We start from the raw sequence: 72,089 nt of genomic DNA on the forward strand, positions 1-72,089 counted from the left end.
GTTCTGCCCCCAGCCCAGGCCTGATGCCTCAGCCAGAGGCGTAGACCCCCATCACCCTCCGATCGCCTGATCGGCCCCTTGCCCAGGCCTGACGCCTCCACCAGAGGTGTCAGGCTTGGACAGGGGACCCCCATCTCCCCCCGATCACTGGCTCTGGCCTCCGTCCAGGCCTGAGGCCTCTGGCCCAGGAATCATGCCTGGGCAGGGGGACCCCCATCTCCCTCTGATCGCTTGCTCCACCCCCCGCCCAAGCCTGAGGCCTCTGACACAGGCTTCAGACCTGGGCAAGGGGACCATCATATCCCCCCAATCCCCGGCTCCGCTCCCCACCCAGGCCCCCACCCAGGCCTGATGCCTCGGCCAGAGGAGTTGACCATCATCACCCTCCGATCACCAATCACTGGATCGGGCCCTTGACCAGGCCTGAGGCCTCTGGCAGAGGTGTCAGGCCTGGGCAGGGGACCCCCAGCTCCCCGCGGTTACAGGCTCCGCCCCTGCCCAGGCCTAACACCTCTGGCCTAGGCGTTTGGCCCGGGCAGCGGGGACCCACAGCTGCAGCGGCCCCGCAATCGTGGGCTTTGCTTTAGGCCCAGGCAAGGGACCCCTAGCTCCCGGGACTGCCAGCTTTGACCGTGCCCAGCTCCCATCGCTGGCTCCACCCCTACTTCCTGCTATCACTGGCCAGGGCGGCAAAGGCACCTGATTCTCTGATCATGGCTGGGGGGCAGGGCAAAGGCAGCCCCAGGGCCGCCTTTGCCCTGCCCCCCAGCTCTTAGCTCCCCCGTGGGTTTCCGATCACTGTCAGTGGCAGGGGGCTTCTTCCTGCTTTCCCTTTTGCCTCCCTGCATTGTGCCTACATATGCAAATTAACCACCATCTTGTTGGCAGTTAACTGCCAATCTTAGTTGGCAGTTAATTTGCATATAGCCCTGATTAGCCAATGAAAAGGGTATCGTCGTATGCCAATTACCATTTTTCTCTTTTATTAGATAGGATTAACTAGGGGCCCGGTGCACGAAATTCGTGCACTGGGGGGGGGGAGTGTCCCTCAGCCCAGGCTGCCCCCTCTCACATACTGGGAGCCCTCAGGCATTGACCCCCATCACCCTCCAATCGTAGGATCGGCCCCTTGCCTCTGACAGAGGTGTCAGGCCTGGGCAGGGGACCCTCATTTCCCCGCATCACTGGTTCTGCCCCCAGCCCAGGCCTGAGGCCTCTGGCCCAGGCATCAGGCCTGGACAGGGGAACCCCAGACCCTCCGATTGCTGGCTCTGCCCCTTGCCCAGGCCTGATGCCTCGGCCAGAGGCGTAGACCCCCATCACCCTCCGATCGCCTGATCGGCCCCTTGCCCAGGCCTGACGCCTCCGCCAGAGGTGTCAGGCTTGGACAGGGGACCCCCATCTCCCCCCGATCACTGGCTCTGGCCCCCGCCCAGGCCTGAGGCCTCTGGCCCAGGAATCATGCCTGGGCAGGGGACCCCCATCTCCCTCTGATTGCTTGCTCCAACCCCCGCCCAAGCCTGACGCCTCTGACCCAGGCTTCAGGCCTGGGCAAGGGGACCATCATATCCCCCCAATCCCCGGCTCCGCCCCCCACCCAGGCCTGATGCCTCGGCCAGAGGAGTTGACCCTCATCACCCTCCGATCACCAATCACCAGATCGGCCCCTTGCCCAGGCCTGAGGCCTCCGGCAGAGGTGTCAAGCCTGGGCAGGGGACCCCCAGCTCCCCGCGGTTGCAGGCTTTGCCCCTCCCCAGCCTAACGTCTCTGGCTGAGGCGTCCAGCTCGGGCAGCAGGGACCCGCAGCTGCAGCGGCCCCGCGATCGTGGGCTCCGCTTTAGGCCCAGGCAAGGGACCCCTAGCTCCCGGGACTGCCAGCTTCGACCGTGCCCAGCTCCCATGGCTGGCTCCACCCCTACTTCCTGCTATCACTGGCCAGGGTGGCAAAGGCGCCTGATTCTCCAATCATGGCTGGGGGGCAGGGCAAAGGCGGCCCTAGGGCCGCCTTTGCCCTGCCCCCCAGCTCTTAGCTTCCCCCTGGGTTTCCGATCACTGTCAGTGGCAGGGGGCTTCTTCCTGCTTTCCCTTTTGCCTCCCTGCATTGTGCCTACATATGCAGATTAACCGCCATCTTGTTGGCAGTTAACTGCCAATCTTATTTGGCAGTTAACTGCCAATCATAGTTGGCAGTTAATTTGCATATAGCCCTGATTAGCCAATGAAAAGGGTAACTCGTACGCCAATTACCATTTTTCTCTTTTATTAGTGTAGATTATTGTATGATTTTCCACACAAATAACTGTAAGCCTACTTTTGCCCACATTGTATAATTAGTTATAAGCCACACTAGTTGCCAAATACATGTTTGTTGACTAGGACCCTATAGAGAAAAGTACTAATATAATTTTTGTTGTTTCATGGGCTGGTTCTGGAACATTGAAAGCACAGTACAAGGAACCATGAGATTAATGCAGAGCCTTTTATGCTAATACTCAGTGACATGAGCCAATAGGTGGGATCAAAGGGGCTACCTTTCCAGTGGCGGTGACGTCCCCAGTAGGGTTTCCACCTCTTAGCATTTCAGCAGCACGACATCGCTGCGGAGAGCCTGATGAGAAGTTCCACCAGCTTTCATGGCCCCGGCTTGATTTCCATGTGAGTATCTATTTGCCTTTGTAAACCTGCCTTTCGTGGCAAAGCAGGCAAAAACCATATGCCTCTTCAAGCCTTCGTGCCTTGCATGTTGCCCAGCAGGCATTCCAGGCATGCAGGAGCAGCAAGCAGCAAGAAACTGATGTGGCCATGAGGAGCCGGTGGGCTCCTCCTTGCCCCTTCCTGAAAGGACAACCCCTGATAGCCAGCAGGATGAATATCACAGCTGAGGAAGGCACCTGTCTCTTAGACTGCACACCTTTTATAGTGCCTGGTTAGCAAAGTGACACAATGAGGGGCCAGGACACAAAAGTGACCTGACATGACCTATCCTGCCAGCTCAATGGCTGTGGTTAGGAGTAGCAGTAATTTCTCTTGTGGCGTTGGGTGCAGGGGTTGTACATTGGAGGGAATAACTTCAGTCTAAACCTTGCAGCAGACTGGATTGATTGTCATAAGCCCTGGACTGGGGGAAGTTTGCATGGATATTTGCAAGAGGCCAACTCTTTTCTAAGATCAGTTTTAGGTAAGATACCTTTTACTCCTCTGTCTACACTGCCAACCCAAAAGATGAACCTAAGTTTAATACTCCTTTCTGTCCACAACCCTTACCATTTAAACCTCTAACATGTATGAGTCATTCACTGACCCAGCCATAGAGGACACTAAAGCATGGTTAGAAATGACCAGATGGCTGCACCTGTAAGAAAAGAGATGGTTATTAGTGAGAGCAAGCTCGTGGATGCACATTATTCCAGACAATCATAAGGCCAGCTTCAGTGGTTTCGGGTCCTCTGTCATCCTGGAAAAAACCTCACTAAACACCCAGCTTGTTAATGTCAGAGACAGTATGTCTGTGTCTACAGGTTTGTGTCTGCCCAGCTTTCGGCACAGGTTTAGTCCAGTTGTCTCAACTGCTTGAGAAAGTCAGGTCTTTAGGGAAAAATCTCCCCTGCAACTGTGCTGATCCAAACCATCTCCTACTTCAGACTCTGGGTCATGAAGAGACTGATGAGAGATGGGAGAAGACAGACCCCGGAAACCATAGGTAGATTCAGAGCTTGTATTATTCTAGGGAAGTGGATCAGCAGTTCACCAGTTTGTGAGAAGGACAGAGTGGATGCAATTTGTCGTGATTTAGTTGTTGCAGGATTCAACATCTGTCTCTCACTATAAGGACAGTCCAGTGTTAGACTAGTGGAGCAGGAAAGGGTCCATTGCCTGACTAAATTATGCCTGAATATCCTAATTCTTGACTACAATCAAAGACATCCACAGTTGGACATCTAGTGCTTTTGCCATGAATCTGAATTCTGCCCTGAGGATTCTGGTGTTTCCAGACAGTGGTTAGTTAACATAATCCAGGCATCCTCTGTAGGCTCATGCTTTACTGTCCGAATCCCCTAAGCTCAAGGTACAATTCTGGGGTTATTCTCTTCTTTGCCATCCAGAGGCTATGCACCCTCTTTACTATCTCTTCAATCTGTAGTTTGATTGTACCTCCCACATCACGAGAGGGTTAGTTATATGTGTATTTTTTCTTAATTCTGTGAAGGGTAATGGCTTAGTCTTTCCCTGACTAAAGTCTTATCCTCCAGTACCACCCCCTAAAGGTCTTTAATAGCTACCAAAGAATTCTGCTTGATGCTCACGATTTCATGAGACTTATTCTCAAGAATAGTCTGTGCCCAGCTGTGCAGCTCTACCTCAATGAAGTTTTCCTACAATTAGCTCTTTGATCTGTAGTTGATTAATTATCTTCCGAAGGTCATTATGAGTGCCTGGACTGGTAGCCAGCTCATGGCAATAACTGCCATGTAATCAGAGCAAATAGCCAGCGAGCACCCTCTCCCCTCCCCCTGGACTTCCTAGAGGAGTGCAAGTTCAGCAAAGTTCATGGAGTAAACCCAGTAGTATCGAGGCAGGTCAGACACTGAACAGCTCCTTCATGGCAGTGGTGGGGCTGGGCTCAGTCCTGTCAGTGGCCCAGATGGATTGCTTCCAGGCCTGGACCATAGTTTCCATAAAAACTTGCAGCAGGCCTGCTCCTTCTAAAAGACAAGATGGCAAGGGGTAATGTTTGGACACATCTCCTACTGGTTCTGAAATCCTTCTGGCCCCTCTGAGTGTGGCCCCAAATTCTGCCTGTGTAGCAAATCACAATATAAAATGTCACTGAGTTCTGTTGATGTTTTAGAGAGAGAACTTAAAAAAAATGGGCAATATAAATAATAATGTCCTCAAATTAATTTATTCAGTTGTTCTTTAATCCATTATTTCTTTTAAATACTTATTGAATAGTAACTACTTTATCCAATATGTTGGGCACTTAAAAATATAAAAATACAACTTTCAACCTCAAGCGTTTTATCATATAGGTTGAGTGAAAAAAGAAACATGCTTGTGTGATAAGTCAATGTATTTGATGATGACTCAAAGCCACAAAAATAATGAGATGTTAAAAGACAGGGTTGGCTTAAGAATCCAATAAGGTATTTTTTTTTGTTCATCACTACCAATACTTCAAATACCACACCCTAGACTAAGTTATTAAAAGGTCTCTGACTTGCTACCCACATCAGGCCCCACCTAATCCATTCTCCACATAGCAAACTGAAGAAAAATATTTTTAATGGACAAATCTTATGTCAGCCACTGCCACCTAACCCTTCCCCAATTGAAATTCATCAACACTACCATTGTTTGTTGAATGATGGCCCCACCCGCCTCTCTAGTGCCTTTTCAGATTGGCTCTTTCACTTAAATATACGCATTTAAAACTGCTATATATTTTCATGGATTGGTGACTCCTGTGTTTAGCTCTGAATTATATTTTATTATCTAGTTTTAACATAGTTTATTTATTCATTCATCTACTGAAGGACATCTTGGTTGCTTCCAAGTTTTGGCAATTATGAATAAAGATTCTATAAATATTCATGTGCAGGTATTTTTGTGAACATAAGTTGTTAGCCAGTTAGGGTAAATACCAAGAAATATGATTGCTGGATGATATGGTAAGAGTACATTTAGTTTTGTAAGAAGTCACCAAACTGTGTTCTTAAGTAGCCTTACCATTTTGCACCCTCACCAGCCAGGAAGAAGAGTTCTGTTGGTCCACATTCTTACTACCATTTAGTGTAATCAGTGTTCTAGATTTTGCCATTCTAATAAGTGGATGGTGGTATTTGCATTTCCCTGTTGACATGATGGGAAGTTTTTGATGATATGCTTATTTAAGAGCATTTGGAGGTTCAAGCAGGGGGATGCAGCTACTGGTATACCCTTGGCCAAAGACCAGCCCTCTCTTCTGGGGGGAAGGTCATCCTCTTTGACCGAGCTTGCAGCTCTGGGAGGGACACACATGGATCAGTGAGGGAGGAGGGGGACACCTGCCTAACCAGCCAGATCAGATGAATCAACCCTGGTGATCAATGGGGTGACAGATGTCGCAGCCAGATTGTCCTCACATCCATGGATGCTTATTTGACATCTGTTATTTTCTTTGGTGAGGTGTCTGTTAAGGTCCTTAGCCCATTTTTTTAATCATTTGTCTTCTTGGTGTTGAGATTTAAGATTTTATTGTATATTTTGGGTAACAGTCCTTTATTAGAGTTGTCTGTCACACATAATTTTCTCCCAATATGTGGCTTCCCGTCTTGATATTGTCTTTCACAGAGAAAATAAATTAATTTTGATTAATTTCAGTTATCAATTATTTCTTCCATGGATTGTGCCTTTGGTATTATATCTTCAAAGTCATCACCAAATCCCAAGTTATCTAGATTTTTTCATGTTATCTTTATGGAGTTTTACAGTTTTGCATTTAATATTTAGTTCTGTGATCTATTTTGAGTTAATATTTGTCAAGGGTATAAGGTCTATGTCTAGATTTTTTTTTTCTTTACATGTGCCTGTTTCTGTTTTTGCTCATTCTTTTATTCCTGGGATGGCCCATAGTGGAGACTCGAGGATTGAGACTATGAAGAGGTCATTGTAGGCTGGAGTATCACAGGAGACTTCTATAAATAGAAAGTATTTGGGGGACTTTGAAAGAGACAAATTTTGATTGACAGGGAAGAGTGAGACGATCATAAAGGGAGGAATTTTGTGAACAAAAGCAAAGAAACCTGTAAAAGCAGACATATTTAGGGTATGGAAGATTCACATTAGAAGTAAGTGGACGGAAAATTGAAAATAACAACTATAGTACTAATAAGTTCTATTTTCCAGATATGGGCACAATAATACCTTTCACACCCTGTGCTAATCTGTAATGCTGCTCCCACCATTGGGAGCAGATAGCTTGTCTCAAAGAAGTGCAGGCAAGGACCCTGAACTGGGGAGGTTTGTCTTCGTCTGCACCTGATCAATTTGGTGAGGTCTTGACCTTTAAGCTGGTAAGACTTTGGGGGCGTCTTGGAAGGTTTTGTTCATTTTTGTATGTGTATGAATTATTGTGGCCAGAGGGTGGAGTGTGGAAGATAGTGTGTTCTGAAGATGGCAGCATGAATATCTCCCATCTCCCTCCCATTACCAAATAATGAATGGAGTCTATGTCTCTTCCTGTGGAACTTGTGTGAACTTTTGGTGACTGCCTTGACCAAAAAGTACAGTAGAGGTGAGGATGTGAGGCTTTCAGGGCTAGTTCCTAAACGTTCACACAACTTCTGGATTTCCTAAAACACTTACTATCTACACAATCACTATCATATCACAACACTCCACCTTGGAACCCAGCTACCCGAGCCAAATGGAGAAGCCACGTGGAAGTGTTCTAGTCTCCACTCCCCACACAAGCCCAGCCTTCAATTCATCCTAGTCTAGGTACCAGGCATGTGAGTGAAGAAACTTCTGGAAGTTCGTAACCACAGCCATTTGAATCTTCCCAGCTGAGGCTCCAGACATCCAAAATAGCAGAGAGATGGCATTGCTACCATGCAAAACCCCAATTCCTGACCCACAGGTTCAGTGAGAAAAATGAAATAAAAAGTCATTGTTTTAGGCCACTGAGTTAGTGCTGGTTTTTATGCAGCAGTAAATAACAGAAACAATATAACCAAATTCAGAAACTTTGCATAGCAGACTGAGGCATCCTGAAAGCCAATGATTTTCTAACTGTGGTACTCAGACACTTCAGGAGCCTGAGTGGAGTGCAGGGTTGGAAAGGAAGACCGAGCACTTGGATTGCACAGCCAGCTACTCCTACCACTTTCATTCTGGGATTCTAAGTAAGCCTTTGTTTAAGGGCTATCCGACCAAAAATATCAAATTATAGATTTTTTTTTTGTCTATAAATCAATAGCTCTGTAAAGTCATATTCCTAAGACAGAAAACTGCTGGTTCACTGGTTCAATGGCTCTTCCAGGTGTGTGTGGTTCACCTGCACCTGCACATTCTGCATTGTGAGACCTGACTCAGTTATAGGCCATTATAGTAATATCTTAATTCTCCTGGCTCTCCCAACTCATTGTCAATTTAGGTCTCTGGAACATCCTGAAATAGAATCACCAGCACATAATGAGTCTTCAGGGCTTTGCCCTATATCTACTTATGGAATCAGAATCTTTAGGAATTAGAACAATTAGCAATTCACAATATGAGAAACATATGCTACTACCTGATAGGAGTAGCTACAAAGTCACAATGGCAAAAGCTTGGATGTAGAAATGCTATTAATTAGGGCCAGCAATGTAATCAGTCTACCATAGTGGTGGAGATTGCGAATATGCAATGTTAACGTGCTCTCCTGGATTTAAGGAAATCTTATACACATCAATATTTCAGAACTCCAAAATATAAAAAGAAATAGGTAGGCTCCAGAGACTGTGTCTCATAAAGTTAATTCTATTAGTTGACACCAATGTCACAAGACCAATTCAGGGTTTCTGTGTTGTGTTTGAGAGGAGCAACCTGTCAGCCTGGTGCAGCCTGGATTGAAACAGAGAGAAATGGTGAATTAAGTCAGGCTATTTTAGCAACTCAAGATGTAAGGAGACCACACCCTGGAAAGTCATAGTGTTGGCCAGGCTGCTTTCTTTCTGGAGTCTCTTGAAGAGAATGTTTCCTGACTTTTTCTAGCTTCTGACATCTTGCTTTCCTTGGCTTGTGGCCCCTTCCTCCAGCTTCAAGCCAGCAGTGTAACATCTTCAAATCTCTTTGATTTTCACCTACTTGCCTTCCTCTTTTTCTTATAAGGATCCTTGTAACTACATGGGCCTCACCCAGATAATCCAGGATAGCCTTTCCTTCTCAAAACCCTTAACTAATCACATAGGAAAAGTCTCATACCACATAAGGTGACATATTTACAGATTCTCAGAATTAAGATATAGTTATCTTTGGGAATGGTTATTCTGTTTATTGCAACATCTCTTTCTCTTGTGGGCAGCTTGTGAGGAATTGTTTAAATGAAGGGTGAGGAAGTAGATGGATTCATTCATCAACAATTGGCCGGGGGTTATCCTGGGGACACTATACCTGAGTCCTTTGTTGATTGTTCTATGAGCAAGCTCCTATGACACAAGAGAAGACCCTCAGGCAGAGAAGCAGCGAAACATGGTTGCTTAGCTGTCCTAAGTATAGCAACTGTGCTCCTAAATTGCAGTGAGCTCAGAGGTGGACCAAGAGTTATGGGGCAAGGCAAGAGCAATGTTTGCTAGAGGCTCCAATCACTTTTATTTCAGAATGCGTAACATGATATTCCCAGGACTAATTATCCTGCCCCATCTCTTCCTAATTCCTTTATTGAAACTATGTGTTCTTGTCAAGGACCAGAAGAAAATTGACCTCACCTGTGGAGTGCTCTGAGAGGCAGTGAACTTGCCAGGATTTTATACTTCATGGTCTCTGTGGTTTGATACCACCTATCTTTATTCTGTAACAATATTCACTATTTTATCACCATGTTTGTTCTGTAACTAGCTAGCTAATTCTTTGACAGCAGTAGCTGTATTTTTAAAAATAATTTATTTATTTCTAGGTAGAGGAGTGGTGCTCAGGTCGCCTAGGTGAACAAACCGTGTGAGCAAGCTCAGGTATCACTTCAAGACCAGAGCATGGGTTTCCCACCAGCCATTGATGAATTTTCAACATTAAGTGGGTATTTGTGGTTGGTTTTGGAATGATGGACAGGGTAACACTTGGCCTTTTACTCTCCTGTTTCTTCTCTTCTACCTAAACTTCAGATTTTATAGAAAAAAATAACCTCATGGGTTTGTAAATCAAAGCCCACAATGATTTGAGCACTGAGTATAAATGAACCTAAAAAAGTTAACCATATGAGTATGGCCAAAGTTAACCATAAAAGTATGCTACCTTCACCGCTGAACCACTCAGCGGTGAAGACAGCATAACCTCACCCCACAACGCCATAACCTCAGCTGGGTTTTTATCCTTTTACTCATGTTCCTCTCTGCATCATCGTGCCTGCCAGTGAAGTGGTGAGGAACCAGAGTTTCAGAGGCGAAGTCTGAAGGAGACCACAGCAGCAACTTCTCAGCCTATAATTACTTTTAAGAGGTGGAATAAACCCTTCATTTCAAAGAAGCAAATGATGTGATAGCACAGTGGTGCACTTTAGAAAATGCATCAACTTTATTTAAGTTATGGATGACACAATTTTGATGTAAGTTGGCTGCTTTTACTTAGAAAGACATTATTATAATGATTTCACATCTCATTATTTATTTAAATGCACACTAATGATTTTATTGTTTATAGTAATTGCAGATCAGTTACCTAGAGCTGCATCATTTAAATCTCATGCATATTGAACATTGCCTAGTGAGTTTAACAGTGCTCAAATGAGTTTAAATGAGATACACATATAAGTTCCAAAAGGTGAGGTTTATGATTTTGTTTTCATATCATTTTTGGTGTCTTTTATATCAACGATACAGTAGAATGAAAGATTATTTCAGGGATTAAGCAAAATTGATGGGAAAATCTGATTTAAGCCCAGGCTGTCCATGAGTTGACTTTCCACAGCCATTTCCATGGATTGTTTCCTTTGCTTCACTTCTCTTTCTATGTCAGGTTCTCTGCAGGAAAAATAGATAGTAGATAAGCATGTATTCTTTCATGGATATATTTCCATTTAAGGAATATCTATTAATGTCTTTCCTACCATTTTTATATCACTGACACTACACATGAAAACATACACAAAAATGATATTGGCTATGTCAATGGACTGAAAATTATCACTAGAACAATAATATAATTAATAAAATAATTATTATATTTTACTGTGTTTTATTCCATTTGAGTTTCTTCCAGAATCTAAAACATTTATCTAATCCTTGTTAGGTCACTCTTGAGTCATAACTTATGTGCAACTGAATAGTATTGTTGCTACTTAGGAATCACATTAGGGTAACAATTATTTCAATCAAAATCCACCTTTATGCTTTTTAGAAAGATTATCTCACTGTTGGTTTATAATGCCTGCTTTCATTTCTCCTACAACTCCATTATTTTATCTGTTTTTTTCTCTCACATTGTCAATAAATGATTATCAATCCTATAAGTTAAAAGACTTTATCTATGCTTTTTAAATTTATAATATTATTATTTATAGTATTTTGGCTACCATGTATAAGATATAAACTATTTTTATGAATCTAAAATTTTAAAATTAAAATGAATGTACTTTTCATTGTTCTCCCTACTAACTAGAGTAGACACTTTGGTGCTACCTTTGATTCTTTTCTCTTTCTCATTCCATGTATTCAGCCAAGCTTTCTCAGGGTAAATAAAGACAGAATTAGATAGCAAAGCCATAGTCAAACCACTAATCTTAATATTATTTACTTTTAACTACACATGAATAAATTGAAATTATACTTAAAGCATTGGAGAGAGCAGTTTAGTGTGAACAGTGATACTGGACACAAAATACAAATTAACATACTATTAAAATATTCACTGAATCGCATGTGCATTTGTGTGTGTTTTTACTTTTTAATACAGTGGGGCCTTGACTTACGAGTGTCCTGACTAACGAGTTTTTCGAGATACCAGCTGTCTCTCGGCTGGTTTTTTGCATTGAGTTGATAGAATAATTTGAGTTAACGAGCTCCTTAACAAGCTCCTTAACGAGCTCCGACTCGGAACGAATTAAACTCGGAAGTCAAGACCCCACTATATGGTCTTTCATTTACAAAGTAATTTTATTCTTCAAAAATTTATTGTGCAAAGATTGACAGTGGTCCTTTCTAGGTCTTCACTTCTCCCACCTCAACACCATCATCCTCTTGAGCCCTAGCCATGCCACAGAAATCAACCTCCTTTTGCAAACCGATGTCCACCGACCCTGTATTGACTTGCACTGCTCCTCAGTTCAAAACATCTTAAAGTCCCCAGATTCTCAGGAAATAAAGATTCCCTCGGCCTGGCATTCAAGTCTTCAGAATATGGCTTCAGCTTAACTCCCATCTGCAAAACATCCCCTCGGCCAACCGGACAGCCTGGCCTCAGTGTAGCGTTTGTCTATATTAACCTTCATGACTTTCTTCACAGTGCCACCTCCCACTCATCCGACCATACCTATCTTGAATGTACAACCTTCCAGAACATTCTCATATCAACCCAATCCACAGTGATCACTCTCTCTTCTAAGTCCCTGCTGCCATTTTCCTCCTCATCAACCACTGACACACAATTACATGCTGCTCTGTATCAAAGGCTCTTTTTTAGGCATTTTAGTAAAATCACTTCAAGCAGAGTTTAGTCCTGAAAATGAGATTTTATCTCTTATTTTCTGAAGTCACCAATGTGCATAGCACAGAATCTTAATAATCACTTTAGCATATTAGAAGCATGGCTCTATAACTTGATATGACACAAAATTAAGCAAAATCACTCAGGGTATTTTCCCCAAATAGATTCTGGTGTATAATCATTTTTTAATATTCAATTGATCTGAATAAATCACTCTATATTGCAATCAAACCTCAAAGATGTTCAAAACCAAAGAACAAAGTTCTGTAATTTGACATGCCAATGAGTAAGCAAGGCTCTTGGTGATTTATTTGAAGCTGAAATGTTTTCCCTGCCCTATTCATGAAATGGTATGTGTCTGAAGCACTTGGAAACTTCAGGACTAAAAATCAAGGTTGTTGTGGAGGATGCTGCTGCGCTGGTTGAGGCACATGACCTCTTAGAGGTTGTCCTTCAAACTCAAAGGGACACCTGCAGGCATGGGTTGCTGGGCCATTATATTAAGGGAACCCATCTTCTCTTTGACTAAAAAGTCCTTTAGTCCAGCAATTTGTATATGCGTCCCTAAATCCTACCACATTCTGTGTGGTTCTTAATGGCCATTGGGCATACTTTGAGGGAATTATTGTAGCACTCACTGCCTCATAGCTGACTTGAAATACAAGCCTGTGAAAATAATACTTTTACTACCATTGTTCCCACAGCTCAAATGACCTTTTTCCTAAGTGATCTGCTAATTGGACAGGAAAAAGAAGTATTAACAAGAGTTTTTAAAAAGCTATTTGATCTTTTCTTTAAACAGGATGGAGCAGACTCACTTCTTCTGGCTTCTCCAACTCTAAGTACAACTAAAATCCCTGGAAATAGCAGAAGAGGCAACCAAAGGAGAACTTTCAAAGGTGGAAAGAGAGAGGAGAATTTGCTATGGACCCAGGACTAGAGAAACAACTTGTGGCAGGGCATTTAAAGACCTCCCACCCAATAGCTGACATAAAACTAAGCCTGACATCTCCCAAACTAGCAACAGAAGAAGGTCTAGGTAGGCTCACTCCTCCAGAGGACTGAACTGGAGTCCCACCAGCAGTACAAGGTGAGCTGAGCAGCTCAGGAAAGGGAGAACAATTGTGGATCCTGCTTAGTACCAACAACCAGAAGTGCTCTTCTTCCCCATCTCACTGGGCCTGAGACTGTGCTCCCCAGTGAGAGACATCTGGCAGCTGGGGGACTCCAGGTAAGTTACACAGTGTCTGGGTTTGCCATGAGGGGATCTCAACAAAACAAATGGCCCAGCCCAGAAAGCTTTATCCTATATAATAAAAACTGAACAGCAGAACAACCAGAATGACTGGTAGACCAGTTACTATGATACGTACTAACCACCAGGGGGCACACACTCAACGCAGGAGCTGCCCCTGGTGGTCAGTGTGCTCCCACAGTGGGAGCGCAGCTCGGCTAACAGAGATGAGTGGAACTCTCACAGCGGGCTGATCCCTGCAGATCACCCCCCCCCCCCCCCCCAGTGCACAAATCCTGTGCACCAGGCTTCGAGTCTCAAAATAAGTCAACATATATTTAGGCATGAATGAAAATGGAAATATGACATCAAAATATGTAGAATGTAACTACAGCCATGCTAACAGGGAAAGTGATATAGTGGAGAAGAAGAAAGTTCTCAATCAATTATCTAAACTCCTACCTCAGGAAACTAGAAGGAGAGGTGCAAAGTAAACCCAAAGCAAGCAGAAGAAAGGGGATAATAAAGATAAGAGGTGAAATTAAAGACGGGAAAACAAGAAAGATAATGAAAAGATAATATAGTTTCTTGCTTAAATAATAATGTTGCCAGAACTCCAACAAAACTGACAAAGATAAAACAAAAATTACTAATAGCAGGAATCAAGCAGGGGATATCACTACATTTTATGAATCTAATAAAAGAATTATAAGGAAATGTTAGCAACTTTATGTTCATACATTTGAAAACCAGAAGAAATGGACCAATTCTTCAGAAACCACAAACAACCAAAACTCAACAAGGTGAAGTAAAGTCATCTGGATAGGCCTATAACCATTAAAGAAATGTGATTTATAATATAATATCCTAGAAAAAAATTCCAAGCCCAAATGGCTTCACTGGAGAATTCTAATAATCATTTAAAAATAAATTAACATCATTTTAAACATTTTCTTCCCAAAAGCCAATTAGAGGGACCACTTTTTAACCCATTTTATGAGATCAGCATTCCTTTGATACTCTAACTAAAAAATAAAGGGGAACAAAATGAGAATTACAGACTAATATCCCTATACACTTAGATGAAAAAAAAATTTAGAATTAAATTCTTTTTAAAAATATATATTTCTTTATTAATTTCAGAGAAGAAGGGAGGGAGAGAGAGAGATATAAACATCAATGATGTGAGAGAATCATTGATCGGCTGCCTCCTTCACACCCCCTACTGGGGATCAAGCCTACAACCTGGGCATGTGCCTTTGGCCGGAATCAAACCTGGAACCCTTCAGTCCACAGGCCGATGCTCTATCCACTGAGCCAAACTGGCTAGGGCAAACAATTTTTCAACAAATATTAGCAAGTCCAAATTAACATGGTATAAAATGAATTTTACACCCTGACTAAATAGGATTTATTCTAGTTATACAAGGCTGGCTTAACATTAGGAATCAATCAATGTAAGCCACCATATCAACAAGCAAGAAAAGAAAAATCACACGATCATATCAATTAATGCAGAAAAAGTATTTGACAAAATCCAACACCCATTTTTGATAAAAATTCTCATCAATTAGGAATAGAGGAAATTACTTCAAATAAAGAACAGCTACAGAAAATCTACTGCTAAAAATATACTTAGAGGGGAATTATCTTTCTAAAAGTAGAAAGACAAAAATATCTACTTTCACTACCCTTATTTAACACAGGATTGAAAATTCTAGCCACTTTAATAAAGCAAGAAAGATAAATAATAAAAATATATTCCAAAGGAATGTATGTATATATTCAGGAATATATTCAAAGAAACCCAAAACAGTAATTTGAAAGAATATATACATCCTTATGTTCATTGCAGCATTATTTGCAACTAGAGGCCTGGTGCACGAATTCATGCACAGGTGGGGTCCCTTGGCCTGGCCAGCAATCGGGGCTGGCCAGCTGGGGGGAGGGACCATGAGAGGTTGGCCAGCCCCAGGAGGTTGGTTGTGGGAGTTCACTGACCACCAGGGGCCAGCTCCTGCATTGAGCGTCTGCCCCCTGGTGACCATTGCATGTCATAGTGACCGGTCTTTCAGTCATTTGGTCGTTCAGTTGCTTAGGCTTTTATATGTATAGATAGCCAAGATATGGAAACAGCCCAAGTGCCCATCCATAGTGAATAAAAAGCTCTGGTCCATTTAGACAATAGAATACTACACAGCTGTAGAAAAAAAAATCTACCTTTTGTGACAGCATGATGGACCTGGAGATTATTATGCTAAGTGAAATGAGTCAGTTAGGGAAAGATAAATACCACAGGATCTCACTTATGTGAAATCTAATGAACTAAATAGAAACAGAGGCATAGATCGCTTATTTACCTATCTTCACCCAGAGAACTATGAAATGCATAGGACAGGATGATAGAAGAAGTGTTTTGGAACATTGCAGAAGGCAAAATTATCATTTGTCAGTGGCTAAACTTGACAAATATTACTCTGGACCTACTATGTGTTAAGAGTTCAGGCTACTGAAATAAATTTAGTTATGCTATCTAAGTTGCTTTGATGTTGCAATAAAAATGCAATCCTATTGTTTCTTATATTTTGGAGAGGAACAATAAAAATACTTTTATAAGTTTCTTCTTAGAGATGTACAAGAGTTAATTAGAGGAATGGTAATGCTGTATGTTCACATCTTTAGAATTAAGCAAAGCTGTCAATTGTTATGAGATGGCAAACAGCATTCATGCAGGGAGTGAAGGGGGGATTAGAACACAATAACAGAATAACCCATATTTGGCAAAAATAGAAGTCTAGGGCTTCATTGTTTGGGGCTTCACCATTTTGGACAAATTTCTGAGCAATCTTTTGGACACACTAGTTGACATTAAAAATCCAATTGCCATTAGATCACCAAGGAAATATAAAAGTCACAGCTCTGACTCAAGTCTTCAATATTAAAACTCAGTGATAGAAATCATTGTTGATGTAGCAACAATGAAATGAAGTATCCTGAAGGTTACAGGTTAGAGACTAAGCGGAATAGCACTGGTGTTTAGAGAAGTGAAATTTGTAACTGGCTTTAATGATAACGACGGTAGCTCTTCAGATAATACCTAAGGGTCCTAGAGAGTCGTGTTGAACTCTCCTTCACTGGCAAGAGCCTGGGATGGTAAAGATTCCTATAGAATATCAACTCTAACACCATCACCAACAAAAACAACTAACTTCTTGCAGGAGGAAAAACAGGTACACAAATTTACTAGATTAAAAAATCGTGCTAAGCAAAATAAGTCAGATGAATGAAACTCAAAAACCATCATATAATTTCACTTATATGCAGGATATCAAACTGAAAACAAAAAATGAATAAAAAGACAAACACACAAACAAAACGTCACAGACACAGAAAACAGTATGGTGGTCACCAGAGGGAAAGGAGAGTGGGGAGGATAAAGAGATCAAAGGGTGTCACATAACTGGTGATGGAAGATTTGTCTTTGGCTGGTGAACACTCAATACAATATACAGCTGATGTATTATAGGATTGTATACTTGAAACCTATATATTTTTATTAACCAATATCACTCTGATAAATTTAATTATTTTTTTGAAAAAAAAATAAGAGAAAATATACAGAATAACAAAAGAACAAACCCTCATGCACTGCTGGTGGGAATGCAGACTGGTGCAGCCACTGTGGAGAACAGTATGGAGTTTCCTTAAAAAACTAAAACTGGAACTCCCATTCGACCCAGTGATCCCATTTCTAGAAATATATCCCAAGAACCTAGAAACACTAATCAGAAAGGATATATGCACCCCTATGTTCATAGCAGCACAATTTCTAAGATTTGGAAACAGCTTAAGTGCCCATCAGCAGATGAGTGGACTAAAAAAACTGTGGTACATCTACACAATGGAATACTATGCTGCGATAAAAAAGAAGGAATTCTTACCATTTGCAACAGCATGGATGGAACTGGAGAGCATTATGCTAAGTGAAATAAGCCAGTTGGAGAAAGATAAATATCACATGATCTCACACATTTGCTGAATATAATGAACAGCACAAACTGATGAACAAAAACAGATCCAGAGACAGAGAAACATCGATCAGACCTTCAAACCTCACAGAGAAGGTAGGGGAGGGTGGGGGTAAGGGGAAGATATCAACCAAAGGACTTGTATGTATGCATATAAGCCTAACCAATAGACGCAGACCACAGGGGTTGAGGGCAAAAGTGGGGGTGGGGGCAATGGGAGGATAAGGACACATATGTAATACCTTAATCAATAAAGGGAGAAAAATAAATAATAAAAATAAGTTTAAAGCCTCTAGATTTTCCCAGGTTTTATAGAAGGAGCATGATCTCTTCTTCATCAGCCATTGTTCTGTTACTTTACTTATTTCAAAGTCCTGCTCTAGGAGCTTTAGTGTTTAAATCAAATAAACACACGTCCTGCCCTCAAGGAGTGTGACACATAAATGACATGTAAGATTTTTAAATACAAACAAACTGATGTGTGGGTCAGCGTCAGGGAGACCTGCAACTCTTTCAGAAAAAGGCTCCAGGAGGTCAGTGTGATTTGCACGATGGGATGTGGGTGGGGAGGGGGCAAGTAAAGCGAAAGCAATGGCAGGAAGTAGGGAGTGTATTGGGGAATGGCTGCTACATGGGGCCTTTTTTGGATAATGGTTAAAGATGAGGCTGGAGACAGGGGTATAAAACTTTCAAAAAAACAAAACAAAAACCACACATGTTGTTTACAGGTTTTTTACAGCAGTCTCTTGGGTGAATAGTAAAGGGTTCTGGTTGGAATGACAGTGAAATGTATTTGGGAGCAGATAATTAATCTGACAAATAAGTGCAGGACAGATCAGAACAGTCAGAAACTGACTACTAACCTTTCTGGAAAAAGGATGTTGTGATGGCAAAGAAGTTACCTAATTGGGATCTGGGTCAATGATGGCAAATCAAGCCAGATAGACAGAAAGATGCTGCCTTCCAGGGGGCCCGGCAGGGCATCAGCATTAGCTTTGTCGCAGGGAGAGGGCCCTTCAGGGAGCAACGGTGAGGAAGATATTTAGTTTTTACTCTAAATATGTTGTGGAAGTTGCCTCTTTATCATAGAGATAGAGATGAGCCAGTTAAATGATAGTGAAGGAAAAAAAGAGGGAAAGGAATTAAGAGAATTCTATATAATAAAAGCCTAATATGCTAAGTGTCTGGCCTTCCAGTTGTCCAGTTGGCCATTCAACCAATAAAAGCGTAATATGCTAATGATATGCTAAGGCCACTCAACCACTCACTATGACACGCACTGACCACCAGGAGGCAGATGTCCAACCTGTAGGTTACCTTGCTGCTGGGGTATGGCTGATCGGGACTGAGCAAGATAGGCCAGACATGCTCTGGAACCCTCCCGCGGTCCCTCCTTAGCCTGCCAACCCCCTACCTCCCTCTGCAGCCCCAATTGTGCACCGGTGGGGTCCCTCAGCCTGGCCTGCACCCTCTCTCAACCCCTTGGGGATGTCGGAGAGCAAGTTTCAACCCAATTCTGCAGGCCAGGCAGAGGGACCCTACTGGAGCATGAATTCATGCACTGGGCCTCCAGTAATCATATAAGAGGAAGGAAGAAATCAGATAAAAATTCAGGATGAATGTAGACTTGGAAAAAAGTAGGCTGTCTCCTTCTCCAAGACAGAAGAGAGGGAGGAGAAAATAAAGAAAGACAGACCTTGGGTACTGAAATGATTGAAGTCTAATGAAACATTTGTTCACTTCTCACTTCAGGCAGTAGCTAGAACCTTGCAGTATGAATAATAAAATGAAACAACAACAAAAACGGAGTCAAAAAGAAATAGAATTTCTAATTTAAAAAGTAATATGGAAAACTGTCCTCATTTTGTGCAGGTTCTTTTCTCATTCCCAGCAGATCATAAAAACATACTAAAGGAAACTGCACCGACAAACAAAATCAGAGTCAGCGTGGGATTGGGTCAGGGGAGGAGCAGAGCTCTGTTTCTTACACTTCAAGATCTACAGCAAACATAAATGGACATGTGGGTGGAACAACATCCAATTATTAATGTGGCTAATCATAATTTTGAGTGGAAAAATGTTTTCAGAATAGATATGTGTCACCATCCTTCTCTATCTTCAAATGTCCTTACCTTCACAGTTTCAAGTTCAAGAAAGCTAAATATGTTAATGGGGACAACAATTAATGGAGAATCCTTGAATTATGAATAGTCAGAGGTCCTTTACCCTCACTCGCTGCAGAAGTCCACTCATATTTATTGGTCCGCTGCTGTCTGAATCACTTCAAATATGGCAAGCTCACTCTATTTCTAGAAACATCGTTCTATTTAGAGAGAGAGTTTCCTTTTTCTATTTATATGAAATCTGACGGGCGCCTGGCTAGCTCAGTCGGTAGAGCATGAGACTCTTATATGAAATCTGCCAGCCACTTCTGGAGTCAGTGGAATGCCTCTGCTGGCATTTGAAGAAGAGAGCTGCACCCACTTCCAGTGTCCTAATCTCTCCACACTAACTCTCCCTCCCAGTCCTGAGTGAGTGACCCTCTGCCCACCCGGCGCGTTCTGAGTGCAGTCACATCAGTCTCCTTTCCACATGGAGGGGGACCCATCATAGCCACAGTCGCAGGTTCCGCCACCTCCTCCCAGTTTGATGCTGTATCTATTTCTACCACTTTGGCCTTCAGTTTTAATTTCCCACATTGCTGACTCATCAAGTATGGCCAAACCGTCAAAACACTCCATAGGCTTCCCCGGAATTGTCTGCCTTCTGTTCAGTTAGGTTGGAGCTTGCAACTAGTTTTGGCAAAAGGATTCCGAAAGAAGTGAAGTGTGTCACTTCCTGGGCGGGGTAATGAGGAGCCACTGTTCTGTCTCCGTCCCTCCCTGGACTACAGCGGCCACCTGGAGGGTGTCAGATGCAAATGGAGAAAGGCCACCCAACTTGCTTCAGCAATGAATTATTTTACTGTTAAGCTACTGATGTTTGTAGAAATGACTTATTTATATATTTTAAAAATATTTACTTGTTTTTATGCATAGTTTATCCTATTCTGACTGTAATCAGCAAATATCCATACCATTTTCCCACATGAACTTCTTTAAGCTACATCTTCCTCCTTTTTGTGTTTGAATTTGATTAACAGTTTAGCTTAGAGTAGACCCTGAGACAACAAGGAAGAAGATATTGTAAGTTTCCTCTATAAGGTAAAAATAAAAGTGATTTTAGAAATGCTAGGTAACGTTTTTTTAAGATAGTACCACATACCCTCACTATGCTAGTTCATGCTGAATCAAAAAATAAGCCTAAAATATTTTAAGTAGTTCAAGAATCCTGGCTGTTTTGGGTTTTGATGCTGAGAAATCACTTTAAAAGTAAGCAACCATTCTAACTTAAAAAAAAAAAAATCATTTCCAAATACTCACACATAGGTTATAAACTAGATAATTTCCAGATATATTTCATAAAATGCTGATAAAACAACTTATCCTTTGCCATTTAGCTTTATCTCCTCCAGAAGCCCCAGCACCAGAAATAGGGTGCTCTGGGACATGCTCTGTCTGAGAACAAGGGACATTTCATAATGGTGTCTTCCTCTGGGCCCAGGCTGGTGCTGGGCAAGTCCTAGCACTCAGGGCCCGTGGAAAAGCACTGCTTTAGGCCGACATGGGCGTCAGCCCATGGCCACTCCTCAGTGGTACAAGACAAGCCATGGAAACTTTTGGGGCCTCAAGGTTCACATCCCTATGTTTAGGTACAATAACTCCTGCTTCTCACGGTCTCAGGCTCACTTTTCTCCTCGGAGTCAGCACTCATGACTGCAACTTCTCTTCTTTATTTTCTTTTATTATCTTTTTAGCTTCCAAATTATTTTTAATTCACTGAGCTCCTACTCTTATTTATTTATTTTTATTTATTTGTTTTATTTTTTTTTACTGTTGACACTATTACAGATGCCTCCCATTTCCCCCACCCAGTCTCCACCCTCCCTCCCCTGGCCTTCGCCACACTCTTGTCTGTGTCCATGGGCTATGCATAAATGTTCTTTGGCTAATTTCTGTACATTCTTTTATCCAGTCCTGCCCTCGCCCCCACTCTCTTCCCCTGACATTTGTCAGTCTGTTCCATGTATATATACCTCTGGTTCTATTTGTTCATCTTATGCTAAGTGAAATAAGCCAGTCAGAGAAAGATAAATACCACATGATCTCACTCATATGTGGAATCTAATGCAACTTCCTTTCTTATACCGTCAAGCAAATGTCTAAACACTCTTTCAAATAGAGCCACACCTTGAAACCTGTCCCTCTTCTGTGGGTTCCCGGTTCATTGTATGTCAGCTATAGGCCCAGCTCCTCAAGCCTTCTTTTCTCTCTTTCTCTTACACCCACATACAATCCATCAACAAGCTCTGCTTACCAACGTCCAGGCTATATCTCAGCTTCATCCACATCTCTCTTCATTGCTTTCTGACTGACTCCTCTTTCCCATGCTCATTCTTTACTGAACAACCTCTTCAAAGAACCTGAATAATATTTCTGAGCCACAAATCAACAAATCCTACTTAAAAATCACCAATTGCATTTATGAAGGTTCAGTAAAAGAAGGCAAAGAAAAATAATTCTAATGGAAAATTAATGGGAAACATCCCACCTGTCTCTTCAGTGTTGAAAACAGGAGCTCTGATATTAATGGGAAAAGTTGTTCAGTAGAATCAGCCTAAAGGATGGAACTAAGCAGGCTTTGCTGAGAAGATATGGACTTAGAGAAAACCGTTGACAGACCCAAGTGTCAACATAAATTCATTGAAGTAATATGTGGGCACAAAAGAATTATGATCATTTGTAGTAGATGTAGATGTGCTGAGAAGTAGGCGGCAGACAGGAAGCTGGCAACAATCATCTAAAAGGGAAAGTTAAAGACACTGAAAACACAAGAACTGGTGATGTAGATAGAGAAATACAGCAAATCTGAGGAGGCAGTGAGGAGCAGAACAGTGTCATTTGGTGAGTGACGGGATGTGAGCCCTGTGGTAGTGGCTCTTTAGGACCGAGTCGAAGAGGGAGAGGGAGAATCTGGGTAAAGACCCCGAATCATCTCTGCAGTCAGGCACACTGCCTGCGGGCTCAACTAACATGTGACCACTCACTTAGCAATTGAAGATGTTAAAATATGCCTACCAAGCTTTTTGGGGTAAAATGTGTTTTTCATTTTTTCTCAATTTTTTATAATTTAAGTATAAAGTATTTATAATCTTGTCATTTCAAAATAACTCAGAAACTAGCTACCCCGACCTCACTTCTTACCATCAATAGCCAATTTTCTGTGAAATTTTGTGGGTCATTAATATTCCTTCAAAGAAAAAATACATTAACATTCTTTGCAAAATTGTATGATGACTAATCTTAACTTTGGACCCTGTAATAGCTGAGTAGTCAAGGATCTTGAAAAAAATATTTCTCAAAAACTTAGTAAATTGACAGATTGAACATGATTAACTCATGTTAAGCTTGAAACTTGTGTGAAATTTAATATCGCTCTGTTGTTGTTAACTTCAGGCTTTCCAGTGGAATCAGATCTGAATGTGTGTTAGCCAGACTCTGACCTGGACCATGTATTAAACTAAAATAATCTCCTTTTGCATTTAATGTTTTGTCTTGGCTCTTTGACATTAAAAATGAGGCTGTATCCTCACCAAGTAATAGTCTTGCCTGAAGATTGTAATTCTCCATATCAGAGTTTTGTCAGGTTCATCCATCCATTCTTCCACTTTCTCTGTCCTACCTGAGTTCCTAACATAGTGCCTGATATTTACTAAAGATTCAGTACACTACTCACAGTAATAGTAATAATGAAAATAATAATAGTTAACATCTACTGAGGGTTTTTAGTCACATAATACTTTTTATTGCCTTACAAAAACAAAATCCTGAAAGAGGCAGGTGTAATATCAGGCTTTGGATCCATTTCTCTGTGGAGCTCTTGGCTTTCCCCTCATGCCTATACAATGGCTGCTGTAACCTTGCGCATCCAGTCTTCAGACAACACCTCTAAAAATAAGAATGAAGAAAGAACTTTTTCTAAATATATTTTATTACTTTTTCAAGGGAATGTTTTTCTCCAGAAGCTCTGTGAGACTTGCCCAGGTCTCAACAGGCCCATCCATCTCTTGACCAATGCCTGGCAGATGCAAGGGTAATGAGGTTGCTACAATGGACTTGGTCTCTTAAAATCTACCCCCTGCCCAAGCTGGTTTGGCTCAGTGGATAGAGCATCGGCTTGTGGACTGAAGGGTCCTGGGTTCAATTTCAGCCAAGGCCACATGCCCGGGTTGTAGGCTCAATCCCCAGTAGGGAGTGTGCAGGAGGCAGCTGATCAATGATTCTCTCTCAAAATTGAAGTTTCTATCTCTTTTTCCCTCTCCCTTCCTCTTTGAAATCAATAAAAATATATTTAAAGAAAGATCTCATCCCCCTGACACTGGAAGAGAAATCCACCTACCCTGCCACCTTATTAACTCAAAATCAGAAGAGAAAAAAATCTGATTCTCTAGCTAGAGCTAAGGGAAGGAAGCCCTGGGCTGAGCACTGCCTGCCCAGGTGGGGACCATTAGTATTCTCATTGACTAAATGAGGAAAGCAAGACTCTGGGGGATAAAGTAACCAGCTCAAAGTACACATCAGGCATGTGGCAGAGATGGCACCTGAACCCAGTCTGGCTCAAAAAACTTCAGAGCCCAAATTTTCATCATGTAAGTTGTGTTGTTTTTCAATGAATCTGAAGCATGGTACAATTCCCAGGCTATCCTCTGGGAAACAAAGAAACCAGCATTTTTCATTTCAAATCCTCCATAAGGGATCTTCTGGATTTCACTGGAGGACAGAACTCCAGAATGGGTCAAGGCCAAGGTCCTTCATCACTCCTGGTACCAGGGAAATGGAGCTGCCCCTCTGGAGTGAGGCCAGCAGGCAGAGCGGAAGAAGGGGAGGTCTTCCCCGCCACTCCCCTAGGAAGGAGGGGACATCCAAGCTCTGAGGGGTCCCAGGAGCTCTTGGCTTTCTCTTACAGTGGTTCTCAGCCTGTTGGTCACGAACAATGAAAATACATCCTGCATATCGGATATTTACATTACTATTCATAACAGTAAAATTCATAAGCAAAATTACAATTATGAAGTAGCAACGAAAATAATTTTATGGTTGGGGGTCATCACAACATGAGGAACTGTATTAAAGGGTTGCAGCATTAAGAAGGTTGAAAACCACTGAAGAATGAATGTGGATGGGAGTGGAAACAAAATTCTTAGGGCCATTGTGCCTCTTGGAGAACTGACTCCATCAGAAGGAAACATGAGCGTTAGCTCAGGTCCAGGCAGAGGAAGCATCATCGGCCTGCCCGCCACTCCCGCTGTGGTCCTCTGGGTCTCAACAGCTCTACTGCCTAGGAAAGAAAAGCCTGCAGATCACACCTACAAATGCATCTTGCCCTTCTTAGTCAGTCCTGTAAGACCTTTTATCATCTCATCCCTTTCCCTAACTTGTTTTCTGCAATCCTCTTAAGAATGCATATTACCTACCCACTTGTGTTTTCTTATTGAATGTCTATAACTAAATAACATATACTGTCTCTCTGCTATAATAGTTTCATATATCCATGAAAGTGCTCAATAAATGTTGCTGGTTCAACCAACTAAGTGTTTGCATGTGCAAACACAGGTACACACACACACACGCACACAGAGATAAACACACACACAGAGGTTAGATGAGAATGCACCACATATCCACATATCAAAATAATTTGCATATGAATAAAACTTTAAATATTAATATAAAAAATAAAGCAATGAATCTTCTAAAAAGAAAGACATGTGAATTTTAAATCACTCCTTTTGAAAACAGTTTGGTAAAGGGCGCCAAAAATAGAAACCATAAAAGGAAAGATTGTTAAGAAATATAAAGATTAGTCATGTAAAAATCACTAAAAATGTAAATGTTTCTAAATGTAACATATATTAGACAAATGGCTATTAGTTTTAATATAAAGAACCCTTGCATGTCTTACAAATGACTGGCAGTAGTAAGGAATATGTGCAAAGGCTTTGCAATAACTAATTCCCAGAAAATAAACAAAATTCCAATAAATATATTGTAAAAAGTTCAGCTTTTTTGTAATTAAAGAAGAACAAGTTACAATTAAGTGTAAGATTTTTAAACCACGAAGTGCAAAGTAAAAACTCCAATTATAATACCCACTGGGTGAGGGTTCAGAATAATGAGCCTCTTGTAGTAATAAAACCATCCATTGGTTCAGCTTTTCCAAATTACAATTTGGCATCACATGCATTATACTAAAGTACTTTAAATATAGATCTATCTGCCCCTTGATTTTATTATTCCACCTTTATGAATTTATCCTTAGGAATTTTCTTAAAAATATGTTTTCACTGATTATAGTGAGGAAGGGAGAGAAAGAAATATCAATGATGAGAGAGAATCATTGATCAGTTGCTTCCTGCATGCCCCCTACTGGGAATCAAGCCCACAACTCGGGCATGTGCCCTCACCAGGAATTCATAGGTTGATGCTCAACCACTGAGAAACACCAGCCAGGCAGGAAGCTATTAGTAAAAATTTGCCTGCAGGAATTTTTATTGCAGCATTTTTTAAGACAAGAAAATAAATATCCTATATATTCATCAATAGACAGTTAAGTTATTTAAGGTACATACATGAGTTTAAATTCAATGCAACCATTTAAGTGGAAAGTAATAAAACTAATTTTGTAGAAAATGTTCACAATATATTGTTATTAACAAAATAGTTTTCATAAGTACATTTAAAAATGTGTGTATGTATATATGTACTATTATAAAAATGAAAGTTCTTTTGCATATTTTCCCTTTTCTCTAAATGTTCTATAATGAAAACGTATTACTTTGCAATAAAAGAAAGTTGAGTTTATCTGATCCCCCTTCCCAGGCCCTCTTTGCATATGATCTTCATAAAGTGTCCTCTTATTTCCCCACAGGGCATTCCCTCTTAGGAAGCCTATAGCACTGGCCCATGTGGCCATACTAGTATGTAGTTAGGAAAGCCCATCTTATTCTAAGCTTTATTGTCATGGTTACTGTCTTCTGTATAAGGTTCATCTTTTTCATTATGCCATCAGCTCCTTCAAAGGTGAGAACTTGACATTTGTGTATTCTCTATAAAATACTTAGAAAATTAATATGTGTCAGGAAACTGAACCATTATAGTGAGGACTTTGTTTTATCGTAACACCTTCTGAATTACCTACCATGTGAAAAAAAAAAAAAAATCTTACCAATGCATGAAGAGCAGGAGTGATGTTGTCTTTTTACCTGGGAGGGAAGTTGCAAACCAAGGTTTAAAGCTACATCTAGCTTATGTCAGAGCAAAGACTAAGCCCAGCTTTCAAACCTCTAGTCCTCATTTCCCCCCACATATCAGAAATAGCAACTGCATTGCATGTGGTGGGGATTGTAACAGTAAAGACATTTTGTGACTCATACCTCCCAGTATCAATGGTTTTTATATAGTTTCCTCCCACATTGACTCTAAAGTTGGTCATGTGACTTGTCTTGGCCAATGGGACATTGGGAAATGTGATCCTAGCAAGAGCTTGATAAGTGCTTGCACCATGAGTTTTGCTTCCCTGGGACACTGCCAGCATCATTAAATAAAAATTAAAAAAAATTCTGGCTATCAAGCTGGAGAGGACACAGGAAGGGAACCAAGTTGCTCTAGTCAACAACCTCAATTAACTTCCAGGCATGTGAGTGAGGTCATCTTGAAGCATCAATCACCCTCCCGTGAGACAAGTGGACAGCAGTTGATTAACTAACCCAGGCCAAGACCAAACCCCAACCAAATACACAATCATAAGCAAATAAATAGCTGTTGTTCTAAGCCACTGGATCTTGGAGCAGCTTATTATTAGTGGTACACATACCTATCATCACCTTTGACCCCTGCTGCTGCCCCAGCTGACCTGCATCTATCAGAGTATGGCTAATGGGTCAGCAATCTCCCACACTGCGTCCTGACTTGATGTAGAATCCTTCTCAACCGGAATTCTAATCAGCCCCTGCCACTGGTGGGACCTAACATAGAAGTTTAAAACTCTGCAAGCCCTGAATAAATGATGCTTTCTCTTATTCAATGGAGCAAAATGATCGCTTCTCGGCCTTTTGGCTAAGATCAAGTGTAGTATCTGTTCTTATCAGTTTAATGGAGCAAAATGAGATATGGTAGATAAGGTTAGAGTAAGACTGCAAACCACTCAGTTCCAAAATTTTGTCTGAGTTAAATTATTTTTTATTTATTTTATTTTTAAATTTTATTTTAGAGACAGAGGAAGAGAGAGGGATAGAGAGCTAGAAACATTCAAGGAATTGGGCCTGTGACCTGACTGGAAATCGAACCAGTGACCTCTTAGTTCATGGGTCGAAGCTCAACCATTGAGTCACACTGATCAGCCTGCATTAGGTTATTTTTTACAACCAAGGGAGTCCTGCTGCTAAGTCATCCATTCATAATTGCACTGTAAGATGGGTAGCAAGATGTTTGGGGCTTACCTTCATCGGAAGAGTGGACTGGTAAATGATGACCTACTACTCTTAGTTTGGGAAGGAAAGAAAGTGGGGATTGGGCAACATTTACTACTTGCTACATATTCCATACACTTCGCTACCCCTGATTAAGCACAGAATTTAACATAAAAATCATGGACATCTCAGTGGGAGCCAGTTTGGTGTCCAACTTTACTTCGGGCAAGTTTGGCCATCTGTGCCTAACTTTTCTCATCTGTAAATTGAAGACTGTTACATCTGTCCCTTACAGGGATATTATTGCAACAAATGAGATAATATGCATGAAAACATATGAATCAGAGGAAAGTGGCTGTAATTGTCATAATTCAAGAAAACACAGAAATCAACTTGTGTTTATCAAAATATGATATATCTTTTGATTACTGTCAATTGAATTTCTACTAGGTGTGTGAATTTAAATTTAGTTTACAATGATTTTAATGAAACCGTAAATTCATCATTCTCATATCAGTCCAGCTGCTTTATTAGTAATTTTTATCAATGAATCTGCTGTTTTCTAGTAATTTCAGTTTGGATAGAATCCTGTTTAGATACAGTTTATGCAGATTGGAAACTGGCAATTGCAGTGTTTCTCTGAGAAATCACTTTGTTTTCTGCCCTAAAAGGAAATTCTCTGAAGTCAATGAAAGTTTATAAAACAAAATATTAACCAATAAAATTTTGTAAATAAAGCTGTCATATCGTCAACTAAAGCATGTTTACTTTTTAACATGAATTTAATTTTAACTGTTCTAATAGGTAAACTTTCAGCTATCTGTGACTTAATGGAAACTTTTTCTTCAATTGAAAACGCAAATATAAAAACATCCCCGGTAATTAAAAAATCATATGATCAGTTTTAAATCTCAGAGATTTTGTTACCAGAAGTATAATTAAACATTTCAAAAATCTTGAGTTTGCTCCTCAAACTAAATTAATAAGAAAAAAGAAAATACTTTCATGTCATTTATCATTTTAAACGCTTAGTTTAATTCATAAAGTCAGCAAAATAAAATAAAGAGTTATGGAAATATATAAATAGTTCAAGCCAACCTCCCCCTTTCATTTCTTCTCAAATGATTTGTTTGAATCATTTTGTAATTGCCCAATTTTTATACTCCTTTCTGTCCTGTGCAGATGCACTTCCTTGAAAATAACTTTTAAAATACAACCTGAATACAGCAGTTTCATAGCAACCTCCTTTCTAACACTGTATGTTTTAACTTTATCCCTTCACCTATTGATGAGAACTTGGGGTGAAAATGGTAAAGAGCTTAAGCCAAAAAAGAACAAGTAGGCAGCAGTAGACAGCAGTATGGTGATCGAGGCAGGGAGAGGAGGGTAACTGGTGGCAGAAAGAGACTTGACTTTGGACAGTCAGGCGCGATGCAGTGTGCAGAGGACATGTTATTCAGTTGTTCACTTGAAACCCAATAAATTCAATAAAAATGTATGTTTTAACTTTTTGATCTCTAAATTCTTCCCAGCCTCAGGAGTGTAGTCGGACAGATATTAGTATTACCCAAAGTTTAGGGGTGAAGTCTGGAGAGATTGCTCGGAAGAAAAATCATCAGCACTAAACCCAGCTCTCTGGACTTGCAGCCCGGGAGTGGCCAGGCGTTGTCCCAGGCCACCTTCAGCAACGCTGACGACTAGAAATGAGAGGGACCAATTAGCTCCCTTCCAAATGGTGCGGTTAGCACAGACCAGCCTCGCAGTCCCGGCGTGCAGTCAGCCCGGCTGAGGGCAGCTTCCTCTGGGGCCAGCGGCACAGCTGGCTGGGAAGTGGCTGTGCATCTGAAATCCCTTTCCATGAGGCAATGATCGACCAGGTCTCCAGCAGTTATTCTGGGGACCCTGGTGTTCTCTCCATACTCTACACTTCTATTTATAGGGGTCGGGCTTCCTGGGAGACAGCAGCCCGTTCAGAAGACACGGAGTGCCCCGCCCTTCCCGGGCTCCCCGGTACAGCCTGGGCCGATGGCCCTGATTTAATCCCATCCTCCAGGCCAGCATGAGTCACAGCCTCTCTGAGGTGCCCGTGCTGTCTGCAGGGCCTGAGTAGGTGGAATAAGGTGGGCTGACTGAGTCCTGAAAGGAGCAGACCGTCCTAACAGAGCAATGGAGTAGCTGCTCTTGGTGGGACTGGATTTGACCAAGAGAAGCTCTGTTGAAGCCACCAGGGCAGGAAGACCTAGAAGGAAATCTAGCGGGTGTTGGCAGGGTAGGGGGACATGGCCGAGCAGGAGCATCTGTGCCCCAGGCATGAGCTCTCTGGTGGGGAAGAGAGGGCAGTTTAACAGATCAGACCCTACCGGTGACCCCGATCTGATCCTCATTCATCAGAACCTTCCGACTGAGCCCCTCTGAGACACTGAGTCTCAGGCAAGAGCTCCCCAAACCTGCAGTCCCCTCCCCTCTTTAGTTAGCTAGTGCCCCACAATATTTATTTTAGAAGAAAACCAAGGCATGTGTCCTGGGCTTAAGGAGAAGACAGTCTTGTGCCAAGTCTTATCTGTCAGGAGCATGTTGCTGTGGCAGAGCGTCTGAAATGTAGAACGTGGAGCAGAGGTTTGGTGTCCAGGTGGAGAGGAAAGAGGCTCGTACAGGGGCCATTGTCAAGTGCAGGCATTTGCTCTTGGAAGGCTGTCGATCAGCAAACAGTGCTGAGGGCCTGCCTCTCTGCTCTCTGCTTAGGGCCCAGGGTCATGGTGAAAGCATGCAGAGAGGCAGAAGAAAAGAACTCTATAAATACCAATCAGCATTCCCAAACTACAACGTTTGTTTTCTCACATGGGAATTATCCTGTGGAGGGGGTGGGAAAACATAAACATATATATGAGCTAGTCACCAAAGCAGGTAACTGAGGCAATAACATTTCTTCATGGAAAATGATCACAGTAAATTCAAATGTTCACCCAAAATAGGTCATTGTCCGAGATCCTGCTTGTGAAAGTCACAATGGCACAATTCAGCCTAGAAGCTGCGGTTTGAGGCGACATCTCTTCCCTGAGATGGGTCTGTGCCTGTGCCTGGATGCCCGGGGGCAGGGCATGTCCTCAAAGGTGGGAACATGATGCCACCACAGGGGTCACACCACCTGGCATGCCTGATAGACTCATGTCACCCTGGACTTGGGGGCCTGATCAACAAAACGAGTTCAGTGGGCCACATTGTCTCTAGTGCACTTTCCTAAGAAAAGTGTCCCCTCATTTATGTAACTCAAGCCAGATTTTCTCACATCTTTGTCAGGGAAAAAATAAGGAAAAATAAAGTTAGAAATATGGAAATTAAACATGGCGGAAGCTCATTTCCTGGGTCTCTGGGAGAACCGTAAGATGGTATCTCAGACAAACCAGATTAACCAATAAAAACCTCATCATATAAAAGCTCCAGAGAGATACTCAAAGTAACTGATGCTCAAATTTAACTGATCATGTCTATTTCTTTTTACCTGGGAAAGAGCAATAAACAATACCTGAGAATTATCCGGGCCCATGGCCTGGTTCCACATTCTGCAAGAAGTAACTACAGAGTCTGTGGCAAGTTTTCTGCCCTTTCCCTTTCCTCGCCCATAACCAGTGACAATATCTTGCAAATTAATAGCGGTGGCTCTCACAAACCTACTGACTGCTTCTGGACTTAAAAGCCCCAAATCTTCCAGGTCTAAGAGCCTCAAGCCACAGCACAATGTCAACCCACCCACCCCACTCTCACAATACATGACACACTCTGAGTTTGCCTCAAATCCAGACTGATTCAGCCCCCAGTACAGTTTGCATAAATTATGTAATAAGCATCTGATTTCTTGAGGACTTTCAACACACTGAGTTAGAAATAGGAAATTTTTGTATGATTGTATGATTGTCAATCTCTGTTTCGACCTTAGTCGAATCTTTTTCTGATTGTGTGATGTTCTGGTTATTACATTGAATCCTAGACCAATGCAATATAGGTTAAAAGTTTGAATATTCCAACTACTTTAAGCATTCCCACTCCCTATGGTTACATGAAAACCTAGACTTGTGGTTCTAGGACAGGGGTGGGCAAACGTTTTGACTCGAGGGCCACAATGGGTTCTTAAACTGGACCGGAGGGCTGGAACAAAAGCATGGATGGAGTGTTTGTGTGAACTAATATAAATTCAAAGTAAACATCAACACTAATAAAAGAAAAAAATGGTAATTGGCGTATGAGCTACACTTTTCATTGGCTAATCAGGGCTATATGCAAATTAACTGCCAACTAAGATTGGCAGTTAACTGCCAACTAAGATGGTGGTTAATTTGCATATGTAGGCACAATGCAGGGAGGCGAAAGGGAAAGCAGGAAGAAGCCCCCTGCCACTGACAGTGATCGGAAACCCAGGGGGGAGAATCAGGTGCCTTTTCCGCTCTGGCCAGTGATAGCAGGAAGTAGGGGTGGAGCCAGCGATGGGAGCTGGGCATGGTCGAAGCTGGCAGTCCCAGGAGCTAGGGGCCCCTTGCCTGAGCCTAAAGCGAAGCCCACGATCGCGGGGCCGCTGCAGCTGCGGGTCCCCGCTGCCCGGGCCGGACGCCTCAGCCAGAGGCATCCTGCAGGGGCAGGGGCGGAGCCCGTGCGATCGCTGCGCCCCCCGCTGCCACTGCAGGTCCCTGCTGCCCGGGCCGGATGCCTAGGCCAGAGGCGTCAGGCCTGGGCAAGGGGCCAATCCTGTGATTGGAGGGTGACGGGGGTCAATGCCTGAGGGCTCCCAGTATGTGAGAGGGGGCAGGCTGGGCTGAGGGACACTCCCCCCCACACACACACCCAGTGCACGAATTTCGTGCACTGGGCCCCTAGTCATTACATAAAAGGGTACGGTCTTTTTTTTTTTTTTTTTTTTTTTTTTTTTAGTTTTATTCATTTCAAACGGGCCGGATCTGGCCCGCGGGCCGTAGTTTGCCCACGGCTGTTCTAGGAGCATGGAGTTGGGGGAAAAGCAGCATCTTTTCATCCTCCCTATCTTCTGAGTGTCTTCCTTTGAGGTTGGGCAGATGGGGCATCCTGGAAAGCCCTCTGGAGGTGGTGATGCCTGAAATCTAGGTGAGTAACGGCAGAGAGCCAAGATGCCAGGGAAGGGAACCAGGTACTGTTCACATGGCAAGCACATAGGGTCCACATGAGCATAAGCTTCATATGAGAGGCAGAGGGACACCTGCCAACTTCTCAGAAAGTAGAAACCTAGTTAAATGGTAATAATGTGAAGTTTTCAATATAAATATTGAAATGTGGCATGGCTCTATTTTTCTCTTCTGATGAAAATATATTTTTCATGAAAAGAGAAGTTGAAAGTAAATGAAAATTATGAGCACTTAAGTAAAACTGAGAGCTCATGATAGCAATAAAAATTTATCATTTCTTCTTCTTTTTGCTTTTTTAAATTATTTTTCACTTACTTTCCATAATCTCCAGTGTATTGTATAGTGGTAAGACAATCATATACTTTACAGTAAGCATGTCAAACTCAAAGGCTAACATGGGCCAAATAAACAAGGTTGAAGTTTATGTGGGCGGCAAAAAATCAAAAGCTTCCATTTTCATAGAAACACAGGTTTATTTTGACAGAGACATGCTGAATACAAAGGGATGAAATAAATGAGCAATTGTTAACATAAGATAATAGAACATTTTAATAAAAATTAATATTTTTTTCTTGAACATTAACTTACCATACACTGAATAACTGCACAAATTTATAAGTGTAAGTCAAATAAACCTATTTTTCTTGTTCTCCGAAAGTGAAATACTTCCTGTTGCGCACACCAAACAAGTCAGTCCAAGACTAATGACGTACCAATCAGCTGCTAAAATATTCACTGCTAGTATATGTTAGTGGAGAGAAATGGTGTGCCTGTGCTTAAGGCACGTGAGGGAAATGAATGCAACATGATTATAGTAATCAGTCATTACCTCCTTTGTTAACTTTATTTCTAGGTATCTTAACTTTTTTTTTGTTGCAATAGTAAATGGGATTTTTTTTAAGTTTCTCTTTCTGTGAGATCATTATTAGTGTATTAAAATTACATAGATTTCTGGGTGTTAATTTTGTATCCTGCTACATGGCTCTGTTCATTTTTTAAATCAAGTAGTTTTTTGATGGAGTGCTTAGGGATTTATATGTACAATATCATGTCATCAGCAAATACTGACAGTTTTACTTCTTCTTTACCAATTTTGGATGCCTTTTATTTCTTCTTGTCTGATCACTATGGCTAGCACTTCCAGTACTGTGTCGAACGGGAGTGGTGAGAGTGGGCATTCTTGTCTTGTTCCTGTTCTTAGGCAAAAGGGCTTTAGTTATTGCCCATTGAGTATGATGTAGGCTATAGGTTTGTCATATAAGGCTTTGATTATTTTGAAGTATGATTCTTCTATTTCCATTTTGCTGAGAGTTTTTATCAAGAAAGGGTGTTGGACTTTGTCAAGTGCTTTTTCTGTATCAATTGATATGATCATGTAATTTTTATCTTTCAATTTGTTTATGTGATGTATCACGTTTATTGATTTGAGGATATTGTACCAGCCTTGCATCCCCAGAATAAATCTCCCATGGTCATGGTGTATGATCCTTTTTTAAAAAAATATATATTTTATTGATTTTATTCAGAGAGGAAGGGAGAGGGATAGAGAGTTAGAAACATCGATGAGAGAGAAACATCGATCAGCTGCCTCCTGCACACCCCCTACTGGGGATGTCCCTGCAACCAAGGTACATGCCCTTGACGGGAATCAAACCTGGGATCCTTCAGTCCACAGGCCAATGCTCTATTCACTGAGCCAAACCAGTTAGGGCGGTGTATGATCCTTTTAATGCATTGTTGGATGTGATTTGCTGATATTTTGTTGAGGATTTTAACACCTATGTTCATCACGGATATTGGCCTGTAATTCTCTTTCTTTGTAGCATCTTTATATGGTTTTGGGATTAGGGTAATGCTGGCTTCATAGAAAGAGCTTGGAAGTGTTTCTTCCTCTTGAAATTTTTGGAATAGTCTGAGGAGGGTAGGTTTTAGTTCTTCTTTGAATGTTTGCTAAAACTCCCCTGAGAAGTCATCTGGATCAGGGATTCTGTTTTTCTGGAAGTTTTATTATTATTATTATTACTATTGCTTCAATTTCCTCAGTAGTTATCACCCTATTCATATTTTTCTGATTCTGCCTGATTGAGTTTTAGAAGATTATATTTTTCTAGGAATATGTCCATATCATCATTTTATTGGAATAGAATTGTTCACAGTCTTTTTTTAATTTTTTTTGTATTTTTATGGGGTTGGTTGTTACTTCACCTCTTTCATTTCTGATTTTGTTGTTTTGGGTCCTCGCTCTTTGCTTCTTGATGAGCCTAGCTAGAGGTTCATCAATCTTGTTTATTCTTTCAATAAACCAGCTCTTGGTTCTATTGATCTTTTGTAATTTTTTTTTTGGTCTCGATGTCATTTATTTCCACTCTGATCTTTATTATTTCCTCCTTTCTACTCACTCTGGGCTTTTCTTGTTGCTCTCTTTCTAATTCTTTAAGTTGTAGGGTTAGATAACTTAGTACCAGTTTTTTCTTGTATTTTTGAGGTAAACCTGTAGTGCTGTGAACTTCCCTCTCAGGTCTGCTTTCACCATGTCCCATAGATTTTGGATTGTTGTGTTTTCACTGTTATTTGTTTCCAGGATGTTTTTTAGTTCTTTATCTCGTTGGTAACCCAATCATTGTTCAATAGCATGCTATTTAACTTCCAAGTGTTTGATTGTTTTTATTGTAGTTGATTTCTAATTGTATGCCATTGTGATCTGAGAAGATGCTTGATATGGTTTACATCTTCTTGAATTTGAAGAGAATTAGCCTGTGTCCTAACATGTGGTCTATCTTTGAAAATGTCCCATGTGCACTTGAGAAGAATATATATTCCATAGCTTTGGGGTGAAATGTCCTGAAGATGTCTATTAGTTCCACTTTATCTACTTAGTTGTTTAAGCTTTCTTTTTCTTTGCTGATTTTTTGTCTAGAACAATTATCCAGTGATGTCAATGAGGTATTAATGTCCCCTACTATGATTTTATTGCTGTTGATCTCTCTCTTGTTATCTTCTAAAAGTATTTTTTTTTAAATTTATTTGTGTGCTCCTGTATTGGGTGCATATGTGTTTACCAGACTTATAACCTTTTGTTGTAACCATCCCTTTAGTATTATGAAGTGGCTTTCCTTATCTCTTATTATGGCCTTCACTTTGAGGTCTGTTTTGTCAGATATAAATGTTGCTACCCTACCTTTTGTTTTTTTCATTTCCATTTGCCTGAAACTCTTTTTTTCATCCCTTCACTTTCAGTCTGTGTGAGTTCTTTGTTCTGAGGTAGGTCTCTTGCAGATATCATATATTTATGGGTCATGTTTTCTTATCCATTCAGCCACCCTATGTCTTTTGATTGGAGCATTGAATCAATTTATATTTAAAGTTATTAATGATGGGTACTTGTTTGTTGCCATTTTTATTCTTTTTTTAATTAAATCTTTATTGTTCAGATTAATACATTTGTTCCTCTTTTTTTTCCCACCATAACTCCCCTCCTCCCAGTTCCTGCCCCACCCTCCGCCCTCACTCCCCACCCACTGTCCTCATCCATAGGTGCACGATTTTTGTCCAGTCTCTTCCCACATCTCCCACACCCCTTTCCCCCCTCAAGAATAATCAGTCCATTCCCTTTCTATGTCCCTGATTCTATTATAATCACCAGTTCATTCTGTCCATCAGATTATTTATTCACTTGATTCTTAGATTCACTTGTTGATAGATGCGTATTTGTTGTTCATAATTTGTATCTTTACCTTTTTCTTCTTCTTCCTCTTCTTAAAGGATACCTTTCAGCATTTCATATAATACTGGTTTGGTGGTAATGAACTCCTTTAGCTTTTCCTTATCTGTGAAGCTCTTTATCTGACCTTCAGTTCTGAATGATAGCTTTGCTGGATAAAGTAATCTTGGTTGTAGGTTCTTGGTATTCATCACTTTGAATATTTCTTGCCATTCCCTTCTGGCCTGCAAAGTTTCTGTTGAGAAATCAGCTGACAGTCGTATGGGTATTCCCTTGTAGGTAACTGACTTTCTTTCTCTTGCTGCTTTTAAGATTCTCTCTTTGTCTTTTGCTCTTGGCATTTTAATTATGATGTGTCTTGGTGTGGTCCTCTTTGGATTCCTTTTGTTTGGGGTTCTCTGCGCTTCCTGGACTTGTAAGTCTATTTCTTTCACCAGGTGGGGGAAGTTTTCTGTCATTATTTCTTCAAATAGGTTTTCAATATCTTGCTCTCTCTCATCTTCTGGCACCCCTATAATTCTGATGTTGGTACGCTTGAAGCTGTCCCAGAGGCTCCTTACACTATCTTTGTATTTTCGGATTCTTTTTTCATTTTGCTTTTCTGGTTGGGTGTTTTTTGCTTCTTCGCATTTCAAATCTTTGCCTTGATTCTTGCGCTCCTCTGGACTGCTGTTGGGAGTCTGTATAGTATTCGTTATTTCAGTCCGTGTATGCTTAATTTCTAGTTGGTTCTTTATCATAACATCGAGGGTCTCATTAGATTTCTTGAGTATCTCACTACATTTATCGACGGCTTCTAGACAGTTCTTAAGAGACCTTAAAAGTGTGGTTCTGAATTCAATATCCTCCATTGACAGTTTTGTCCTGTTTCTTTGTCTCCGCATTTTTTATGCTTTCTTGGTGCACCCCCTAGTGGTCTTTGTGCCCAGTCTTGTTGTAGTTAAGCCTTTATTGTTGTCGGCAATACTGGGGGTGATTTGACCTCCGGGCTAACTGGCTATGAGAGTCTGCTGTGTCTGCAGTGGGAGGGCTTCTGTGCTGGATCTCTAGGGTGGTGCTAATCTAGCATTTGCCTGAGGCTATCTGGCAAATGGCTCTGTGCAGGGCTTGGGTGGGGTGGAATTCTTTATACCTGTGTTCCTTCTTCCCTTTCTATGTCTTATTTTCACAACAGTCCTTTTAGCATTTCTTGCATTGCTGGCTTGGTGGTAAACTCTCTTAGCCTTTGTCTGTCTGCAAAGCGCCTGATTTCACCTTCAGTCTTGAATGATAGCCTTGCTTGGTAGAGTATTCTTGGATTCACTTGCTTTGAATCACTTTGTATACATCATTCCATTCCCTTCTGACCAATGCTCCCCTCAACAAGATGGCATGGGCTCCATGCCAAAGTCATGCCTGGCCTGGGAATGCCTGTGGCGGTAGAAGGGGCTCCTTACCTAGGGGAGCCTGATCTGCCAGTCCCCAAGACTCCTGAGAGATTTAATTGTCCCTCACTGACCCACACACACACCACACACGTCCACACACTCCTCTCTCTCCTTTACTCACACTCTCTCTCTACCTGCCGCCCTGCCAGGCACCATGTTTGGATCTCCTGGGCCTTGTTTTCTTATCTATTTAGCTGCCATATGTCTTTAGATTGGAGCATTTAATCCATTTACATTCAAAGTAATTATTGATTGGTACATATTTATTGTCATTTAGTCTTTATAACTATTTTCTCTTTTTTTCTTCTTTTGATAGGAATCCCTTCAACATTTATTGTAATAGTATTTTATTGGTGATAAGTTCTTTTAATATTTTACTTGTATAGGAAGTTCTTTATTTATCCTTTAATTTTAAATGATAGCCTTGCTGGATATAGTAGTCTTGGTTGTAGGTCTATGAATGATTGGAATGGTAAAAATTCATATCAAATTGTATGGAAAGGTCTGACAAAAATGTATCTTTTTAGTTTTAAAATGACAAATTAATTTTGGTTCCTGAATCAAAAGCAATTTAAAGTTGCAGGATGGCCATAAGCGGTTTGGCTCAGTGAATAGAGCGTCGGCCTGCAGACTGAAAGGTCCCAGGTTCGATTCTGGTCAAGGGCATGTGCCTTGGTTGCAGGCACATCTCCAGTAGGGTGTATGCAGGAGGCAGCTGATTTATGTTTCTCTCTCATTGATGTTTCTAACTCTCTATCCCTCTCCCTTCCTCTCTGTAAAAAAATCAATAAAATATATTTAAAAATAAATAAAGTTGTAGGATGTTTACCATTAATTAGTAACAAATTGATAACATATAGGGTTCTTTCTGTTTCTCACAAAGTCAGCAACCTCACTTTCACTCACTATTCTGTTCTATCATCAAAGGAGTCTTTTGATACATGTAAAAGCAAATATCTTTTTTCAGAGTTGGGAATTACTATTGAGTGTTTTTTCTACTTTTTAAATGTTTTATTGAATTCATTGGGGTTATATCCTATATAATAAAGAGGTAGTATGTAAATTAACCCTCATGCCCTCACAAGATGGCTGCCTAAAACAAGGCCGGCAGGGGGGTTAGTGAGGGATGACCAAATGACTCAACAGCAGGCTGCGTGGGTCGACCAGAGTGCCAGGGGGACCATGAGGGGTGACCAGGCCAGCAGGGGGTGGGGGGAGTTGGGGGTGATCAGGCCGGCAGCAGGGGCAGTTAGGGGTGACCAGGCCACCAGAGGCAGGAGGCAGTTAGGGGCGACCAGGCTGGCAGGCAGGTGACCGATTAGGAGCCAGAGATCCATTATTGTGAAGGGCTGTCCGACTGCCGATTTAGGCCCAATCCTTGGGATCGGGTCTAAACTGGCAGTCAGACATCCCTTGAGGGGACTCAGATTGGAGAGGGTGCAGGCTGGGCTGAGGGGACCCCCCCCCCGCCACATGCACAAATTTTGTGCACCAGACCTCTAGTTGGTTAATAAAATTATATAAATTTAAAGTGTAACATTTTATAACATTGTCTGTATATTGATTGTGTGTTCACCACCCCAAATCATCTCTCTTTCTATCACCATTTATTCCTTTACTTTCTCCTGCCTCTCCCACCCTCATTTCCCTCTGTTAATGACCATACTATTGACTACGAGATGTGGGTTGTGTTTTTTTTGTTTTTTGGGGTTTTTTTTTGCTTAGTTCCTGCACCTTTTACACCTAAACCTCTTACACACACCCCTCTGCCAGCTGTGAGTCTGTTACTATTTTTTTTTGTTAGTTTATTTTGTTCATGGGCTTTCACACAAAAAAGTGAAATCATATGGTATTTGGATTTCTCTGACTGGATTATTTCACTTACCATAAAACTCTCCAGTCTCATCCATGCTGTCGCAAGTAAGATTTTCTTCCTGTCTCCCTTCCTTCCTTCCTTCCTTCCTTCCTTCCTTCCTTCCTTCCTTCCTTCCTTCCTTCCTTTCTTCTTTCCTTCCTTCCTTCCTTTCTTTCTTTTTTAAAGAATATATTTTATTGAGTTTTTACAGAGAGGAAGGGAGACAGATAGAGAGTTAGAAACATCAATGAGAGAGAAACATTGATCAGCTGCCTCCTGCACACCCCCTACTGGGGATGTGCCTGCAGCCAAGGTACATGCCCTTGACCGGAAACAAACCTGGGACCCTTCAGTCCTCAGGCTGATGCTCTATCCACTGAGCCAAACCGGTTAGGGCTTTATTCCTTTCTTTTTACAGCTAAGTATTATTCCGTTGTGTAAAAATGTCATAGCTTATTTTACCCACTCATCTGCTGATGGGCAATTGGGCTGCTTTAGATCGGACTACTGTAAGTAACACTGCAATAAGCAAAGGGCTGTGTATATTCTTTTGAATTGGGTTTCTTCAAATAGATTCCCAGAAGTGGAATTGCTAGGTCATAGGGCAATTCTACTTTTAATCTTTTGAGTTAACTCCAATCTGCTTCCCACAGTGACTATACCAAGCTGCATTCCAACCAACATTGCACAAACACCAGGGCTCCCTTTTCTCCACATCCCCCCCAACACTTGTTTCTTGATTTATTGATGATAGCTATTCTGACAGGTGTGAGGTGATAACTATTGTGGTTTTCATTTGCATTTCTCTGATGATTGGTGACACTGAGCATCTTTTCATACGTCTATAAGCCATCTGTATGCCGTCTTTGGACAAGTGTTTATTCAGGTTCTTTGCCTGTTTTTTCTATTGGATCATTTGGTTTTTGGTGTTGAGATTTATAAGGTTTTTTTTTACACTTTGGATATTAACCCCTTCTCAGATATATCAATGAATATAGTCTGCCATTCAGTGGGTTGTCTTTTAATTTTGTTGATAGTTTCCTTTGCTAAACAAAACCTTTTTTAAAACATATATTTTTAATTGATTTCAGAGAGGAAGGGAGAGGGAGAGAGATAGATAGAAATATCAATGAAGAGAGAGAATCATTGATCAGCTGCCTCCTGCATGGCCCCTACTGGGGATCAAGCCCACAACCCAGGCATATGCCCTCAACCGGAATCGAACCTGGGACCCTTCAGTCAGCAAGCCAACAATCTATCCACAGATCTAAACCAACTAGGGCCAAAACCTTTCTAGTTTGATGTAGTCCCGCTAGCTTATTTCTTAAATTGCCCTTGACTGAAGAGATATATCAGAAAAAAATATTGCTGTGAGCAATGTCTGAGATTTTACTGTCTATGTTTTCTTCTATGATTTTTATATTTTCTAGTCTAATATTTATTTTTAATGTACTCTGACTTTATCCTGTGTATCATATAAGAATGTGGTCTAGTTTCATTTTTTCCATGTAGCTGTTGAATTTTTCCAACACCACTTACTTAATAGTCTGTTTTTACCGCATTGTAAGTTCTTGTTTTCTTTGTCAAATAATAATTGACCATAAAGGTGTGGGTTTACTTCTGGACTCTCTGTTCTGTTCCATTGATATCCATTCCTGTTTTTATTCCAGTATCATACTGTTTTGATTACTACAGCCTTGTGGTGTATTTTGATATCAGGTAACATGATTCCTCCAAATTTGTTCTTCTTTCTCAAAATTGCTGTGGCTATTTGGGATCTTTTGTGGTTCCCTATAAATTTTTGGAAAATTTGTTTTTGTCCAGTGAAATACACCATTGATATCTTTTTTATAAATATATTTTTATTGATTTCAGAGAGGAAGGGAGAGGGAGAGAGAGATAAAAACATCAATGATGAGAGAAAATCATTGATCGGCTGCCTCCTGCATGCCCCTCACTGGGGATTGAGCCCACAACCTGGGCATGTTCCCCTGACTGGAATTGAACCCATCAGTCCATAGCCTGATGCTCTAATCCAGCCGTGGGCAAACTATGGCCCGAGGGCCGGATCCGGCCCATATGAAATGAATAAAACTAAAAAAAAAAAAAAAAAAAAAAAAAGTCCGTACCCTTTTATGTAATGATGTTTACTTTGAATTTATATTAGTTCACACAAACACTCCATCCATGCTTTTGTTCCGGCCCTCCGGTCCAGTTTAAGAACCCATTGTGGCCCTCGAGTCAAAAAGTTTGCCCACCCCTGCTCTATCCACTGAGCCAAACCAGCTAGAGCCACCATTGATATCTTGATAAGGATTGTGTTGAATCTATAGACTTCTTTGGATAGTATGGAAATCTTAATGATGTTAATTGCTCCTATCCATTAACACAGTATATGCTTCCACTTATTTGTATCTTTTTCAATTTCTCTCTTCAGTGTCTTATAATTTTCTGAGTACGGGTCTTTTATATCCTTAGTTAAATTTATTCCAAGGTGTTTTTATGAAATTGTAAGTGGGATTCTTTTCTTACTTTCCCTTCCTAATAGTTCATTATTGGTATATAGCAATGCAACTGATTTCTAGATATTTATTTTGCATCCTGCTACTTTACTGAATTCACTCATCACGTATACTAGTTTTTTTTTTTTTGGTGATATCTTCAGATTCTCTATATACAGTGTCATGTCATCTGCTAATAATTACAGTTTTACTTCTTCCTTTCCTTCTGTATACCTTCTTGTCTGATTATTGCGGCTAGGACTTCCAGTAATATAGTGAATAAGAGTGGTGAAAGCGGACATCTCTATCTTGCTCCTGATCTTAGAGGAAATGCTTTTAGCTTTTGCCAATTGAGTAGGATGTTGGTGGTAGATTTGTCCATATTTGGGTTTTATTATGTTGAGTTATGATCCCTCTATTCCCACTTTACTGAGAGTTTTTTTTTTATCATATATGAGTGCTGGATTTTATCAAATTTTTTCTGTATCTATTGATATGATCATGTTAATTTTATCCTTCAGTTTTGTTTATGTGGTGTATCTTGTTTATTGATCTGCAATTATGTACCAACCTTGCATCCTTGGGATATATCCCATATGATCATGGTATATGATCTCTTTTTTTTTTTTTCTTTAATTAAATCTTTATTGTTCAGATTATTACATTAGTTACTCTTTTTTTCCCACCATAACTCTCCTCCACCCAGTTCCCATCCCACCCTCCGCCCTCATTCCCCACCCACTGTCCTCATCCATAGGTGCACGATTATTGTCCAATCTCTTCCCTCACCCCACACCCCTTTCCCCCCCACCCCCAAGAATAGTCAGTCCATTCCCTTTCTATGTCCCTGATTCTATTACACTTCTTAAAGGATACCTTTCAGCATTTCATATAATACTGGTTTGGTGGTGATGAACTCCTTTAGCTTTTTCTTATCTGTGAAGCTCTTTTTTTTTTTTAATTAAATCTTTATTGTTCAGATTATTACATTTGTTCCTTTTTTTCCCCCCCATAACTCCCCTCCTCCCAGTTCCCGCCCTACCCTCCGCCCTCACTCCCCACCCACTGTCCTCATCCATAGGTGCACGATTTTTGTCCAGTCTCTTCCCACATCTCCCACACCCCTTTCCCCCCCAAGAATAGTCAGTCCATTCCCTTTCTATGTCCCTGATTCTATTATAATCAACAGTTTATTCTGTTCATCAGATTATTTATTCACTTGATTTTTAGATTCACTTGTTGATAGATGCATATTTGTTGTTCATAATTTGTATCTTTACCTTTTTCTTCCTCTTCCTCTTCTTAAAGGATACCTTTCAGCATTTCATATAATCCTGGTTTGGTGGTGATGAACTCCTTTAGCTTTTCCTTATCTGTGAAGCTCTTTATCTGACCTTCAATTCTGAATGATAGCTTTGCTGGATAAAGTAATCTTGGTTGTAGGTTCTTGGTATTCATCACTTTGAATATTTCTTGCCACTCCCTTCTGGCCTGCAAAGTTTCTGTTGAGAAATCAGCTGACAGTCGTATGGGTATTCCCTTGTAGGTAACTGATTTCTTTCTCTTGCTGTTTTTAAGATTCTCTCTTTATCTTTTGCTCTTGGCATTTTAATGATGATGTGTCTTGGTGTGGTCCTCTTTGGATTCCTTTTGTTTGGGGTTCTCCGCGCTTCTTGGACCTGTAAGTCCATTTCTTTCACCAGGTGGGGGAAGTTTTCTGTCATTATTTCTTCAAATAGGTTTTCAATATCTTGCTCTCTCTCATCTTCCGGCACCCCTATAATTCTGATGTTGGTACGCTTGAAGCTGTCCCAGAGGCTCCTTACACTATCCTCGCATTTTTGGATTCTTTTTTCATTTTGCTTTTCCAGTTGGATGTTTTTTGCTTCCTCGCATTTCAAATCATTGACTTGATTCTTGCGCTCCTCTGGTCTGCTGTCGGGCGTCTGTATAATATTCGTTATTTCAGTCCGTGTGTGCTTAATTTCTAGTTGGTTCCCCAATATAAGATCGAGGGTCTTATTAGTTTTCGTGTAGATCTCATTAAGTTTATCGGCAGCTTCTAAACAGTTCTTGAGAGACCTTAAAAGTGTGGTTCTGAACTCTATTTCTTCCATTGACAATTTTGTCCTGTTTCTTTGTCTCCGCATTTTGTTATGCTTCCTTGGTGCACCCCCTAGTGGTCTTTGTTCGCAGTCTTATAGATAAATCTTGATTGCTGTAGCTAATTCCAGGGAGGGTTTGACCTCCAGGCCAAGTGGCTATGAGATTCAGCTGTGTCAGCGGTGAGAGAACTTCTGTCCTCTAGGGAGGTGCTAATCTAGCCTTTGCCTGAGGCTATCCGGCAAATGCCTCTGTGCAGGGCTTGGGCAGGGCAGGTCGAACAGGATCAACAGCGTGGGCCGGAGAGAGCAGTTATGGCGGCTCTCAGTCCTGTCCCCAGGGGCTCTGCCTCTCTGAGTCCCAGCACCCGCTGCAAAGCTCGGAGAGAAAGCTGCACTCGCTCTGACCGAAGCCAGACAGTCCCGCTTCTCCCGCCTGAGTCTGGGTCCCTAAAGACTCGCCCGGATCTGGAGCTCAGAGTCTGCGACTCCCTCCCGATTGAAAACAACAACCGCGCCCTCCGCCGCCAGCCCGCTCCGCGCACTCCGCACCTCAGAATTTGACTTCAGCACTGCGCCTCCTCTGAGTGTCCCTATGTGTTTCTCTTTCCTCCTAGTTGTAGGACTTCCACTCAGCCAGCGCCCCTGTGGTTCTGGGTGATGTCCCTTCCGTTTTTTGGTTTCACTTTTGAAGTAGTTGTTCAAAGCAGCAAACTCCGGCGTTAACCTATGCCGCCATCTTGATCTGTCTATATGATCTCTTTAATGTACTGCTTGATCTGATTTGCTAATATGTCGTTGAAGGTTTTAGCATCTATGTTCATCAGGGATATTGACCTATAATTTTTTCTTTGTAGTGTCTTCATCTGGTTTTGAAGTTAACATAATACTAACCTTGTAAAATGATCTTGGCAGTCTTCCTTTTTCTTGCATTTTTTTGAGATAGTTTGAGAAGGGTAGGTGTTAGTTCTTCTTTTGTCCAATTTGTTGGCATATAGCTTGTTCATAATATTTTCTTATAATCCCTTGTATTTCTGTGGAGTGAGTTGCTACTTCTCCTCTTTCATATCTGATTTTATTTATTTGGGTCCTCTCCCTTTTTTTCTAAAAGTGTTTAGTTAAAGGTTTGTCAATCTTGTTTATCTTTTTAAAGAAACAGACCTTGGTTTCATGTATTTTTAGTATTTTTTAGACTCTATTTCATTTATTTCTACTCCGATCATTACTATTTTTTTCCTTCTATTCACTTTGTTGGTCTTTTTATAGTTTTTTGTTTTGTTTTGTTTTGTTTTTTTGTTTTTTTTGGTGTGTGTGTATTTAGTGTAAAGTTAGATTGAGATTTTTCTTGTTTCTTGAGGTATGTTTGCATGCTATGTATTTCCCTCTTAGGACTGCTTTAGCTGTTTCCATTGTTATAATACTGTTATGGTCGTAAGGAAACCCCTCTAATGTGTGGAAATAATTATTGTGTGAAATGAGTAATGTGTGAAATGTTTGCTGTGTGCAGATCCCAATACTCTGTAACTTCCAAAATGTGGTGAACACCCCACTATCTTGATGTGAATGCCCTAAGCCCTTAAAGCAGGGGTCCTCAAACTACGGCCTGCGGGCCACATGCAAATACAAATATTGTATTTGTTCCCGTTTTGTTTTTTTACTTCAAAATAAGATATGTGCAGTGTGCATAGGAATTTGTTCATAGTTTTTTTAAAAACTATAGTCCAGCCCTCCAACGATCTGAGGGACAGTGAACTGGCCCCCTGTTTAAAAAGTTTGAGGACCCCTGCCTTAAAGGATAAACACCCTGCTCCTAGCAAAGGCACACCGTCTGACCCACACTGATAAGACACAAGTTGTTTACCATGGGCTATATAAGCAACAGATTTTCTTCAGTGGACATCTCCTGCCTGATGAGAAGAGGACTCCATGTCGCTCCGTGAGACAAGCCCCTGATTGACTGCTCTGCTGTGTGAGCCCGAACCAGCTGTGGACACCTGTTTGTCTCCATCTTCATTGTCCGTCTGTTGTTGTGCATCGCTGGGTGGCCTTTGCTGGAGCCCAGGACCCACTAGAAATAGGTAAATAAACCTTGTGTGATTGCATACTAATTCTGTCTTGTGTATTCATGTGTTCTGGTTCGGCTCAGCTGTCTAGACATTGAAGTATCAGGGGATAGGCCATTATTGCTGACTCCTGGTCACCTGCATTTGTCCCAAGTCTAAATAGATAATTAATTAATTAATTAATTGGGGCAAATTTTGGGTTGTTCTCATTTTCATTTGTTTCAAGGTATCTTTTTATTTATTTTTTTCTTGATCTCATTATTGACCCACTCATGATTAATAACATGTTGTTTAGTCCCCATGTCTTTGTGTATTTTTCAGTTTTCTTCTTGTGACTGATGCCTAGTTTCATAACATTATGGCCTGAGAAGATACTCAAGCTTCTTTAAATTTTTTGAAACTTGTTTGTGTCCTGACATGTGTTCTATCCTAGAAAATTTTCCATGTGAACTTGAAAAAAAAAGTATATTCGCTTGCTTTGGAGTGAAATGCTCTGAAGATATCAATTAAATCCATCTGACCTAGTGTATCACTTAAGGCTGTTGTTTCCTTGTTGATCTTCTGTCTACAAGATCTATCCATTGATGTCAACAGGATGTTAAAGTCCTCTAGTATGAATGTATTACTGTCCATCTTTCCCTTATGCCCGTCAATATTTGTTTTATATATTTAGGTGCTCCTTTGTTGGGTGCATTAATGTTTGCAGGAGTCATATCCTCTTGTTTGCTCCCTTTTTCATAATGTAGTGTCTTTCTTTGTCTTTTACTATTTTTAAAGTCTATTTTGTCAGATATAAGTATTGATACTCCAGCTTTTTTTTTTTAATTTCCATTTGCAAAAAAATATCTTTTCCATCCCTTTATTTTTAGTCTGTGTGTATCTTTCCTTCTGAATCAGGCAGGTCTCTTACACACAGCATATATATGGGTCTTTTTTATTTTTATCCCTTCAGATACCCTATGCCTTTTGATTGGAGCATTTAAGCCATTTACATTTAAAGTGATTACTGATAGACACATAATTATTGCCATTGTATTCTTTATATCTCCTCCATCTTCTTCCACTTATTATTCTTCTCCTTCTTCAAGAAGACACTTTAACATTTCTTGTAATACTTTCTTGTCTGAGAAACACTTTATTTCTCCTTCAAATTTAAATAATAGCCTTGCTGGGTAAAGAAAAATATATTATTTCAGACTAAAAAAAATGTAAGGAAAATCTCTTAAATAATTTTATTTAAGAAAAATTTAAAGAATCTTATTGTTTAAAATTGTAAAGAAAATTGTGTTTCTGATTTATGGCAGTTGTTTACAGACTTTATAAAGATTGTGTGTGCAATTACCAGGCAGATTGTTCTTCCACCAAGTTCATTTGTATAAGGAGTTTCCAATTGGAAAGTAGCTATAGAAATGTTAGAAAATGTGAAAAGTAAAATGCACTTGTAACATTATAATATTTGAGGTAATGTTACTTTTTTATGATATAGTTATTGGCTGCCAAATTACTGTCTGCTCAATTAAGTTATGATCAATGCCGGGAGCCGGTCCATCCTTGCTGTTTCAAGGGACCTGGCATATATGGCATACGGTTCTTAATATGTTTGCTCACCTTCTTGGCGCTGTGTTTTAACCAAGGTCACCTCTCCGAGAAAGGTTGTTTCCCCAGGTAGGGATTTTTCCCTGAAGTTAGGGAGGGGATGAAACTCCTTAACTAAGTGCCAGGCGGGTAGTTAATCAATTTAACTACAAACAATCATGCTTAAGCTACATAATCTTTACTCCCTGGAATGGAGATAAGAAACACCCTAACCTTTGTAATAGAGATTGACAGGATTAAAATGAACTGGTATAAATACAGTTGTAACAAGACAGAAAGAGACAGAACTCATGAAGACAGAACTCAGAACACAGAACTAAGCACACAGAACTCAGAAGACAGGACCAAGAGAGACAGAGCCTAGGCACAGAACCTACACAGAACGTTCTCTAGAGACAGAAGAACTTCGCTGGCGAGAGCATGCCAGAGGATCCTGGACAGGGACTGGCCTCAGAGCCTGGAGGCGGAGCCTGGCGAGAGAGCATGGCAGGGATCCTGGACTGAACCTGACTGCGGAGATTGGCAGGAGAGCCTGACTAGAACCTGGTGACTGAACCTGACTGGAGAACCTGAGCAGAACCGCTCTGGAGATCCAGACCAGAACTTGGCTGGAGATCCGGGCTAGAGATCCTGGCTAGGCTGCTGATCAACTGAACGCTGTCTCCGTGTCCTTCCTTCTTCGCCGACTCCGTCTACACCTTTGGGAACCCCTGGACCTGCTGGGGTTGGACCCCGGCAGATCAAAAAAGTAGACTTTATTTAAAATTTATAATTATTTTTCTAGGAAACAGAATTTATGGCTAGAAGAGCATGGTGAGCACATTATTTTGTCTAGATATGGAAGTTTTTGGTATTATTAGAAATTAGCATGAAAATTAAAGAGGTTTTTCAAGAGTGAGCTTCCAAATAATTTCTTACCAAAATATGCAATAAAAGATCAAATTATGTAAACAAGGAAGATTTAGAAATCTCAGAACCTTATGAATGAGGTCAGTATTTATTCAACTTGTTCAATAAACTAAAATTAGATTGTCTGAGATGTATGCAGAGTCCTCAGACTATTTTAATTTAAAATAAATGTTTAAGTTTTAGCAGTACTGAAGATATGACTGACAGTACCTTATACAAAACTTATCTGTCACAAATCAAAGTTAATGTTATTGACATTGTGGCCATCTACATTAGCATCATACCTTTTAGACGTGATCATAGTGATGACTCATGAATAAAGAAAAGGACACAAAATGCTTGCAAATGATGATTCTTTGCAGGGTACTATTAATTAATGAATATGTGAGGGTAGGAGGAGAGGGTTATAAACTATTTTTAAGGAGAAAAAGAAATAAGATTCAGGCCGCTCTGTACTTCTTCAAACACACAACATTGGATAGTGCATTATTAAGAACCATTAATCTTATTAATTTAATAGAACTAACAGGGATTATGATCCCTTCCCATGCATTCCAGGCTCTATGGACAGATTTGTGTGTGTGTGTGTGTGTGTGTGTGTGTGTGTGTTCCTTTATATGTTCTATATGGGAAGGAATGTACCATTTTTATATGATAATAATAATAAATGTAGCAAAATCATTTAAGGTGGGAAAAATAAATTACCAAAAATTAACCTCTGTGATTTTCAAAGTTGAGATGTTTCTTTTCAAAAGAAAGGAAGTTTAAAAGGTTGGAAAAAATAAAATGTACCATTAGATTAAACAATGAATGGCTAAATCAGCCAAGAAAAATTATACAAATTTGATGCAAATCCCAGAACTCTGATTTTTCTTGCAACTTGAAAAGCTCAACTTTATGATTATTGAGTCAATTGATTGTGACTATTTGTTTTTTCCATATGCCCTTCACAGTCAAGCACCTCTTGTCCCCAAGCTCCCATATACTACATTGGATGATCAATTAAGGCAACACATTCTCTACTCTGTACAATTCAAAAAATGTACTTAGTCAGCATGTGGGGAAAGACAGAGTCAATGGCTGGGCACTGATGGCACTAGAGAGAATGGTTATTGTTTGTGTGACTTTGTGTGTGCACAGACATAAACACACAAGCACACATGTGCACATGTTGATCAGGCCTGAAGGACTTCTCAGTAAAGGTGTATCAGTTAATAATGCAGATTTTGTAATCAAAGAAAGCACGAAACATGATCATTTCAAGAGAAACATTAAAAAGTGCTTTATTCAAAGTAATTTTCATCACTAGCTACACATTCCCCCATCTTTCAGGTAATTTGTGGATACTGTCCCAATAGAACTTTTCTTGTTTTGAGGCAAACCATTCAGAGACCCTTTTTCCCACTTCTTCATATGTTTTGAAGTGCTGCTCAGAAAGTGCACGTGCCATCAATCAGAACTAGTGGTAATCTGAAGGAGGAAGGTCTGGTGAATACTTTCTGGTGAATACAGCGGGTGGGTTAATACTTCCCAGGCAAGATCTTTTAACATGTCTTCAACTGGTTTTAAAGTGTGTGATGGTGCATCCTCATGAAGCAAAATTACTTTGCCGTGTCTTCTGGCCCATTCTGGTAGTTTCACAATCAAAGCGTGGTTCAAATTGATTATTTGTTGTCAGTAGTGATCAGTATTAATGGTTTCACCTGGTTTTAGAAGCTCATAATACACCACACCTTCCTGATCCCACCAAATGCAGAGCATTGTTTTCTTTCCAAAGCAATTTGGCCTTGTAGTCGATGTTGATGGTTGACCTGGATCAACCCATGATTTTGTGCATTTGGGATTCTCAAAATAAATCCACTTTTCATTGCCAGTCACAATTGGATGCAAAAAAAACCTTTTTTCATGCCATTGAAGCAACATTTTACTGATGACTTTTCGGTTTTCCATTTATCTTTTGTTCAGTTGATGTGGCACCCATTTTCCTTCCTTTAAAATCTTACCCATTGCTTGTAAACAATCAGAAATTGTTTGCTGAGCAATGTTTAATCTTTCTGCAAGTTGTTTTTGAGTTTGACACACATCTTCATCCAATAATTCTTGTAATTGTTGGTCTTCAAACTTTTTCAGTTGACCTGGACATTCTTTGTCTTTCACATCAAAATCATCACTTTCAAAGCCTTTAAGCCAATGTTCATAAGTATCTTGAGATGGAGCATGTTCACCATAAGCTTACCGAAGTGTTCAGCAGCACCTTTCTTCAAAATAAAGTAATGAATTAAAACTTACTGCAAATGCTCTTTTTTTGGCACAAAATTCAACATTTTTAAGGGTACAAATATTTATGATGTTAACACCTTCAGAAAATTTGACATATGAAGTTTTGAAGTTTGCTGTCAATACAACAAAATAGCATACATATCAAATCACATATATATCAACATGTGTGTACTCCATCTATTGAAAAAAATCCGCATTATTAACTGGTACACCTAGTATTGTGAAAATGTTGCCACAGAAACTTGACTTACCTTCAGAGAAACAGATTATGCTTTGTTAACTGAATATTTAAGAATTTTTCACTTTGCTCCATATGCTGCAACATGTGATGTTTTAAGCTATAATTCAAAGCCTAAAAGTGTTTCTGATTGACCAGGTAGCTTGCAATCTTATTGGTAGGTCCTGATGGGTAGTAACATTGCAGTTATGAAAATGTCTGTATATTATTCCGAAGGAAATACCAGATATAAAGTGGTACCTGAAACTTATTATAAATCTTCTCACTTTTGTAATTAATTTCTCCTTGTACAGGGATTAATCATGGTGGCAGACCTGTCCCTTCTCAAACTTTAGAGTCCTCTCTGCTTAAGAATATGGCAAAATAAGGAAAGCAGTATGGAGATACCTAAAAAAATTAAAAAATGGAACTGCCTTATGACCCAGTGATTCCAATTCTGGGAATTTATCTGAAGAAATCTGAAACACTAATTCCAAAAAATATATGCACCCCTATGTTCATTGTAGCATTGTTGACAATTGCTAAGATTTAAAAGGAGTCCAAGTGTCCATCACTAGATGAGTGGATGAAACAGCTGTGGTACCTTTACACAGTGGAATACTACTTGGCTGTAAAGGAAGAAGAAGAAGAAGAAGAAGAAGAAGAAGAAGAAGAAGAAGAAGAAGAAGAAGAAGAAGAAGAAGAAAGTTTTACCCTTTGCAACAGGATGGATGGATCAGAGAGCTAAGTGAAATAAGCCAGACAAATATCACATGATCTCCCTCACATGTGGAATCCAGTGAACAAACTGAACTAACAACCAAAATAGAGACAGACTCATAGATACAGAGTAGGCTGACAGCTGGGGGGAGTGGGGCTAGAGGAGTTGAAGGGTTTAGAAAGAACACATGGACATAGACAACAGTGTGGTGAATGCCAGGGGTAAGGGAATAGGTGGAGCTGGAGGAGGGTAAAGGGGGATAAATGTTGATGGAAATAAATAAAAAAGAAAAAGAATATGGCAAAATAAAAAGAAATGGAGTTAGAAAGATGAGCAAGAATACAGTCCAGGGTTTGTGTTTATATACACAAATAAGGAAGGGATATGAGTATGTGTTAAAGTTAAAAAGCATATTATATATATTTATAAAATATAAATAAAATATCTATTTACTTTAATATATGTGTATACACACACACACATATATGGCTCTCACTGTGTCTGTTTAAAATATATGTTTACTGATTTCAGAGAGGAAGGGAGAGATAGAAACATCAATGATGAGAAAGAATCATTGATTGGCTGCCTCCTGCATGCCCCCTACTGGGGATAGAGCCCACAACCCCGGGCATGTGTCCTTGACTGGAATTGAACCTGGGACCCTTCAGTCCACAGGCTGACACTCTATCCACTGAGCCAAACTGTCCAGGGCTCAGTGTGTATGTTTTGACTGACGTGTTAATTGTGAATAAAGCGGTGAACTTTGGTCTGCACATGTTCAGTTCAAATGGCCCTTTGGCAGATGGGAAGGCAGGGAGACTCGAAGTTTGGTTGGAAAGTTAGGGAGAAAGTATTTGAAACGGTAGAAGTAGTATCTTTGAGAATAGAAAAATAACAGAGGACAAAGCACGTGGGAGGCCTGTCGCCTGGAATACTGAGAAGCAGTCCCGAACATAATAAGAGTGGTCTTAAGGGAAAAGAGACCTTAAATGCTCACACACACAAAGCGGCTTTAATTTAATTCAATTTAAAAGCAACCTGAGTGCTACTCCAAGATTGGATTAAGGAACTAACTAGCCTTATAAGCATCTAAAAATATGATACCTTTGGTATATAAATATATAGAAAAAGGAATGCAGTACTAAACAAAATAGTTTCTCTAGTCCAGCAGTGAAAATGCTTTAGAGATTGAGAAAGAATTAGTTTAGACTTTCCAAATTCTAACAATTTCAGATTGATTTTATACAGAAAAAAAAAATGAGCCCTGGCCATTAGTAGAATGAATTTCAAATATAGAGGAGGAATGAATAAAAAGATGTTCACTCACTCATTGAATCATATTTATGAAACACCCACGATGGGATATAGCTATAAACAAAACAGAGAAGTAAATCCTTGCCTACTTTTAGTTTCATCTCATGGACATCAAGTAAAAAAAGAAAACAAACATAAAAAAGGGAACAGAAGTGAAGAAGATTTGGTAGACAGAAAGAGGGATGATGAAGCTGGGAGACAGCAGAGGGCCTCAAGATGGTTGTATTTTCAGAGAGGGTGTTTAAGGAAGGCCTGGCTAAAAAGATCACATTTAAGATCTGAAGGAGATTCTAAAATCATTTATGTTCTAGAAGGACATAGATACTATGATACTTACAGATAAAGTAAATGTCCTAAGGATTTTGGGGCAAGTAGACTTCATAACCTTTGTTGTAAAAATTGAATGTTTTCTTCATAATATGTAATTTAGTAATGCATTAATCTGGGGGAAATTTTATTTTTTCTCATAGAATATGAGAAGATTGAAGGATAGTTATGTCTCAATGTCTTTCTCATTGGCTCCTTTTAAAAATAGTTTTGTTTTTTTTCAATTCATCAAATGCCCACTAAACAACTGCTATGCCTGTGAGGAGCTATAAAAATATGGGATTTTCAAACCATGATACCCTAAGAAAATGATCAGTAGCGGGGTTTAAATAATTTGAGTGAATATTAACTCAATAATGTAAAACAAGTGTAACAGAAATGCAACAAAGAGACATGGTCAGTTAGGAAGAACTGAAAATGTTCCATGGAGAAATCCATCTGCAATGGTTAGAATTTGGAAAGGCTCAGATATGGACTCGGTGTCTCATCTGGAAGGAATGATGGGAACCGAGGAAAACTCAAAGCTATTTAGGCAGGAACATGAAGAGGAAAATGTGAAAGCGCCTTAAAAAATCATTCTCAGTCACAAAGTCAAGAATAAAAAAACAGTTCATTTGTTCTCCTCGGCAGGCTTTTCAGTTATGAGCTACATGACTGCAGGGTCTTCTGTTGCCCGAGTGTGGAATAAGGGGCTGGAGATCCTTAAAGTCCCTTTGGTTTAAAAACATTGTAGCCCTCTGAGATTCATTAGTCTGTTCCATGTTTCTATGTCTCTGGGTCTATTTTGTTTATCATTTTATTTTATTTTATTTTATTCTTTAGAATCTCATACAAGGGTGGGTGGGAAGAGATTTACAAAAGAATTTACATGTGTATGTGCATAACCATGGACACAGACAATAGTGTGGTGAAGGCCTGGGGTTGGAGGAGGGGGCAGGCTAGAAGGGGTTAATGGGGGGGAAAAGGAGTACATCTGTATAACTTTCAACAATAAAGATAAATTTAAGGAGAAACTAAGATGGCGGCATAGGGACACACCGAAATTGCTGCCTCTTACAACAACTTCAAAACACAATAAAAAGACAAAATGGACATCATCCAGAACTTACAGGAAGGCTGGCGGAGTGGAAATTCTACAACTAGAAGGAAAGAGAAAAGCACATTGAGGGCCAGGAGCTGCGGAAGTAAAGTGCAAAGGTACAGAGGCTTGAGAGTGCACGGAAAGGGGCTGGTACATGAGGACGCGGCTGTCTTTTTGAATCAGGAGGGAGTCACAAGCTCCCAACTGCTCTGAACTCTGGTTCTGGGAAGTCTCTGGGGACCCAGGACTCATACGGGGAGAAACTGGACTGTCTGGCAGCAGGCAGAACTTGGAACTTGAGGGCGGCTTTCCCTCAGAGGTGCTTGCAGCAATTAAACTATCAGGACACTGAGACACGAGCGGCCGCTTAGGGCAGGGCTGAGAATCTGACATAGTTCCTTGCTCCGCCCTTTGATTCCCTGAGACCCCACCCCACCCAGGCTGCAGCAGAGGCTTTTGCATATGAATGCCCTGGCCCTTTGCAACCTGAAAATTACCTAACAAACTGCAGCTGGGCCACAGACGCAGAACTTCCAAGAGAAGGCCCAAGTCCCCACAGCAGCTTGCATTGTTTCACAGCTGGGCCTCATCAGGGCACCTCCAAACTCCAAAAAAGGAAGGGGAATCTGCAGTTCTCTTCATAGCTCCTGCTGGGTAACCTCCAAGAGCCAGTGTACCCAGTGGTCAGAGGGGGACCATCCGGATTACAACTCCTCGGGACACACCCAGGGGGCAGACTCAGTGAGCACCAAAGCCCCACTGAAACAAGTCTTGCCCCAGAAGGGTGTCTTCAGCACAGAAGTTCTCCCACTGCAGACACAGCCGATTCTCACTGCCAATTGGCCTGGAGGTCAATTCCTCCCAGTGATCCTACAACAATCAAGGCATAACTACAACAAGACTGTGCACAAAGCCCACAAGGGGGTGCACCAAGAGTGTCCACCTCAGGTAATGGGGGAGGCTGAGCCACTGGGCCCTACAGGACACCTAGAACACAAAACCACTCTACCAACACAGGGAAGCATAAAAAATGCGGAGACAAAGAAACAGGTCACAAATGACAGAAATGGAGGAAAGCAAACAACTGGATATAGAGTTCAAAACCACGTTTATAAGGTTTTTCAAGAATTTTATGGAAACTGCCGATAAATTTAGTGAGACCCTCGAGGATATGAAAAAGGACCAACTAGAAATTAAGCATACACTGACTGAAATAAAGAATAATATACAGAGATCCAACAGCAGACAAGAGGATCCCAAGAATCAAGTCAAAGATTTGAAATACAAAGAAACAAAAAATACCCAACCGAAAAAGAAAAAAGAAAAAAGATTCCAAAAATATGAAGATAGTGTAAGGAGCCTCTGGGACAACTTCAAGCGTACCAATATCAGAATTATAGGGATACCAGAAGAAGAGAGAGGGCAAAATATTGAAAACCTATTTGAAGAAATAATGACAGAAAACTTCCCCTACCTGGTGAAAGAAATAGACTTACAAGTCCAGGAAGCGCAGAAAACCCCAAACAAAAGGAACCCAAAGGACCACACCAAGACACATCATAATTAAAATGCCAAGAGCAAAAGACAAAGAGAGAATCTTAAAAACAGCAAGAGAAAGAAAGTCAGTTACCTACAAGGGAGTACCCATACGACTGTCAGCTGATTTCTCAACAGAAACCATGCAGGCCAGAAGAGAGTGGCAAGAAATATTCAAAGTGATGAATAGCAAGAACCTACAACCAAGATTACTTTATCCAGCAAAGCTATCATTCAGAATAGAAGGTCAGATAAAGAGCTTCACAGATAAGAAAAAGCTAAAGGAGTTCATTACCACCAAACCAGCATTATATGAAATGCTGAAAGGTATTCTTTAAGAAGAGGAAGAAGAAAAAGGAACTCTTACCATTTGCCACAGCATGGATGGAACTGGAGAGCGGATAAATACCACATGATCTCACTCATTTGTGGAATATAATGAACAACATAAACTGATGAACAAGGACTGATCCAGAGATTGAGAGGCATTGATTGGACTGTTGGGCCTTGGAGGGAAGGTAGGGGAGGGTGGGGGTAAGGGGGAAAGATCAACCAAAGGACTTATATGCAAGCATATAGGCCTAACCAATGGACACGGACAACGGGGGTGGTGAGGGCATGAGCGGGGGGGTAACGTGGGGATAAGGACACATATGTAATATCTTAATCAATAAAAAATATATTTTTTTAAAAAAGATAAATTTAAAATAAATAAATATATAAAAACGTTGCAGATTACAATGCTAATGACACTCTATCACTGACAATTTGAGAACTAGTATTTATAAGTTTAAAAATTATAGACAGTCATTCTCTCATCATTGGCCTTGTATTCCACCATTTCAAATTTTCTGATATCTTTTTACTTCAAAATGACAATTGTTTTTTGTTTGTTTTTTTTTACAGCACTTATTCTTGGGACTTCTCTAGCTGTGTATCTGAAGTCCCTCATGTTCTTATTTATTTCATCTTTCCTTTGAGTGACTTTCTGGTTGTGCTATGGAAGCAAGAAGATTTGACCTAAATAAAGTGCCAATTTGGAAGAGAAACATGAGAAAAAGGGAGACATGGTGACAGTCACAAATGAGAGTGAGAAAATACAATGTTGGGGAGAAAATTCAGTTCTGCTTTCATTGTACTTTCTACAAAAGAAACACCCTTATAGTATACTTTTCAGTATCTCATTTTAAAACACATATGCATGATCAATTATTGATTCTTTAGAAAGTGTTTTGCACTTTCTAAGTTTAAAGCATTATGATTTAAACTTTGGCTTATATTTTTGTAAAGATATTTTTCCTTTTTATTTTTCTTCAAAACTCATAGTTACAATTGTTTTTTTCTTCACTAAATTTCCTGAGTATGAACAGCAAGGAGCCATCAAAACAGTTTTGTGATGTGGATGACACTTTCTCCCTGCACTTGCTACCTAAACACAGGAGCATCGCCAGCCACGCCCTCTACACACACCTCCAGAGAGTCTCCAGGTCAGTAGCAACCGTTGCTTTAAAAATAAAAGTATACAGCCCTGGCAAGTGTGACTCTGTTGGCTGAGCATTGCCCCACTCACCAAATGGTTACTGGTTTGATGCCCAGTCTTGGCACATACCCAGGTTGCAGATCAATCACTAGTGGGGTGCATATGGGAGGCAACCGATTGATGTTTCTCTCTCTCCCTTCTTTTCTCTCTAAAATCAATTTCAAAACATAAAAAGACATTCTCTTTTAAAAATAAAGTATTCAGTTCTTCAAAAAATTAAAAATAGAATATGATTCAGCTCAAAAGAATTAAGCCAGGGAATTGAACAGCTTTTTGTGCACCCATGTTCACAGCAGCGTTATTCACAGTAGCCAAAATTTGGAAGCAACCCAAGGGTCCATCATTGGATGGATAAACAAGAAGTTGTCTATACATGCAAAAGCATATTATCCAGCCTTTCAAAGAAAATTCTGATACATGCTACAACATTGGGTGAACCTTGAAGACACTGCATTAAGTGAAATAAGCCAGTCACAAAAGGACACATCCTGCATGATTCCACTTATATAGAGCACTTGGACTAATAGTCAAAGTCATGGAAAGCAGAAAGTAGAAAGCGGTTGACCAAGGCTGGGGACTGGGGAGGATGGGGTTATTTTTTTGTGGGACAGAATTTCAACTTGGAAAGACAAAATCATACTGGAGATGGACAGTGGTTATGGCTGCACAACAACGTTTTTAATGTCACTGAACTGTGCACTATAAGATGGCTAGAAAGGGAAATTTAGTGACGCATATTTATTACAATAGAAAAATTAGTAAACATCCAACTCATCTTCCTAGGAGATGAAAGAGCTCATGATGTGCCAACCCCTTTCCCGTGCCATGTTGTGGTTGCCACATTGTAAACACAGAGCCTGGGTGAGTCAGTTGTTGGGCAGCGTTGAGAGACAGCTGTGGCAGGTGAAGTGCTCCCGTCCCATTTCTGGCTGCTGAGAAGCCCTATCAGGATGTTTTGACTCATTACCCTGAGCCTTCATCAGCTGATGAAACTAATTTTTTTTCATCAGCTGATTAAGATTCAAGATAATGAGTCAAAACATGCCACTAGTAATTCCCAACTGCGTCGAAGACAGGATGTTAACTTTTCCACGCACATACATGCATGCAGACAGACATGAGATGATCCAACACAGCCTCCCTCATATGGAAAAGTGCATTTCATTAATGAGACGGGTTATAGTTACCGCATATTCCTAAAAAAGAGAGAGAGAGAGAAACAAAGGTTAGCTGACCAAACAATTGAGTTGATTGCTAATAATTCTAATAGGCAGAGAAAAAGCATTAAATTAACTCATGAAAGAATATAACTGGAGAAACGGGGGGGGAAATCACACAGGAAATTGCCATGCACAAATTTGAATGGATTCTAGGAAAACAAAATTCCAAATTCTTTGTACTTCCTTTTGAATCAACAAATGCTCTTCAGAATGTTTTTGATGGCAGCTGTATCTAAGTTTAAAGATCCAGGAATTTTCTGCAACTGTTCTGCATTCTACGGGTCTTTTGTCTGACTACAGAATATTGAGTTTTACCAACAAAAGCACTTGATTGAATACTACTCCCCTTAATACCAGATATATATTCATTTTCAATTTCATTTGGTATCCACTGGGAAACGGCCGAGTATTTGGAATATTTGCTTAAAGTGCTAACTGATCTTATTTGTGTGTGGTGCTCACTGTCAGAAGGACCAAAAGCATAGTGACAGTTATTGCCATTGAAATTATTCTATTGGGGTGAGAGCGGAATGGTTAATGGGCCAGGAGTCACTGGCGTTTGGTGTTTCCTAAACTTGGTAATATAATGCAGCATTCCAAAACTGAGGAAGATTGGACATAAAAATCTTGAACATATCAGCCTAGGTTTATCTCTTTCAATAGTTTGAAGAAGTCAACTTATAAGACCTACTAAGAGTTTCCCTCTAAAAATATAATAAGTGCTAAAATATGGCCCGGGATAGTCTCAATGGCAAACAAAGCAAACAGTTTATTCTGCGAACAAACTATAGCTGTGATCCTAAGTCTTTGAGCTGCAACACCTGAGTATGCCATGCTTTTAATGCAAGATTCAGAACAGCAAAGGGATTGCATTCTTCCACACGCGATTAAGGAAAGGGTGGCAGGCTGCGTGAAGGCCTTCTTACAGGCACGCTTCGTTAGGTTTGTATCTGAGGTTTTCAGGGAGAGAAAAGCTAGTACTGAAAAGATGAAAACATCCCTTTGTCTTTTTGCTGTTTTTTCTTCTTTCTTCCCTGACTGCGATATTTCTGCTGTATCAGTGCCTGCCACTTGCAGAAGACACCGTCACACCGCTTCTTAGGAATGCATTGCTCCTGCTACTGTTCAATTTAAAATAAACCTCGAAGAGACCAACTGCTGCAGGTGTGGGAAAGGGTCTAATAGGTGCGTGGATTACCGCATGAAGCGAACTTTGCTGGGGTGGGTGGGCTGAAATGCCATGTTGAGGAAGAGCCTTATGTGCTTTTATGGGCTTGTCTTCTCATTGGGATCATCCGCTTACTAACTATGTAACTGGTGGCACAGTTCTCGCATCATAAACATTATTATCAGTTAATTAAACTTGAAATGCAGCTTTGTTCCACAACATGTTTTGTCAGATTGTTTTCCTTATTTATTTATCATCATAAAATGTTACTTGGTGACTGGCAGCTTCTCAGCCCTCCAATAATAATATAAATCAAAACATAAGATTTTAGTCTTCACGCAATTTCCTTTTGGTCTGAAAATATGAAACCAGATGTTTTTGGCATGCTAAAGATGCTTTTCATCTTTTTTTAGATTCTTTCAGTGCAAAGTAAATGCATTTTTAAAACCAACTTATGAAAGTTAAATTTCCTTTGTTCATCTCAGTGCAGTCTGGTTTGCATTGATGCAGTGGCATTGAGAGACCTTTCAGATAACATACTGAATTTCTTGGAGGAATTACACATGTGGGGCTAAAAGCTCAAAAGGCAACAGAAATTGTATTAATAGCAGATCAGCAGACCATGAACTATGACTCACCAGAGGGTCTTACCAAGCAGCACGCCTAAAGGTAGAGGTTCGGGTTGGAAAATGACCAGTATGATCTTGACTACCTATATATTATCTGGGTGATGTGCCTAATTTGTTCACATAGTTATCACATACTCGTTCCAGTTTGGAAATGTGGGGCCCATGAAAGCGTGCGCATTGGGATTTCCTGTGACAGTGAATTTCATTTCGTTAGGTATTACCATGTATCTCCGCCTAAGGCTATCACTCAAACATCTAAACATCCCCAGCTGGAGCCCGCTGCGCTGATATTAGAGGGATTTGATGTTACTGGAGACTCGGGGTCAGTGATAGGAGCAGGAATAGAGTGGCACATAGGCTAATCTCGTTTGGATATGCCTCAGATTGCCATGACGTCCGTGGGCTATTTTGTGGTTTGGGTATTGGAACTCTTAGAACAGACTGAAATACTTTGGGATCTTGGCGGGGTGGTGTATGGAATTATTTATAATCAGCTTAGCTATCTTAGCTTTGATGTAGTTCTCCCCATCCTCAGCCCCAGCTTCAATTGCATAAATTCCATGGCGCAGTGCACAAGGCACTTCTACCTCCTCGCCACTGCTCCCAGCGATAATGGCAATCTCTGTGCCCATGAAGAGTAAACTCCCCTGCACTCTACTCTGCTTGATTTTCATGCAAAGTTTTTTCAGGGGCAACACTTTTCCACATACACAGACTTGATGATGACCCATTGCAATCAACTTTCCATTCCTATATACAGGCCAGCATAACCTCTCTGTGCCACTTTTGCATCTTCTGTCAAATGACAATAACAATAGGACATACCTAATAGCACCGATTAAAGGGGGGGAAATGATAGCATGCCAAGTGCTTAACAGAGCGCCTCATGTGTAATAATTGCTTAAGGAATGTGAACTGTTATCACCAGCTGATCAATGTATGCTTATTAAATGAAGAAACTTTTAGAAAAAGTACAAGAAGGTAACAAGATCTCTCAGTTCACTTAGATTAAGAATCATACCTTCATGTGATATTTATCTTTCTCTGACTGGCTTATTTCGCTTAGCATAATGCTCTCCAGTTCCAGCCATGCTGTTGCAAATGGTAGGAGTTCATTCTTTTTTATAGCAGTGTAGTATTCCATTGTGTAGATATACCACAGTTTTTCAATCCATTCATCAGCTGATGGGCACTTAGGCTGTTTCCAAATCTTAGCTATGGTGAATTGTGCTGCTATGAACATAGGGGTGCATATATCCTTCTGGATTGGTATTTCTAGTTTCTGTGATATATTCCTAGAAGTGGGATTTCTGGGTCAAATGGAAGTTCCATTTTTAGTTTTTTGAGGAAACTCCATACTGTTCTCCACAGTGGCTGCACCAGTCTGCATTCCCACCAACAGTGCAGAAGGGTTCCTTTCTCTCCACATCCTCGCCAGCACTTGTCTTTTGTTGAATTGTTGATGATAGCCATTCTGACTGGTGTGAGATGGTACCACATTGTCATTTTGATTTGCATCTCTTAGGTGATTAGTGACTTTGAGAATGTTTTCATGTCTCTTGGCCTTCCTTATGTACTCCTTCAAAAAGTACCTATTTAGGTCCATTGATCTCACTCATTTGTGGAATATAATGAACGACATAAACTGATGAACAGAAACAGATCCAGAGACAGAGAGGCATCGATCAGACCATCAAACCTCAGAGGGGAAGTAGGGGAGGGTGGGGGTAAGGGAGAGAGATCAACCAAAGGACTTGTATGCATGCATATAAGCCTAACCAATGGACACAGACACCAGGGGGTGAGGGGTTGAGTGGGGGTGGGGTGGGGGATAATGGTGGGATAAGGACACATATGTAATACCTTAATAAAGAAAAAAAAGAATCATACCTTCAGCTTCATTTGTTTCTTTTTGTTTGTTGGTTGGTTGGTTGGTTGGCTGGTCAGTTGGTTTTGGGCTATATCTAACACAATGTCAAACTCAAAACAATAATTCCATACATGCACTTAAATAGTAGAACAAAAGTATAATATGGGGGGGAGTGCATTAGATGTAACAACATGAAATAAAATCACACAGGAGAGGGAGCTCAGCTAACTGTCCTGAGCCAGTGATCTCTGAGAGGCTGAGGGGAACAGTCACTGCATGTGACATACAACCGACGCTGCACTGTAGGAGAACACGCTGAGAAGGACGGTGGTAGGAGGGTCTGAACAGTCATCTTTATTGCCCCTCTTCTTCACTCTTATTATGTGAATCATTTATTTTCTCAAAATTTTAGAATGGGCATTCATTATTACAGCATATCTCAGGTTTGGTGTTACCTCTTTGTAGATGCACCCCGGTTCCTGCTTCCATAAAATCTTTGTTAAATGCCTCTGCCACAAAAATTAAATATCTTTCTCAGTAACATGGTCATCTCTGTTTGTAGTTAAAGGAACTTTTAAAAGTGAGCTCTAAATTTGCTTTCAGATTTCAGAAAGTAACTAAAATATAGGACACTTGTGCCCCAATCATTTAAAAATTATTCTTTCAATAAACCTGATTGTGCAGCTACTGTGTTAGAAAAACAGAACCATATTTTCTGTTACATAAACTAACTATGACTTGTTTGAAATCTATTTATAAATTTGAATGATGTTACAGAGCACCTGTGGGAAACTTGAGACCTTCTGATCTTACTATGCAATATTTGTTGACTTCTCACTGGAAGCAGACAAATTGACTGCTCTTTGTTGACCTTAGGAAAGATGTGCCAAGGTCAACAGTGAAGACTACCCGTATTGGGTAGGTTATTAGTCTGTCAGCCTTCAGGTAGCTCCCCTGTCCTTCTGTAGCACAGCGGGAAAACAACTGCAAAACACACTTCCCACTTGTTAGTTTCAGACAATGGAAACACTGGCCCGGTATTAGATGGCTGGGGAGGAGGGAAGCCATACTATTTTACCCCGTCTCTGTTTCCTCATGCTTCACCCACCATGGCTTTGTCTCCCCTAGAAACCTGTTCCTGCACAGCAGATTCATCCTCCAAGGCCCCAGCTTCCTCTTCTTATTGCCTTCGGTCCCAGGGGCTGTTATCACTTCCTGCAGCTGTTAAGCCATGGATTGCTCCATTACCCTGTTTTCGGATCTTCCAACACTTCTGCAACTCATTTTATATTAGACTGGAGCCTTGGCTGCTAATGTTCTATTCCGGAAGGGGGTTTCTCTGTGACGAAATATTTTTTTGAATGCGATGACCTTTGGGCAAAATAATGTTGTTGCCTGGCCAGGGTGGCTCAGCAGTTGAGCATCTACCCAGGTTCCAAAAGACCACTGGTTGGATTCCCAGTCAGGGCAGATGCCAGGATTGTGGACTTGATCCCCAGTAGGGGGTATGCAGGAGGCAGCCAATCAATGATTCTCTCTGATCATTGATGTTTCTGTCTCTCCCTCTACCTTCTTTTCTGAAATCAATAAAAATATATTTTTTAAAAATAATAATGTTGTCATCATCTGCCTGAAATTTCTTTAGCAGCATTGCTGAGGGATATTTGGCACTTTCATAATTTACTGCATAAATTCAGGCAGGAAAATAAATATCTAAACAGATAACACACACACACACGTTTGGTGGAAACTTATAATATTAAGACCTGGATAACCAAAGGTGGTAACTCTGTGTTAGTTACCATTGCTGAATTATAAATGTTGTTTAATTGTTCAAATTACCACCTCGTCTTCAATCTTACCTACACTCAGTCAGTTCCAGTGCTGCTAAAAGAGTACTCTTTCCAAAAACCAAGATGTCATTTGATCATGACATTTAAAAGCTTTATTGGATTTTTACAGTTTTCAGGATGAAGACCAAATATTTTAGCATGGTATTGTACATAGTGCTGCAAATATGTTTTTCCTGTCTCTCTGATCCTTGCCTCTACTTCTGGCTTCCTATGGTTCTCTCTAGCTTCCAGAAGTGCCCTAAACCTGTCATGCTCCTTCGTGTCTACACTACTGAGTTGCGTATTGTTGTGGCTACACTATTTTTCTTCCTTCTTTTCTCCTCTCCTGGCCCTCCTGGTCTGCTCAAGCTCAGCTGGCCAGCCGCCTAAAACCCTCCAGTGTTTTCCATCCTTGTCCTGTGAGGCTAAGGCGCCTCCTCCTGCTCCTTACACAGTGATCATTGCCTATCTGACCAGTTTCCCCAAAGGACTAGCCATATCATGGGCAGGGGCATCTTATACACTTCCTTATTGTTAACAGTGCATAGGTTGAGGGTTGGTATATATTAGACACTTAATACATACTCTCACTATCAATACCTAAGAACTCCATGTCCTCCATACTCTTGCCAACTCTAAGTATTTTTAGTATTTTTAAATTTTAGCCATACTAGTAGAATTGTAATAATATTTCATTGTCACACTAATTTGCATTTCCCTAGAAACTAATGATGTTGATTAGCTTTTCACATACTTATTATTCACTTATGTGTGTATGGTATCCCCAAATATGTATACACACACTTTGAATAATTATAAAGGCAGTGTTTATTAAAATACATTTCATTTCCAAAAGTGAGCTATCAGCTGTTAAAGTGTGTATAGATTTTTTGGGGGACACCCTGTGTGTGTGTGTGTGTGTGTGTGTGTGTGTGTGTGAGAGAGAGAGAGAGAGAGAGAGAGAGAGAGAGAGAGATCTTTTGCTCATTTTACTTTATTTTTTCAATGTCTTCATTTGAAAAATTTAATGCACACTATTTTAATAATTCGATAAGTACAATTAATAGGTTGGTCACATGTAAAATTGCTAGAACTTATTAAGAGAACTCTTGTCACAGTGTCTCTCAAATTGGTTGATTTAATAATGTTTATAATAAGCAAGTATGCCATTATTTTAAGTTATAAAAGTCATTGACTTTAAAATATTCCTATATTGTACAGAAAGGGGAAATTTCAAATAGCATGTGACTACAAAATATTGCTTTATTTAACTAAATTTTTAACGTACACATGATAAAATTTGGGGACTTTTTTTAAAGGAGGATAAAAATCTGAGACTAACAAAATAATGTACTGCTTCAGAACATAGAGTTTAACTAGAAATGTTCCTCTCACGTGTTAGAAAAACGCACCGTGGAAAACCATTATACCACCATTTTCATTTGGTATAATAAACAGGCACATATCCACGAAAGGAATTTGGATCTCAATTATTTTTATAGGAAATGGCTATGTTTATCACACACACCATACAGATAGCAGAATCGGTTCTTAATGTTTTGATCATTGCCAGAACAAGCACATTTCCGGATTTATTTATTTTTTTCCCAAAGGTTGAGTAAGACATAACAAACACTTCCTGCCACAGGCATAGCATGGCGGTAGGTCGGATACCTGGGTTATATAAATCTTTATGCTGAGCGTTTATGACATTTCGACTTAGAAGTTCATTCAGTTTGATGATTGAGGCAGCAGGCAATTATGACATTAAACAGTTCACAGACCTTAAGCCAAGACCTAAATGGTTTAATTTTTCTTAATGGCTGCCTTTGCCTCTCCGATGTGCACAGACCAATGCGGAGTTTAAAACCCTCACCCATCTTAATTGCCCTGGCTTTGTTGCAAGCACCACTGACTGCCTTCTAGTTTCAAATGTCTTCAGTTATTAAAAATTATCAATAGAAAGTAATAGAAAGTAATCCAGACTTACACTGGCGATACAATTGGCCACATATGCCCTAGTGGAGCATAAAATAAGAAAGATAGTTACTGTTACCACTGAAGTGTCATGTTGAAGAACATACTTTAAAAGTGAATCACACTATGCCTGTTCAGTCAATTATTTCTCCTTGCAAAGACAGACCTTCTTCCTGAAGATGACTTTCCTTTCTGAAGGAAACACACAGTCTTAGATCCGAAGGTGTACTTGAGTCTGAAGCTGCAATTTGCCAGAATCATCAGACTGGGAGAAATGTTAAATTTAAATAAAAGTCACACGGAATTTTATTGTGATTAATATATTTGTACCCACAATCTTCCAGTTATAAAATAAATAAGCCATAGAGGTGTAAAACACAGCATAAGGAATATGGCCAATAGTATCATAACTTTGTACAATGACAGATGGCTACTACATTTATCACAGCGATCACTCGTAAGGTATGGAGATGCTGAATAACTATGTTGTACACCTGAAACTCATATAATATTCTATGTTATTTATACTTTAATAAAAAATTTAAAATAAAGCACAAATATATGTACCCAATATTTCCTTTGTTCCTGAACTCACTGAGACAATAAGGTGGTATCAGATAACATTTTTATAATTTTTATGATTTCCTAATATTGAATTGATTTTTTTATAACCACTCAGTGACTAGAATCACTGTGAGCTGTGAACTCTAGATAGCAGGCATAGCTTTGTAAGAAGATGGCTAAAGACTTAAAATCAGGCAGGTGGGGTTAAGAAAAGTTCAATATTTTAAGAAATGCCTCTTAATAATCAAGAAAAAATCCCTGAGGTGGGAGTTTGAAGTGCCTATTGGTTATTAGAGATAGGCCAAATTCACATCAACTCTTTTATTTAAGGTTTGACATGTAGTTCACTAGTCATAGTGATAGAGAGGAAAACTAAAGGTCTTTCTATTTATTTTCTTACCATCTACAACATAAAGGCATTTTTAAGGAATTATAGAATACTTTAAGTATACATTTGGTTCCTTAAGGAACTCTGACTGCATTTTGTCAATAGATTAATATAAAGTTGGGCTGATGTTTCTAAAAATCCCACTCTGTTTAATCCCTTCTAAGGAAAAGCATCTCTTCCAACCCAGCCTACAGTATCAATCACTGCCATAGCACTTATATCTTGAATCCTCCAAATAAAAACAAAGTAATCTATGTCATTTTGTCAACAGAGGTTCTCTGTCTTCTTGGAGAGCCATTTGACTATCTGAGTTATCCCTCCCAGTACTCAGAAAGGTATTTTCCATTTGAACACTAATGACTTCAGGACTAGCTGCGATGGGGTGACCTGAGGTGGCTGGCAGGTAACTGGTGGCCTTCTTGGCTCATATCCTCCTCTGCATTATTCTTTACTGGAGCAACAGGGTTGGGCTTGATGAAGGCTGTGCTGGTCCCACAAGAGATAGAACACATCATAGAACTTTATCATTCAAAGCAAAATTCACCATTGTCAGCCATGAATGGATTTTAGAAGGTTAGCAATTCTTTTATCTTATATCCAAGATTCTGTGATTATATGTACTCTTTTTCCCTATGGAGATGGTTTGTCTTCTTTAGCTTCTAATTGGTGAGCTAAAAAATGTTGAGGAGCTGCCTTAAAGGAAGCTCCCTGGGCTTGCCCTGTCCAAAATGTAAGATGTTGTCACATAAAAAAAAGCCAGAATATAAGTGGCTAGTCAGTACCACTGGTCAAGCACGAACACCTTAAACTCACAAACATGTGTCCACTTGACTGGGTTCCTTCCATTGGACCCTCTGTCAAATCCCTCAGGTATTTTTCCCTAATAGCTTGTTCTCATCACTATCCCAGTGCTCCCCACAACTGTATTCTACTTCTTTATTTTCCTATCTCTCTGCCAAGACTCTAAGTATCCCCGTGTCTACGCATTCTGTACTCCTCAGCACGTAAATGAAAGCTCTGTGCACAGGAGTTAGTAGACATCTGACTGATAAATGAGTGAATGCATAAGTTAAAAAATGAGCTGTGAAGACATGATATGTCCAGCTCAATTCCCCTGAGGACCCAGATTAAAACTCAATCTGATAATTTAGGAAAATGAAGCAACAGCAGATTAAAATGAGTTACAAGATGTTTCATGGAAATCATGAAATTCTGCTAAATCTCATCACAGTTATAGTAGACAATTACCTGGACCCTTAATTTACTCAAAAGTTCTGCATCCTGAATCATATCTCATGAAAAAACCCACCCTTCCTCTTTGTCCATAAGCAATGTTTTGGCTCCCCATCGCTTCTACCCACCATATTCCATGTCACTCTTTTTACTCAACAAAAGCATCATTTTCTGCCCACCCCTCTGTCATGAATTATATTGTTTCTTCCCTCAACCTTTTTAGAAATATACTTCTTTCTGATCTTCCCCTACTAAATAATATTATTGTTATAACACCATCTAATGAGGCTTTAGTGTGTCTTAGGCACCATACTAAATGCTTTCACTGAGTTAACCTATTTGATTCTCATAAAATCTGTTAAACTATTTCGATTCCCATTTCAAAGTTGAGGCATCAACTTTGAAGTTTCAGGTGTTTAGAGTCACACATCTGTACTCTCACTCCGTGACTGTACTCAGGGGGCTCTTCCTATAGGAAGCCTCTTCTGACCTGGCAGGTCCAGGGAGCACCGTGTTGCCATTCGCCAGTCATCTGTGACTCAGGACTCTGAATGACAATCCTTTGAGGATAGGACCTTGTTTTATAAACCATTGCAACCCTGGGACCATGAACAGTGTCTTATACTTTTAGTTTTGATTGTTTGTTTGTTTAAATCACCATTAAATATTGGCCTTTAATTCATGATCTTCCTCTGCACTCTGAATCTTTCCGGGAAACACATTCAACACTAAGATCTCCTTACATTAGTTCTTATGCCTCTGATCCACTTGCCTTTCCTTATGCTACCAGATGACAGTGGTGCTAATGAAATGCCCTATTAATGCCACTATGCTAGTCCAGATCCATACACAAACAGGCACCTGACAGAGTAATTAACATAACAGGCCTTAGAGCTACACTGCCTCTGATCACACCCAACCCTGCTATAGACTGGTCTGTGACATTGTGCAATTCATTAACCAATCAGAGTCTCCAAACATATAGTGAGAAAACAAAAGGGCCTACCACATAGAGATGTTATAGGGATTTGTTAAAAACAAATTTTATTGATTTTCAGAGAGAGAGAGGAAAGGAGAGGGAGAGAGAGAAACATTGATATGAGAGTAAGACATCTATCAGCTGACTCCTGCATGCCCCCCTACCAGGGATGGAGCCTGCAACCTGGGCATGTGCCCTGACCGGGAATCAAACCAGTAACCTCTTGGTGCATGGGACAATGCCCAACCAAATGAGCCACACCAGCCAGGGCAGTATACAGGTTAAATGAGCTATTAAGTAAGTCACTAAATGATTCATATATTAGCTCCTACATGCTTCAATAAATGTGCATATGTATATATGCAGTCAATTTTGATCACTGGCCATAGTTATGTTTTACAAAGTTGCTGCAAACACTGAACCACTGCTCCCGGGGAAATACATGGTTAGGTTCCTGTGAGCCTCTGGTGATGCTTTCATCCACTGGTTAAGATAAAACCTTTTATATATGTTTCTGTTTAAAGACACCTTCCTTACTCTTAGAAACTCTAACCAGCATTTCAGCACCATGCTTGAGGGGCATATTAAACAGCAAAATGGCAAGTAAAAGAGCATGGAAACACACAAAAAAAGTGTCGGTAAATAAGACTGTGAAAGGCAGTTGTTCCCAGCAGGAGAGCTGGGCAGAGGGCAGAGCGCTGCTTTGCTCCACCTTGGTTGGAGACACGCAGGTTGGATGACTCAACTTCCCCCCACTCTGCACGTCCTCAGAAGGCTGCACAAGCACTAGGAGTATTGATCTGGGGTTTACAAATCAATTTTGGCGCGTAGGCAAATTCATGAGTGTAAAGTGAGATTTCGCTGTACACACACTGAAACATATATGGCACCAGCCATTCCGGGAGGTAGGGAGGTAGAGAGGTCTCTGCAATTCTGGTGCCAACACGTATGTGTCCCCGCCTTTGCCCTCATCACTTCTAGCACCACTGGGTCACCAGCCATTCCCTTTCCTCAACCTCCAGCTCTTCTTTTGGTAAATATGCTCAAACCTCTCCCACATAAAAATAAATTAATGCAGGAAGGAAGGGAGGGGAGGGAGAGAGGAGGGAGGGAGGGAGGGAGGGAGGGAGGGAGGGAGGGAGGGAGGAGGAAAGAAACAGAAAAGGCCAACTTGAATCTTTTCCGGGCTCCTGGGCATCCGGCTGTCTGGCTGTCTGGCTGCCTGGTGCCTGGCCCCAGGAGATTGGGCTGTGTCTAGTGGCCCTGCGTGATGAACCCTCACGGGAAGTCGTTGGGCAAGAAGGGGGACTGACTGCCCTGCAGACAGAACCTTGAAAGCCGGTCAGACAGCGTGGGGAGAGGGCGGCACTTCACTCGCAGCAGGTCTGCCGGGAGCAGACTGCCCGGCCCAGGCCGGTCCGAGGGTGGCATGCTGACTGCCCTCTCCTGTCGGCCTCCGGCCCCTGGGTGCCAGTTGTCATGCAAGAATTGCTGCCTGTCCCTCTGTGCTCCAGGACCCAGCACCCAGAAGGTGCTTCATGAGTGTTTTCTCGGTGAACTGGTTACATGTAAAGATAGAGCACCGCCTGCACCGCAGGGAAGAAGCACCCGTGTTTAAAACGTGGCCTTTGGTGTGTGGGGGGCGGGGGTCAGTGTAGAGAGAAGGAAAGAAACAAACGAGGGCTGCG

General features: G+C 40.6%; 1 pseudogene; it reads left to right on the top strand.

Moving 5' to 3' along the window:
• Positions 1–27,831: 27,831 nt before the first annotated feature.
• Positions 27,832–28,045, top strand: LOC132214124 (U2 spliceosomal RNA; annotated as a pseudogene).
• The last annotated feature ends 44,044 nt before the right edge of the window (positions 28,046–72,089 follow it).

Source organism: Myotis daubentonii, chromosome 12 (genome assembly GCF_963259705.1).
Source record: "Myotis daubentonii chromosome 12, mMyoDau2.1, whole genome shotgun sequence".
Lineage (NCBI taxonomy): Eukaryota > Metazoa > Chordata > Mammalia > Chiroptera > Vespertilionidae > Myotis > Myotis daubentonii.